At 47.0% G+C, this 72089-nt stretch overlaps 2 protein-coding genes and 1 pseudogene across 2 annotated transcripts; 1 reads left to right on the top strand and 2 right to left on the bottom strand.

The window, feature by feature from the left end:
• Positions 1-4532: 4532 nt before the first annotated feature.
• Positions 4533-6458, bottom strand: LOC135370561 (uncharacterized; annotated as a pseudogene).
• A 32042-nt stretch (positions 6459-38500) lies between these two features.
• Positions 38501-46738, bottom strand: LOC135370673 (cathepsin B-like). The gene is made up of 8 exons (XM_064604460.1): positions 46679-46738; positions 46063-46204; positions 45447-45656; positions 44864-44979; positions 42910-43151; positions 41425-41541; positions 41227-41355; positions 38501-38644 (listed from the first exon to the last, which is right to left on the bottom strand). The coding sequence occupies exons 2-8, from the start codon at positions 46195-46197 to the stop codon at positions 38565-38567; spliced, it is 1029 nt and encodes a 342-aa protein (XP_064460530.1). The 5' UTR covers positions 46198-46204; positions 46679-46738; the 3' UTR covers positions 38501-38564.
• Positions 46739-57817: 11079 nt separating this feature from the next.
• On the top strand, positions 57818-69872 carry LOC135370746 (uncharacterized). The gene is made up of 5 exons (XM_064604567.1): positions 57818-57893; positions 60544-60969; positions 63977-64330; positions 65568-65762; positions 68377-69872. The coding sequence occupies exons 1-5, from the start codon at positions 57849-57851 to the stop codon at positions 69805-69807; spliced, it is 2451 nt and encodes an 816-aa protein (XP_064460637.1). The 5' UTR covers positions 57818-57848; the 3' UTR covers positions 69808-69872.
• Positions 69873-72089: the final 2217 nt, after the last annotated feature.

Genomic DNA, 72089 nt, shown 5'->3' with positions numbered 1-72089 from the left:
TACGGGCATATGACTGGGGAGTTTCATCGCCGGGGGCGATACTGTACCCCGTTGTTGGTGGTGATGCAGGGAGTGAAATAATGAGCCCCTTCACAATAAGGATCGAAGTCCTGTAGTGTCCAGAAAGGTGAAGAGAGCCTTGAGGGCACAGCGTTGGTGTGCTGGACGTGGCCAGGGACCAAGCAATTTTTTTAGAGGGCGGGAGTCTAGCTCGTTGAGGGAGGCGCAGAGTACGGTTCGGGAAGGTTGGTAGTGTGTTGCGTAGGGGACATTGAAATTGCAACCGCAGACCGGGCGTTGGCCTTACTGGAGGGACACGGATCATCATTTCATCGGGGACTCAGTGAACAGAAAGGGAAAAAAAGTGCCAGAGATTGAGCTGGGATGGTGGTTTGGCAATTGGAATGACACTGGAACGTTCTTGATTCACGGGGAAGTATTGGAATGCTTCTGGGGACTACGTATCATGAAACCCTACAGAGGGCAGGGGGTTCCATCGAAGTCATCTGTCATCGAACCTTCTGTGAAGGTCAAAGATATTGCCAATCTTTCTGCGATAAGTTTTAGCTTCTTCAAACGGCTCCTGCATAGAACCACGCTCCAGGTCAGCTATCATACGAATGAGAAGGGGACTTAACACTATATTATAAAGTTTTTCCACCGGGTAGCCTGCATCTAAGTCCCCAAGGTTCCTTTAGGGTACATTGAATAAATAAATAAATACATTATTGAAGTTGCGTTGCGGAAAGTTGCTGAAAGGAGCTGAGAGTGTGCTTAAGTCGCGCACGGAAATAGTACACAGTAGGAGGCAAGCAAGATGGTGTGAACTGGTGCATGGTGCGTGGTTGGTAACACATGCTTGAGCATTGAGGAAAGACAAGCAAAGGAAGTCTCGTCCACTCCGTTGCGTGTTCGTCTCTTCGTTTACCTTTCATCAGACTGAAGAACCCTTTTCAAGGACCCTGTAGTCTGTCGGGGGACTGCGTGGTATCCGCGCTCTACCTTACCCAAACTAAACACTGTTCAACATACTTTATGCATATCTTTCCGTCAAATGAGGCATCTTTCAAGAACAAATGGCTGAGGATGGACGGCTTGAACACATTTTCTGGGCCACGTAGACTGCACGTCGCCGAGTGCCACTTGGGTCGATCTTGATTGAGTTGTTTGAGTTGATTGAGGCCGGGAAGAGATTTCCCTCTCTTTACCTGTTGTGGTTCAGCTGCTAGAGTAGCTGGACTCGTTCGTTTCGTGGGTCCTGTTGTTAGACAATGGATAAAGGGAAATCACCCAGGCAGCACAGAGCGACGACCCAACCTCGGTGCGCCGCCGCCGACCGGCCCGACCGGGTCGGCTCCCGACCATGGTCCGGCATACGGTTTGCAACACGGGGATGTTAATGTACCCTTACCGGCAGCCTGTATCGTACCCCAACGATTTCCCGAGGTGCAGCCGATGCACACTTACGAGTACCACTTACCCCCCAACAAGAGTTAGTTTGCGCGATTTTTTAAAACAAAATCAATATGTCATTGTAGAAAACTCTTTATTGCATCATAGTCACAAGATACACGGGTTCTTTATGGCATCACTTCACCGGCAATGAAAAAAATGAGTGTTACATTGAAAGTATACAATCAACAGTCCCGCATATGTACTATTTACTTCACAAGTATTCACTTAACAGATGTTATATAGAACAGACATAGGAGTTGGAACTCGTTGCCAGGGAAGTTAGACTGTTGAAAGATCGAAGTCACTGAAAAGGTTAACCAGAACATATTTGTAGGTCGGTTCCACGTTAGCTCAGACAGGGAGGTGCCATGGACCTCGTGAATTTTCATTATTTTTATATATATATATTCAGAAGCTCATCATACATGATGATCAATATTGGTTAAATTAATCGTTCCTACCGAATACTTTCCGTGCAAAAAATCGAGAAGTCCAGCCCTGAATTCGAGTGTTGCAATTTTGCCGTGTTTGCACTTGTATACCTCCTGAATTTTAAATATATCGCACTGATTTTTTTTATGCTTTAGTATACCTACAGGCCAGCACTCCGAGCGCAAATTTTTTCGCACAGGTGTCGCACTGTGTTGCATAAAAAGCGACGAACATGCTCTCTCGCGCAGTTTTGTTCAAACTTCGACGCTTCTTGCTCTGGCTGTAGGTATCTCCGACACGTTCGTACGCAGAGCAGGGCCGCGTTTTAACGCGCTAATCATCAGTACACGCCTTTGGAGAAGAATTTTTTGCGTTAGATAAAAGGCCTAACGTCGGGCCATATCCTGGCAAAATATATACGAAATCAGTGGGAACTTTTTCAGAAATAGACGCGCTAAATCCATGTTTTTATTTTTTTTCTCGAAATATGCCTAAACATTTGCCTATTTCAGCACATGCCGCTAGGAAGTATATGCAGTATAGACATACCAGATGAAATAGCATTAAAAGCTGAGTGAGCTGATACCAAGTATGGCAATCAGGGACAACTATAGCCAGAGATATCACGCCTCGAAATTGGGACAAAACTGCGCGAAAGGGCATGTTCACCATTTTTTATACCACACAGCGTTGCACCTGCGGGCCAAAATTTGCTCTCTGACAGCTGGCCTGTAGGCATAATAAAGCATCAAAAAATTTCACAACAATATCTTTTAACACCCGGGAGATATACCCGTGCAAACACGGCAAAACTGAAACACCCGAATTCAGGGCCAGATTTTCTCGATTTTTTTTGCACGAAAGCTACTCGGCAGAAATTATTCATTTTACCGCTGTTGATCATAATACAAGATGAACGTATAACTATAAAAAAATACTGAAAACCCAGGAGGTCGGTGGGACCTCCCTGCCTGAACTGACGTGAAACTGGCCCGTAACTAAATTTCAAACGCAGTTAGACGTAATAAAACAATGAAAATTTACGTGAAGTTCCTAAGCTACTTTAGAAATGAAACAAGCTACCTTCAAGTTATTTGCTACACAATATATATATACTTTTTAATTCTTGACCTGTCTATATGGTTAATTCAGACCTTGCTATCACGATGGGCGATTCATGACGTTTCAAAATAGTATTGGTATACAAAACGATATGAATATCTGCTACGACAAAAGAAGCCTATATTTATAGGCTTCTTTAAGGAGGGATTTGATGATTTTGATCTCGTAATAAGGTACATGAAAGGTGCACAAACCCTGCTACTCCAATGACCTCTATCATTATCAATACACTGCTTATCGTTAAGATGTGCGACACCCAGGGTTGTACACGTTGCTCGAAAAATGTAATTGATTACAATTACTGTTACTACTGCGCGAAAAGTAATTCTTTACCGTTACAAATTACTTCATCAAAAATGTAATACGTTACCGGTTAAAAATGTAACGCGTTACTTTTCCCGTTATTTTTAAATTGTGGGCCATACCAAAGCCAACAAGCCTGCACTGAATGCAACCATGCCGCTCTTGTTGCAAATTCTAATATGAGACACCAAGGTACATGATAAGTGAAATTCACAAATACATTTGAAAGCAACATACATAACACATACACGAGCTTATTAGATTTATATACACATTTACATATATATGTACACGACACCGTTGTCTACGAATGACATAGGTTTATTAAAAATGTGTCATATACGCGTGCCTAATACGTACTGACTAGTCTATGACTCACATCACATATTTACACAATGACATGCTCTAAGCAACTTATGCCGTTGCGTAGGAAGGGAGTTGCCTCAGGACAGGAGCCGCCGATATTTCGAACAGAGACTGTTCTTCTTCTGGGCACCGTCCTCATCATTGGCATGGTATTTAAAGGGTTAGGTGTGACGTGTTTAAAGGTTCATGCGAATTGTGGGTCAACAGCCCGGAGGGAAGAAAGGTCCGTACGGGTTTTTACGGCGGGAGTGAATGGCTGCTTTGTTAGAGTGTGGAGGGGATTATGTGAACGTAGTGATCTAGGCTACAGACCGGTTGCAGGAAAATGGAAGGTTCACGAACACGTGGACGACGACGTTGCGTGTCTTCCAAACATTCACCTAAATCACTCGCACGTATTGCAGGCATTGAGCTTCAGCATTAGTTGCCGCTCAAAGTTCTCGTCTGTCACTTTAGCGCGCTTACGTGTCATAATGTCCGCGGTGATGCTAAAGACCCTTTCCACGGCCGCGCTCGAGGGAAGCGCCGTGTTATATCGCAAGAACACCTTTCTCACAACATCGAAGTTCAGCGAGAGCGGTCAATGGGCTGTTGCTCGGGCAGGCAAGGTATCTGGACACAACGCTTCTCCCGCTTTCCTCGGCCACGGGCAAGACGAAACTAAAATAGTCGTCTCCACTGTCCTTCCCAAGCAGCTGCCGGTCGTCTTCTGCGTGGTTGTTATGGTAGCAGGGGCGGGCTACTTCCTCTGTCAGGAGCTGAATAATTTCTTGTCGTCGTGATTCGTCCTCCAGCCAGAGATACTTAAAGCGGGGAATTACAATCGACGCAAGGAGAAGATCTCTGTCGTCGTATCAATGGTCGAACCTGAAAAGCGGTACGACAAGACGGTTGAAAGCAAAACTCTCCACACAGTCTACTGTGAACACCGTAGCAGAAACGAAGTAAGAATGAAACGGACACTAGAATGCAGCAGTCCAAGGGCTTGTTATAGAGATCAGAAAATGACCCACCTTGCGGCGTAACCTTCTAAGAGAGCAACAACCAGAGGAGAGCAGTACCTGAGCCCCGAGATTCTGAGGTGCTGCAGGCGCTTCTTCAACACGCTAATTGTGAGAAGCAGATGGCCAATGTACACATCATCCCTCTGCAAGATGTCTAAAGCGCACGCTGCGGGCTTCATGACCTAATAACATAAAAAGACATTAAACATGGGGTAAAACTGCACAGCACGGACACCGAGGGTCACCTTGCTTAGCGCTTGCTTACCTCGCAGTACTCCTTCATGAAGAGCAGATCCCGCAGGCGTTGAAATGGAGGGACCTGCAGCGCCCTAGGCCCTACACATCCCATCGAGGTCTTTACCAACGGCGTCCAGCTATACCAAGCACGTTATGGCATCGAAAAGGGAGTTCCATCTAGTAGTAACCGGTCTCTGTAGCGCTAGTCCACAGTGTCGGTGAATAGTTTCGGCAGCTGTAGCCGACTGCCCCTGCTTGTTCCAGAGGTCGCGACTGGTACGGAGTACAGAGGCAAGTGACCTCGAAAAAATTTCGTGGGACTCCGCTTTTACAGCATCCACTGTGGCGACTAAATTCAGGGTGTGTGCAGGGCAGCGATGATGAGGGGGAAGACGCGCACGAACGTCTCCATGCTCAATTTCGTCCAACAACGTAGTGACGTCTACTGGGTCTGCCAAGGTGTCCACATCCTCATCGGCGTTCGCGCTTTGCCGTGTATCTACTAGCATTCCGCGTATGCAAAGTGCTTGTCTCAAACCCTGCTTCTAAGAAAGTATAAAGTACAGGCATACCTGAAGGCCTCTACAAAGTTACTGCCGTTGTCGGTAACGACCTTGGTGACTTTGCCGGTGCAGCCCAAACTCATCAAACGTCTGATTAAGAACGTCAGCAATTCGGTCGTAGGATATCGACCCTCGCATCCGGCGGCAAGCAAGGACTTCATGTTTCCTGAGGAGACTCTGGGGCTCGAGCCAGGAAAGTGTCACTGCTAAGTAGGCACTGGAAACAACACATCACAGGCACAGATGAAATGTACACTTCAGGCAGAAATGTACACTTTCCTAGAGGAGACAAAGAAAACATCATCATACCGTCTGAAGGTTGTCCAGCAATCCGCAGTCGCCGAGACGTAAGGCACGCTCTCCAAGCCCGTGATAAAGTGCGCTCTCATTGCCTCATATTTTTCATTAATACGACCCATCAGCATCCTTCGCGTCAGTACCCTTGAAGCGGGCGCTAGGTTCCTCACTAAGTTCACGAAGCTTGGTGCCTCAACAACGGAGTATGGATGCATGGTGTCAACGACAAAGTTTACGACCATGTCGTCAATCTTTGTTTGGGTTACGCGCACACGTGAAGATGTTAAGTCAAGTCTTGGTTGTTTGCATGCGCTGTCGGGTCTTTGTTCGACGTCAGCCGCTGCCCTTTCCTTCGCCAATCGCTCGAATCTTGCCATTTGGGAAGCGTGCTGGCTCTGGAAATGTCGCACCCAATTAACATTTCATACGCTACTAAATGTATGCTTCCTCGACAAATTGATGCAATCACCAGTACAGTAACAAGCCGGCTACAATATTGCGTACATACCTTGACGTGCTTCCTGAGGTTGGAATTCGTAGCTTTCGAGCAGGATAAGATCTTCTCTTTAGGGAGACATAGCATACATTTAAACGAAAGGTTGTTTTCGTCCTTGCCCGCAACAACCGCAAACATCTCTGCCAACAGGGGCCACGGTGAATCAGGCGGAAAAGTCGACATCTTGCCAGCAGAGCAGACCGCATACGAGTGACAGCCGTCGGTTGAAGGTGAGGCTATATAACATAGGACGGGTTTTTCCAGCGTCTATTGGTCCCTCCTTTATGGATCATGAACAACGACCACTTGGGCCTGGGTAGAATGTACTATAAAAGTCTTTAACCCTAGTACACACTTGCTTAGGCTGGTCAGTGAGTCACACACATCGCTCTACCTATTATTGCGGTCTGTCTCGCCTCCTGTCTCAGATGAGGTCGCGGTTGTAAGGGATTATCATATCATATCATCGATGGATGTAATGGCACGATGGATGTAACAGCTCGTTGGATGTAATAGCACGGTATGGATGTAACGACGTGTTGGATGTAACAGCATGGTGGATGTAACGGCACGATGGACGTAACGGCCAAAAAATCTGGGTCGCCATGGGGGCGATGGCTGGCAAGAAGGTCGACGGGAGGAGAAGCGCGGATTAGGAATAGCAGGAGCGAACCAGTGACCTGTCTGTGTTCAAGACGACTACAACCCGCAGGCGATTGCTGTGTGTGTGTTTCTTTCCTTTCTTTCTTTTTTCGTTTTCTTTTTATGGAAGGAATAGCAAGTCGGCCTATGCTTGACTAACCTTTCCCCGCTTTTTGTTTTGCAATAAACATAACCGCCCCCCCCCCCCCCGGTTGCTGGTCAGTGGCGATGTACATTCATCCCCAATGCATAGCTAGGGAGTGTCTTTTTCGGGTTAAATGCCTTTCTCAGATTCGGGGGTAAACATCGGGCGCTATTTTTAAATCTGTAATTCGGGGAGAAATCGGGCGATAATTGTGCCTTCGGGTGTTATCCGGTGTTTTTGTTTCTCCTCTTGTATATTAAGTCCTTCCTAACCTCTTTTTTTTGTTTGTTTTTTTTGCATGATCGTGACTTTACAGAGGTAATCTCCGAATGCATAGACAGTGTTGACACACATGGGTGTATTGCCGGGAACATAAGTGACCCATACTTACATGTGTTACACGTGGCGACCTTTGTTCGTCTTCAGTGGAAACGTCACTTGAAAATTTCATAGTGACTGGAATTCGGGGAGATATCGGGTTTAACCCGAATTGGCCGGAGGTCAGTTCGGGGGGGGGGGGCGGGAATAACCGGGCGGAATCGGGTTTAACCCGAAAAAGTCACTCCCTATGCATATTGCACGAATATCTATCAATAATGCGTTTCGGTACCTGGCCAATAGTTCCGCCCATCCTTTCTTTTCTGCCGGTCTCGCTGGCATCAAATTGTGGCTTTCATTTCCACCTCATTCTTTCCCGAACGAACTTGAAACGTGAACCAGTACAAACCAGCCGCAGACAGTCTCAAAAAAGAAAAAAAGAAACACGCGCCCTTACTTGACCTGCCAGCCTCACGTCCACAACGTGTGGCTGCAACATGTGGCAGACGTTGAAAACAAAATACATAACTAAATGAATTAAGCATGAACGCGTCTTTAATGATCTTATCTGCGTGCTGCTCTCGCTATATAGTTGCGCAACGGTACCATTACCAAAGGTATAGCAGTGACTTAACAGCAAAAGGTCACAGTTTCTTGAGCGGCCATATTTGATAATATCAAAGTGCATACTATATTTTAATAGGTACATCAGTTACAAACAGCGCTTCATTCGCAGACTATAACATTATGTACATAGCAAAATCCCAACGTCTATTACGCGTTACAGGTACTTTACGGCGTCTTCATATTGAACGTGGGCACACAAAAAATAGTGGCGAAATAGTTCCATCTTTTCGGCATATCGGACGTTCCTCTCGCGGATTCGTGGGGTTTGTAGCCAGGGCAGCGCTGCAGGGTCGCATAGCTGAAGACGCACCTGGTACTTTGCGGCGTGCTGCACCTTCTGGAAAAATGCAAGCAGTTCCGCGAGACTTGGGTGCTGGTTCGGAAGTTCGTCATGGAATTCATTGTGCCAACCCTCAACCACATTCGTGGTGCGTGCTCCGGAGTTGCCAAAGTCTTGGACGGGAACGTATGTCAGCCAAAATTGCGGAAGAAGGATATGAAGTGCTGCAGCCGCTGCAGCAGAACGCTCTGAAGAGGTGATACCTGCTGAGGCGGATTGGAAATGAAATCCTCGCTGAACGGGATACGGAAATGTTCGGGGAGGAAGGGCAGGCGCCTTACCACCCTGAACCACTGTCGTACTTCTTCAGTGTCCTGCAGACGGTTCTCAAGCAAAGCTCATCCCGCATTTCATTTATCGCCTTCGCATAATGAAAGGCGCAGCCACTTATTTTTATCGGCTGATTCACACGTACAGCGCTGAACACTGCCACTGCTGCATTCATAGCTGCAACTTTGAAATGAAACATCCAGTAACCCAGGCAAAAATCTAGAGTGGGACCAGCCCAAAGTCGTTTTTGAGACAGGTCTCATGTTGGTCCCCACTCCCAGGGGGTCCCAGTAGGGAACCACTCTGGGATGGGGACTGCTTGGGATCTGGAATCAGTCAGGAAGTGGGACCACTTGACGAATGGGATTTCAGTGGGACCCGTCTAGGCCTCGATCCCAACCCAGGCAAAATCTGGAGTGGGACCACTTAGTGACTGGGACCAGTTGAAAGTGGAACCAGCTTCACGATGGTCCCACTTGAAGTGAAACCAGTGGAATTGATCCAGTGGTCCCCTCTGCTAAGTGGTCCGGGATTCGGCCACTTAGCAGCTGGGACCACTGAATGCATGAACGAAAATAATGCGTAGAAATGCACATATTACTCAAGTAAATACCGTTTATTCTGCTAAAAGCATAGACTGAGCAGAAAGAAATAATCGATACATCTCTACATGTACATACTACGTAGTATAAGTCTGATCACTCACTGTGTCTAGACAAAGCATACGCCTGGCTGTGCGATGCACTCACGGACCACAGGGAGCTTTCGTTCGTTGGCCACCTCACATCTTGTATTTTCTCAGAGAAGATGACAGATGACACTCCTGTTTTCCATGTAGGTCGCGACATACACCCTCTTCCCAGCGTACGTTCGGAATCTTCTTATCCTGTTTCTCTTCAAGTTCCTCCTAAGTTTCTAAAATGAAACATCTAATTAGTAGTAATCAAAACATCACGGTCATCACTCATACCTGCACACATTCGCGACGTTCAGTCTGATTGGCGTTTCACAGTGCGGCCTTGCCCCTACGCCGTTTACGTCTTCTTGGCGTCAAAACTCTTCCGGGAAATCGACAATGTGTTGCACAGAAACCACTGTCATCGCATTGTCTTACAAAGCGCACTAAAACACACGCACATACTGCACAGGAGGGAGATACACCATCCTTGCGACGGCAACGGAAGACAAAACCAACTTGCAGCGACGCGTCCAAGTTCCAACTGCCACCTGCCAGTCTCGCCTCTCGCCCTCTCCTATCTCTCTCGGCTCTCGCCGATACGCCGTGGCGTCTTCACATCGCATCAGCCTCTGCAATTACCTTTTCTTCTTTTTTTCGTTGTCTTTCTTCTAGTTATTTAGTTTAATTTTTGTTGTTGTTGAGATGTATTTTTTTACATTTCTCTGGTACTTAGTATGTTATGATATTTATGCACCTTCAGATGAGAATATGTGCACGAATTGGAGTCACAGGGATATAGTATATTTCGTCGTAGTAGATTTTTTCTTTTAAAATCAATCAATCAATGAGTATATTTCGTCGCAGACGCGTGCACCTGGATAAACAGCAATAAAAGGAGGTAAGGCATGTGCTAAAATAGATCAGAGTAATAGATCAAACAAAACCAGAAGGATATATGGCAAGTGTGGACAAGATGAAATCTCAAAGGGGGAAGCTGGGAAGCTGCCCAACTTGGAGTCTCAAGTGACCATTCTGGGAACAAAATGGTACCTGTGAGGCTCCAGTTGGAACTTCTGGAACCATCTGAGACCAGAGTGGTACCACTGATGTCAGCAAAGTGGAACCAGCCACCCCCCTTGGGAATCCAGCTGGGACCATCCACATTCAAATGGAACCATTTCGGGACCATCAAATATCCAACTGTAACCAGTCCAGATTCAACTGGAACCATTCTGGGACCAGTCCAGATTTTCGCCGGGAACCTGAGCTTTGTAGTGTTCCCAAGTGGCTGAAACAGTGTAGGAGACTAGGAGTGTGTCACGAATTACACCAAAGGTTTGTTCATGGGAAGCTGTGTCACTTGACCGCAAACACCACAAGGTGACACTCTTCTCGTATCGACACATGAAGGGTGTACAACGGGATCCGTGAATTCTGGTGAGTTATGCTTAAAGTTTCCGTCCACACTTACTCGGAAGACAAAAGCGCTTACAAGTCGCTATCTCCGCACAAGACAATCATTTCGCTGCCCGGGGTGGAGTCTCTGAATCGGAGAAATTCTTCTCCGTCGAATCGTCCAGGCAGCAACAATAACCCGTTTCTAGGTCAACCCGTGGTTTTTCCCCGATTTAGGTGACCACGTGCGTGCACCTTTGCAACCCTATCTGGTATTCACACCACATGATTCGCACACAGGACGCTATCTCACAGGTGAAGGAGGTCATTGGCAATAAAGCGCAGAACAGCGACATTCGCATAAGGACCACTCACCCTATAGGCTCTCCTCCTAAGTTTGGAAACAACTAAGGAATTAACGACCTCAACACTTGCTGGCCACTGACGTAGGTGCGACAAAAAAGTACAGAACAGCGATGTTGGAATGAACCGCGTTTGAGATGGTCGATGGAAGGTGCTGCGTAACAAACACAGAACACCGACGAGAACTGTGTGTGTGTTCTGTGTTCGCGGATGTAATGGGTCGTTGGACGTACTGGCCCGATGGATGTGATGACTCGTTGGATGTACTGGCTGGTTGGATGTAATGACCCGGGGATGTAGTGGCCAAAAATGGATGTAACGTCTCGTTGGATGTAACGGCACAATGGATGTAACAGCATGTTGGACGTAAGGGCTCGTTTTTGGATGTAACGGCGCGTTGGATGTAATGGCACTTTGGATGTAGTGGCATGGAATCGCATGGAACGCGTGTGGACTAGAGACGGCCGTCACAGTGACCTCCGCGTCATTGCTTGAGTCGAACTCGTTGTGGAACAGAAGAACAGATTGGCTTGCCATTGTTGACAGAAGGTTAAAAAAGTAATCGATTACTCAGTAACTGATTACCGAAAATTTTAATCAGATTACTTGGAAAATTACTTGCCCGCAAAATTAATTGATTACGTTAAAAAATTACTGAAAAAAGTAATTGATTACTAGTAACGCAATTACTAGTAACACGTTACGTACAACTCTGGCGACACTTGAGCTTCCTCATGGTCGGCTAAAACATAATTTGTAACATTCACGGTGTAACAACAGGAGTTAGACGCGCTGTGCGCGTGTGACCTTTAACCTCAAGTTATCGGGGGGAGCATTCAGCCTGCGATGTTTGTAGACCAGAATCGAACAAAAGGAACTTCGAACTTTCTTCAAGTTGCTTTGACAAACTTAACCCCCCACCCCCAAACAAAAGAAAAAGTGAACGGAGCGAACTCCCCAAGAAACTACTGGAGCTCAGAAGCAAAGAGCTATGCAAAAGTTACTAAAAATAGCTAAGCTGAGTAGCCTAGTTACAGTATCGAGTTACTGATAACGAGTTACCCCCAACAACATGGAACACGTGATCAACTTGAGAATACGTACTATACGGGTCATGATCGTTCAATACCCTCTTTAAGAAATCAGAAAAGAAAGGATTTGCGCACCTTTGCGAATACGAGGGTAATATACATTTGAGAACCACACTCTGAATGGTGTGAATGGTGTGAAATGGTGAAAATGGTGAAAAATGGTGAAAAAAAATGGTGTGAAAAGGTGGTAACTTCCGTAGTTAACTCCTAGGTTAACATAGCGTCTGATAAAGGGTGTAAGAGGGTGGTAAAAGAAATTATCATCCATCCAAATTGCGACAAAAAGGCGTACGCCCCCCTCGCTCACCGAATCAGAAGCCGTAGCTCTATCACTCGTAGGTAGCAGGTGGAACTTTGCAAACTTATAGGCACCAGCATATGCGACAACTATTTGCTCCTAAAAGGTGTAATTACTCCACCCTTTTTTCTGAGAGTGCAGTATGGCACATGCAGTGTAACTCGTACCTTTGTCTTTAGGGTACTGCGAGAAATATTAATGTATCAAGAAGATGCCTTTTCTTATACATTGGCTTTCTTGATAGGAAGGCCTCTTATTATCGATACCCGAGGTCATTTTAAAAGAAAAACAGCACAGCATACCAGATTGTATTCCTTTCAAGCAAACACCACCGCGCGATACGTTCATAGTGCTGTAACCGAAGTGTGAGGTGGATTCTGAAAGTGGAAGATAGCTTGAGGTCGTTACACTGAGAAAAGTACACCACACCACAAGACGCACACGTTATTGAATACAGACCAAATAGCTAAACTAGCAGTTTTCAGCATGACATAACAACATCCGCTAGAAAAATCTTGACCATCATCACTGGCTCTGAGGCAGAGATCTGGTGGTGAGCACTTCAGCGATACCTTCACCAAGGCATTGAGTACGCTCTGGCAGTGGTCGAGCACGACATATTCTGAATAAAAGATCAGGATAGCTTTCATTCACTCACAATTTGAAACAAATTGACATATCATGCGTCGATCATATTACGCATATGGATTAAAGCGGAATAATTTATTCACTTCGGGAGTTCTTTTTTTTTATGTAGAATGACTACAAAAACGAACCTTGAGCTGAAGTCCTCCAGCATTCCAGGTTTGTAGGCACGCAGGAGATGGAAAACACTGCTGCAGCACACAGTCATCCTGAGAAATGGTTATATGTCAAATAATACACACGATTCCACACTTTTACAGAACCATATTTTCACCAAAACGGAGTCCATTATCCTAAAAGCAACGCATAAACCACAATGGATCACTGAAATCGAGACTATGCGATGCTAAGTTTCGAGAGAAGCCTTCTAGAACGGTGTCACTCATGTTGAAAAGCATCTATATGAGTAACGTTTATCCAATGCGAGGAATACCACCAAGAAGAAATAACACTTACCCCTCGATGAATCACTTAAAAATGTCGGAATGCCTCGAAAGTTTTCGGGAGCACGGCCAGATCCATTCGTTCCTCGCAGCGAGGGCGACGGGGACTCCTACAGTACACACACGGGTGGATGACGAGGAACATCATTGGCCAGATTCGAAACTTTCGGTCACGTGATTGCAACACTCGGCGCCTGACACTACACTCTGGGAAGAAAAATCCGTTGCTGCACCCCGTCATGTGACTGATTATCGTGAAGTGATCAGATCAGCATCGGGGAGCGATCCTATATTTTGGTCACGTGACCAAGATCAGTCCAGACCTGGAAATTATCAGAGCAGCATCAGGGAGCGATCACATATTATTGTTTACATCACCAAAAGCAGACCAGAGCGGGAAATGATCAGGGCACCGTCGGGGGACTATCTTCTCTTCTCTTACGTTCTACCTCCTCTGTTCCCACACCGCTGGGAACCAGTCGGGCACTATAGCCCGTTCAGGAACCGAAGCCCCCATTGCGTTCCCATTCTTTTCCCGAGGGTTTGTGCTGCCTGGGCATGATCTCGGAGTCGATTTATTGTGTTTTGACCGCCGTGTATCACCGACTGGAGAGAGTTGAAAGGGAATTGGTTCCCTGGGCTTGGACGGCTGAGCAAATGGAAATGCAGATGCATGTGGAACTTCTACGACTGAACGCTGTGGCATGGACAGGGGCGGATTTAAGGGTCTGTCATGGGGGAGTGGGGGCGGTCTTAAGGAAATTTCGTGCTTTGCGGCGCAGCATCGTCCAGGAGATAGGGTTTTTACATAGGGAACACGACCGTATGGGCCCTCCCCCCCGGCCCCCCTCAAATCCGCCACTGGGCATCGATGATATGGCAGACGGCTGCCAATACGCTCAGAAGAGAACTGGTCTCGTGAACTTGGACTGCTGGACATCGGCAACATCGGCAACTGGAACTGTAGGTGCACGTGGAGCGTTTCCAGCTGACGGTTTTGGCGCTGGTTTCATTGGAAGTGCTGTAGTTGTCGTCGTTGGCCTTTGAGGCGTAGCTGGGATGGAGGTCTTCTGCAGCCAACAACAAACGCGATCACACTCGTGGTCGTCGTCGTGCACGAGATCAGAGCCTCCTATATACTATATACAGGAGGCTCTGACGAGACAAGCTACGTCTTGGCCTAGTACGAGTTCCTGACTGGGCTTATGTTAGTGAAGGAGGCAGACTCTTTTTTCAAGGCGCGGAGGCAGTTCCTATGTAGTAGCGCGTAGCGGGGGAAGGGTACTTACTGCTTAAGCGTTATTTTTAGCTGGAACTGAACCGTAATTACCAGAGCCATCCCCAAACGCAACAAAACTTCCCGTGGTGCTCCTGGGGATATCCTTTCCTGGCAATTCATCTCCCTGGGAGACAGACATTTTTCCGACAGATGTTCCCCACATCTCCGAGTGGCCATGGTTTGGACTTCCCACAAACATCCGTCGTTTGTACTCACAGGAAGTTACACGGATATGCCGGGACGTTGCGCGAACTTACTTGCCTACGAGCTCAGGGCCCGGTATTTCTTTATTGAGCTGCGGCGTAAGTGGACACAGTGTACAAGTGAGGGCTTTTGACACTGTGCTTTATGCTTGCTTGTTGGCCAAAATAGCCTCATTAAAATTTGATCCTGCTACCATTAACTGGATATGCAGTTTCTTGACTAACCGCAACCGTGCCAACAATTCGTGAGGAGAACCATATCATATTGCCACCATAGAACCATTTGTGACGTTGCATTTGCATCACAATGAAGCAATGCCTTTAGGTGATCAGTCTTGTATAATTACACCTCCGTTATGTAACACCACACGGTTCTTCAATCTATGACAGATAAATAAATATATTGCCAAGTAAATTGTTTACAAGGCTCATTACCCCATTTCACCACATCACCCCCAGCAATTGTTCGAGTAGTGGCCCAGGGTATGAAGCTCGCCACTAATCATCATTCAAGCAAAGTTCATAATGCAGAATCCTTTACTGAAAACACCGACTTAACACAACAATTGAGAACAAAGAGAGCGAACGTTTCGTCGACTATCCGGGTGGCATCACCACTACAACAGAGAACAGTCAAAAACAACATCGAAGGAGTCAAATCAGTGGTGTGCATTCCTCTCAGCCAAGGTGTTTCATACGCCATTTGAAGGGCACTGTACCCATCAGGCGTTAAGACTGCATATAAAGTTAAGTGCATAGACTGTGATGCAACCTACATTGGCGAGACAAATAAACACGGGACAAGACTAAAAGGGCACACAAGGGACGTTGCCAAGGCTCCTAATGCTACTCAAACCAGGACCGAATTAGTCTACCATTGTTGGCCTAAGGGACATGTATTTAATTTTGATGGTGCGGGAACCTTTGCACATGACTAGCGATGTGGCCCTCGAAAGTGATTAGAGTCCTGGTTTATCAGACGTGATGCATCAGCCTGTAATACAAACCGTGGCCCCCTATCGGATGTGTATGACGCCCTCTTAGATAAGTAGGCTGATGTGTCTCGTCTTTGGCCCTTGTTGTACTGATGATGCCACCCGGATAGGCGGCAAAACGTTTACGCTCTGTTTTTAATTGTTGTGTTAAGCGGTGCTTGCAGTAAAGGCTGCTACATTATGAGGTCGTCACCCGGTATTTGGAATATATTTTCGAATAAAGTTGTCGTTTTACAAAGCTCACTACATTGTAGAAATCATTCTTAGTGCCTATTGCTTAGGGGATACCATTCTTGCAGTCACATGGAGCACTGGATTTTGAAAATAAAGGCAATCTGATTTATGTTCTTGCCGACATGGCACAGCGTATGCACGAGGTAGCTCCATTTCAGGAGCCTGAGAACACTCAAAGCAATTAGTGTGCTAGCATTAGATACTGTCTGCAGCATTACATATTTGATTTTGCTAGGACAACTAAGAAGGGTGGATAGAAAGACGGTTACAACCTGTTTCCACAGAAGACACTCAGATTCATTAGAAATTTCCGACCAGAGAGGTAAGGCCTTTCCAGATTACTAGGACATGGGTACCTGATTCTAGATAACAGGAACTCATACACCAGAGGTCAGTGTTACACACACCCTGCTTTCCATCAGAACTGTTAAAAGGCGTGACCCCCTAAACCTACACAAAATTCCTGGAGTGTCTTTACTGGGCACTGTCGCTGTTCCTCTCATAATGTGCTCTCTATGAACCTGACTCCCAGTTCTGGATGCACTGCCTGAGGTAACTCCAGTATGCTTTCCCAACATGAAACTTCTATGAGCAGTGTTGTACTTGCTGAAAGCAATATGGAATGCTATGCCTTGACAGGTTATGTTGATATCCTTCTTAAGACCGCCAGAGAGATGTTCCTTGCTCCCTTTATTCCAAACCGCACTACCAGACACAAGCCACTTGCCACCAAGCCGATGAGTATTGCCTCATAGTCAAGGCAATCAAGGGAATCAATAACTGAGGCCCAGAAAAGCTGTTTTCTATGGGGATCTCATCCAAGACATGGGTAGCCCCGAGAAATCACAAGGGTTTCTTTGAATTTGGATGTGTCAGCTTTTAATTTCCTCCTTCCCCCTTTTTTTATGTAGTACCTGATTACTTTAGCCTTGTACAGCTTTGGAGATTGAGGATGTGGAGATAATGTAAGGGGTGGAATTAGGCCTTAGGCACAATGAGGCAAAGTGTGACAACATACCTTCTGAGAATGTTTATGTATCATTCACGCAAAGAGAGGATAGGTATTACAATAGATGTAACATCTTTTTCAGGTTTTGATATTTATTATACCTCAAAGGCCCTTGTTACCGTTACATGAGGAGGGATAGAAGTTGGAAATCTGCGTGGGTTGTAATTCACTCATATTGCTGTCATTCGGCTGCGCTTTCTAGCTCCTTGCATCACAAGCATTCGATCTCCTTCGGCATTATGACACACCAGCCGCACGGGCACCTTAAACAGCAAGTACGCATTAAATATGAGGGCACGAAATTTCAGAGAACGCGTTTACATGTTCGATCACAGTGTGCGTTAAAAAGGTCATCGCTTACGTGTCTGTCCAGGCAGGCGACTGATTGCTTCATCTGTGACCGATGTTCGTAGAGCTTAATTGACTTTGGCTCGCATTTGCGGCATCGGCGACGTTTCGAAAGCGAGGCTTCTGAACTGTTCAGCACACAGAATTTCCTTCTCGATCGCAGAAAGGTCAGAAAGAAGTCCAAGTCTCGAAGTCTCCGCATTCCTTGCTTCGACGTCCATATTGAAGGTCGCTTTCCGGATGCCGCCGCTCTGACAAACTAACAACAAAATTTCCGGTCCGGGCTCCCAATGAAACATGAACCTCATGTTTTCGTCACGCACACGGAAATTGGCGGATAACCACTACAAAGAGGCTAGATTTCGGCGCCGATTGCGCGAGTTGAGGAGGAAAAGCCAAGCTGGTTTTCATCTCCTCGTTTGGCAAACTTTGCCGCCGCGCACAGCCAAAATATTTCGCGTGTGGCTTAGAGGCATATTATACCTTCGTAATAGATGCAAACGAAAGATTTGTTGAACTTCTGGTCAGAGTCCCTTTAAGAGTGTAGAGAAGGAGAGGGAACACCAAAGCGTCTCCCGCGGTCTTGCGGCTGTTCCTTATCTTCCGTCAACCCCGTGTGACCAGGCCGATGAACATGAAATTGATGCCCCGATAGCTGATCCAAAGAGCGCATTGGTGCACTGCTCCGGGCAAGAAATATGTAAACAGAAACCAATCAATTGCTCGAAAATATCACTAAGTGTCGACGCGTTTATTTTTTTTTCTTGCAATATTTTTCGCTGAAGGTCCCGATGCGTAAAACAGAGGTTCCGTAAGCGTGCGAAGTAAAGTTAATATGTTTATCTAATTAGTGAGCGTATGCAAATGAGCCGCTCACTACTCAGTTCATGGGCGGTGTCCCAAGGATCTCTACCAAGAGGAAATTTCTTCGATAGCGCCACCTGTTCACGAATTATTCAGCCGGGGGATTTTCGTGAAACACCCTGTATAGGAGGCTCTGATCTCGTGTACGACAACGACCACGAGTGTGATCGCGTTTGTTGTTGGCTGCAGAAGAACTCCATCCCAGCTACGCCTCAAAGGCCAACGACGACAACTACAGCACTTCCAATGAAACCAGCGCTAACACCGTTAGCTGAAACTCTCCACGTGCACCTACAGTTCCAGTTGCCGATGTCCAGCAGTCCAAGTTCGCGAGACCAGTTCCCTTCTCAACGTATCGGCAGTCAACGGCCGTATCATCAATGCAACCACAGCCTTCAGTCGTAAAAGTTCCACTTGCATCTGCATTTCCATTTGCTCAGCCGTCCAAGACCAGAGAACCAATTCCCTTTCAACTCTCTCCAGTCGGTGATATACGGCAGAGAAGTCTAACGTCTGGACCTGCGTAACCAACGGCTCCAGCTGAACCACTGCAGGTAAAGACAGGGGAATCTCTTCCCGGCCGAGAGTCTCTAGCAGTCACAACCAGAGTTCGAGGTAACTCGTTACTGTAACTAAGTTCCTTTTTTTTGGTAACTTGTAACTTAACTCGATACTTTTGCGTCATGGTAACTTTCAGAGGAACTCGTTCCTTTTTCTGGTAACTTTGCCAAAGTAACTTAAGTGAAGTTCCAAGTTACTTTTAACTCGCTTTTCACTCACGTCCACATATTTTCTTGCTTTCTCTTCAGTTCCTTCATGGTATTTTTTGCCATAAAACGTGATATTCAATCAACGACAGTATTTTATTAAGGAAGTAAGAACCGCTGCCATTGAAATGAAGCTGAACCATTGTAAGCCCACAGGGAGTAAGATGCAAAGCATTCGAATACACTTCTACCAGAGAAACGTCATCATGACATTGACTGAAACCGAAACAAATCGGAAGGAGAGGGCTGGGTTCCACGAACAGGCACTTGTTCGCTGCCTCCCATTGAAAGAAAAGTAGGACCGTGGGTCGCATCCCTTTAAGGGACCATATCTTAATCCCCTCAAGACCGTGCCTTTCGGGCGCGACCTTGTTCCCCTCTAGCTTCGAGCGTAGTTCAATTCTACCAAATTTTGGCGCTGTCGAACACTATGGCATCATTTGTTTACAAACAGGGGGAGGCCTATTGTTGGACATAAACGAAAACGATCTAAGCGTGTTGCACTCCTCCCTTTCATTTTTTCTTTTTCTTTTTCTGCGAATAAATCCCACCCCCCTCTCCATGCAACTCAAGGTCTAACTCAACTGCTCAGGCGCGCTGCGCCTGCATAATGCTATTTCGTGTCCGAAGTAACTTGGAAGTAACTCGTTCTTTCTTTTAAGTAACTCAGTAACTGCGAGTTACATTTCAGGATGAAGAACTTCGTTATTAACTTAGTTACATTTTGCACACGGTAACCTAACTTGTAACGAGTTCTTTTTGACGGGTTACTTCTCAATCTATGGTCACAACTCAATCAAGATCGACCCAAGTGGCACTCGGCGACGTACAGTCTACGAGGCCCAGAAAATGTGTTCAAGCCGTCCATCCTCAGCCATTCGTTGTTGAAAGATGCCTCATTTGACGCAAAGATATGCATAAAGTAAGTTGAATAGTGTTGTCGTTGTAAGTTGAATAGTGGTAAGGTAGACCGCGGATACCACCCAGTCCCCCGACAAACTACAGGGTTCTTGAAAAGGGTTCTTTAGTCTCATGAAAGTTTAACGAAGAGACGAACACGGAACGGAGTGGACAAGACTTCCTTTGCTTATCTCTCCTCAATGCTTAAGCATGCGTTATCAACCACACACCATGCACCAGTTCACACCATCTTGCTTGCCTCCTACTGTGTACTATTTCCGTGCACGACTTAACCATGCACACTCTCAGCTGCTTTCAGCAACTTTCCCCAACGCAAGTTTAATCATTTATTTATTTATTTATCTATTCAATGTACCCTAAAGGCACCTTGGGGACTTAGATGCAGGCTACCAGGTGGAAAAACTTTATAATATAGTGTTAAATCCCCTTCTCATTCGTATGACAGCTGACCTGGAGCGGGGTTCTATGCAGGAGCCGTTTGAAGAAGCGCGGAAAGATTGGCAATATATTTTACCTTCACAGAAGGTTCACCAGGATCCACCCAGAACTGGTTGGTCTCGCAGACGCAGAACGCTGTCGCCAGAAGCATTCCAATACTTCCTCGTGAATCAAGAACGTTCCAGTGTCATTCCAATTTCCAAACCACCATCCCAGCTCAATCCTTGGCACTTTTTTTTCTTGCATTTCTATTCAACAAGCAAAGTAATGCTGTATCTGAGAACAGCAACAATGGACGCAGTGGCTCATCACAGCCACGCTCTGGGGATCAGAAGAAGGCACTGGAGCAACCGCGCAATACAGACATGACCGTAATCGTTATACGGCTCCTTTTTGCAGCCCTCAAAGCCATCGTAAATGCGCGCCCTGAATGTACCGCCCTCGAGGAAGTTCAATCGATCATAAAACTAGAAAATATTGTCACGTCCATGGTCATAGCTGATCCTCACAGGGATTAGACGTCCGTGGTGGCCTCATCGTACTCATCATGACCACAAGCATTACTTCGACCACTGTGCGATACCAAGAGACAACGATCTTCCAGTGGAATGCTAGAAGCCTCCAATCCAAAGTATCGGACTTTCGTCAGTTCGTGTGGCGACACAAGTTTCCCATAATGTGTGTATCAGAGTGTCGAATTTCAGCGGACTTCCGTCTCTCAGGATACGTCACGTTTGTCTCTAAGCCTAGGGGGTCGAAAAGCCGCGCTGCACTCTTTGTCCGATCCGACGTACCGGCTACAAAGAGAGATGTTCGAGCCTCAGGAGAGGGAGAACACGTCTGTGCCACGGTACGCATAGGGGATCTTGTGTTCACAAATGTCTCCCTCTACATTCCTTCTGGATTCACTTACAAGGTGAATGATCTTATAGCAATATTAGACACAATTCCATCACCCTATGTATTATGCGACGACTTCAACGCCCACACCACCATCTGGGGCAGTAGAAGATGCGATGCGAGGGGACAGCGGTTGGGCGACGTATTCTCAGAACGTGACCTTCATCTTCTTAACGATGCCTCGCCAACGTTTATCAGGACCAGCCCCCTCTCGTCTTGCTTGGACCTTACAGCTGCATCAGCATCAATTGCACGCCGCTTCCGGTAGCATGTTGATGTAGACTCATTAGGAAGTGACCATCTACCTGAACTGATCAGCATTTGTGGAGCGCATCGGTATCGTTCCGTTCATTACGCCAAAAGGACGGACTGGCATGTATTTCGTGACGCGGTCGAGAACGCTGTTGCGGCATCTACACCCGTAAGCGAAGAGGCGTTCTCCCATACTGTAGCCAGTGCTACCCAAAGCGCTACGAAGGTTTTCCGCGTCCCCGAGAAGTTCACAGCTGTAGACGCAGAATACGAGAGGCTTCGTGCCATCCGGCGCCGCTCCGAGCGCAGAGCCCGCCGCTCCGGCCTTCCAATTCACTGGACAGAAGCCAAACGAATACAAAAGGTAGTCCATAGACATTTTGCAAGCTTGCACGCGACCATTGGAAGACCTTTGCGTCGTCCCTCTCTCCCCGCACACCCTTCTCGGATTTGGTCCGTGCTCAAAGGCCTTTCTGCACCTGTGGTCCAGAGGCAGCCATTCCGATCGCTATCGTTAGCTCCGGGACGCACAGAGCTACAGATCGCAGAGGAGTACTATGCTCGCCTAACTGCAACTCCTAATCACATACTCGCAGCCGCAAAAGACATTCCCATCGCACTGGAGTCATCGGATGAACCGTCTGTAGACGTTCCCTTCTCGATCAAAGAGCTTGACTCTGCAGCACAACACTCCGGAATGCACACCTCCCCGGAGGCAGATCAAGTCACATATAAAGCCATTCAAAACCTTCCAATGAGTGGACGGCAAACACTCCTCAATACAATCAACCAATCTTGGTGCACAAAAACTGTTCTGAGTCCATGGAAAACAGCCATGGTAATTCCCATCTAAAAACAAGGAAAGTCGCCGCACAACCTCGACTCGTTTCGCCCAATAGCCCTTACCAGCTGCATAGGCAAAATCATGGAGCGCATGATCCACTCACGCTTAAGCTGGTATTTTGAAACCAGGGCCTATTTCCCAGAAGCCATGGCAGGATTTCGCCAAGGACGATCGGCGATAGATAATGTCATAGACTTTGTCTCGAGCGTCCAGCAAGCTCGGACTGAAGGACAGCTAACAGCTGGTGTTTTCCTCGACGTGATGAAGGAAGGCGTACGACAGCGTGCTGCACAGCGTCATCGTCGCCACACTCCAAGAGGCTGGGATAGGGGGCCGGCCGCTATCATGGATCCAAGATTTCTTCTCTGATCGGTTCCTATTTGTGCGCAATTCAGAGGGAGATACAACCACATATCCCGTTCACCGTGGCGTTCCACAAGGAAGCGTACTCAGTCCACTGCTCTTCAACATCATTATGGCTTCACTTCCCTTACAGTTACGTGAACACATCCACATAACAATATATGCTGACGACGTACGCATCTGGACCTCAGCTTTCCGCCGCGATACGATCCAATAACGTCTACAGACCGCTCTAGAAACTATTGTTCTATCGCTCTAAACCTCTCCGACCGCAGGCTCTCGATCTCACCAAGCAAAATGGTAGCCATGGCTTTTACGCACCCCTCTCTTAGCAAGTACCCTTTTAAAGGTGGGGGTCTACCGCTGAAGTTTGTCCCGCATTATAAATACTTGGGCATCATCACAGACAGAGGGTTGACATGGTCGAAACACCTCAAGTCAATTTTGACCAAAACCAACAACTACACCAACGTGCTACGACGCGTCGCTGGAGCGTCCTGGGGTTTCACGTGTGCTGACCTGCGTCAGCTACACTGCTCCCTCATAATATGAGCCCTAAGGTACAGCTTGCTGGCCCTACACGGACTTAGTAGAAACGGAGAGATGGAACTCCTACGGATCCAAGCACGTAGTCTCCGAGTATGCCTAGGAGTCCCTAGGACCACTGAGACATACTCCGTCTTAGCTGAGGCGAAGGAACCGCCGGCGCATGTCCTGCTAGACAGAGAGACACTTCGTACCTACACGCGATTGCTCACCCGACACCAATCACATTACCTCCAGTCTATCGAGTCGAACTGCCCCTCGTCTACGTCGGAGCTGCAGTCTCTCGTCTAAAAGCTGCGTACCATCGTCCACTGCACATTTCTCATATGGGGGGGATATATTTATTACGAAAAAAAAAGAGGCAGGTAAAAAGGAAAGGTCAGCCAGAAGCCGACTTGCTATTCCTTGTAAAAAAGAAAAAAAGAAGAAAGACGCAAGCGGCACATGGGCAGCAGGGGGGCATGAGTACACGATCGCTCACAGGCAGCCCAGGAGCCCAGAGTCACCCAGGAAGCATATTAGCGCTCTGGTAACAGCCCATTGCATCTGCCCTACGGGGCCCAGTAGAGTGGCCAAAGAGATGTCTCTGTGCCCCAGGGCAGATAGGCGGTGCGTGAGTGCGGTAGGAGGAGCGGCATATCTTGGGCAGGTCAAGAGTAAATGATGGGTGTCGGCGTTGGTGGAGCAGGAGGGGCACGCCGAAGAGGGACGCTGCTTGATCTTGAACAGGAATGATGGAGTACGGGCAACATTCAGGCGAAGACGATGGAGAGCTGACTCTTCCTTTCGAGACAGCCGTAGCGACACACTGAAGGCCATCTTCGGGACAATGCGGAGGACGAAGGTGTTGGCTGCGACAGTGTTTTCCATGAAAAGGCGGGTGTCGAAGGAAAGGCGCCGGCGGATGTGTATGCGGCAGACGGATGGTGATAACGGGATGACAGTGTTGCACTCAGCTGCGCCATGAGCGCGCCTCGCTGTTGTGTCGGCACGTGTGTTTCCCGGCAAGCCAATGTGGCTTGGCACCCACTGAAACCACACGGGGTGGCCGGAGGTGACGAGGAGGTTGTGCACAATCAGGATCAGTGAGCGGATGTCAGAAACAACTTGCGAGCGAGGTGAATACAGTGCCTCCAGCGCCGACTTGCTGTCTGTGAGGACTGTACAGCTGTTGTTAAGGGAAAATTTATTATGAACAAAATACACAAGCGGTCCTCAGCACACAGTAATTTGATGGCTACACAAAGGAATATCGGCACGCAAAACACAGGCAATATATGCACACTATGCAACTATATAACTACTATACAACTACGCACACTATACACATCTAAATTTCATCAGTTATATAGTCTGTAGGCTATACCATGTCACAGTGTGAAAGTACAAAGAGAAAATTATACGACGTACACTATGTACACTATGTACAGTCAAGGTGGGGCTCCCACGATGAATACGTGGCCGTCCTGTGCACAAACTCCGAGCACGAGTAGTCCCCGTTGCAGGAAGTTCGTCACATTCACGCGCAAGCGTCGCAGCAACAAGAACAATGGGGCGCGATTCCGACGTTGTGCCACTGCCTTACAGCGAGCTGTCCACACGTCGGCGCCACAAGCAGTCACGAGAATACTAAGGCGGTGAGACGGACGGCGACAGTAGAATGACACAGGGCAAACGACATTTGCGTGACGGCGAACACGACACCAAAAGATCCTCGCCGTGTGGCATTCGTAGAGCACATGACTGTTCGTCTCGACGTGTGCACAATATGGACAAGTGTTTGTCAACACCAGGTTCGACAAGAGGAGATGATCGCGTGTGGGCAGGATGTCCCAGGCAAACCACCACATCACATCACGCAGGGGTCCAGGGAGCCACGAGCCGACCAACACCGACCACGACATGCTCCTTGGGCGTCGCCCGCTATCGGACCCATTGGTGTCCACTTCATGGCAAACCACTGCTTCCGACAGCACGCTAGGAGAAGAAGCTAGCAAATGACTTGGTAGAACGGAGGACAGCTTGCGGTGATAGGAGTGCACGGCTGCATGAAACTGTGGAGGTGACGCAGCCGATGGAGCCACTTGGTCATAGCCATGCGCAACAAGGTCCCTTGCGAGGCGGCCCATGCAGTAGATCAATAAAACTTGAGTTGGCGACGGCTCGCTATTTAGAACACGAATCACAGTTCTCATAGCGATTCCTCTGTTCATAAGGCCAATGTCATGAAGTGACACTCCTCCACGCGAAGCAGGGAGAGACAGCAAGATCCGTGCAATTGGCCTGCGACGCTTCCTCCAGAAAAACGAGAGCATCGCGGAGTGCAGCCTCGTTATTATCTGGTGTGGTGCGATTAACAAGTGGCTCAGGTGCCATACTCGCTCACAGAAAACAGTTCGCACTAAGTAGGCGCGCTCAAGGTACGAGAGGTCGAAGGGTTCCGCGGCTTGACACTTGGACTGGAACTCCTGCAGAGCCTGAAGCCAGTTGTCGTGCACGGGGCCGTTTCGGTCGAATAAAACGCCAAGAATCTTGAGAGAGGTGGCACTACGCAGGGGCAGGCTTACATTAGAAGCGCTGCCGCCAAGCTGCATTATTTTGTTTTATCTTGATTCAACATGCCGCCGGACAGTGCAGCATACTCATCATACACGTGTAGAGCCTCTGCCACAGACGCTATGTCACTGAGAAGCACGGTAACGTCATCCGCGTAGGCCGTTACTTTCCAGGCGCCGGACGCTGGAAGGGGTAAACCACGAACGCAAACGTTGGTGTCAATGTTCCACAATAGTGGGTCATCGCCAAGACGAACAAGATTGGGGATAGAGGGCACACCTGTCGGACACCCCTGGCTACTGGGAACTCACGAGAAAACCTTTGCAGGAGATGGAGACAGCTGCGATGGTTGCTATACAGGCGTCCAATGATAATGAGTATCCCACCCGGAAACCCATACGCCCGATGTACAAAAATGAGGTAAGAATGAGCGACCCCGTCAAACGCTTTTGCTTGGCCCAGTGATAACAGGTGTCCACCTGGATGAGTAGATGACACAAAGCGGAGGATATCCCGTAGGCCGGACAACGTGTCGTACATGCTTCTACCTGGTACACTGGACGACTGCAAGGGATGAATGATTGACGGGAGCACGTTCTGGATATTTCGGGCCAGAGCAGACGTCAGGATTTTGTAGTCGGCGTTCAGAAGGGTGACTGGGCGCCAGTTTTCTGGTTCCGCAGGATCCCCGTTCTCTTTGGGAAGCAGCACGATATGTCCCAGGCCAAACGATTCGGGGAAAACATTGCCGCTTATACATGCTTGCAAAACTTGAAAGAAGAAACGACGAATGACAGGCCAGAATGTCGCGTAAAATTCGGGAGGAAGACCGTCTGGGCCGGGACTAGTGTCAGAAGCTGCTCTGCGCACAGCGCAGTCAAGCTCACGTATTGTTAACGGCCTGTCGAGGAATGCTTGATCGCCCTCAGACAGAACCGGCAATCCAGTGAAAAAATGACTTCCATGGGCACTGTCGACTGGAGTACATGCATAAAACCTGCGAAAGAAGTTCTCAAATCCGCTGACGACCTCATTTGGATCTTCTGTAGTAGAGGAATTCGGCGGGAGACGGAAAGAGTGGGGTGTTTGTTGAGAGTTCTGGTTGTGATGCACAGAGTGCAGGAAACTTGCAACACCATGGCCTGCAGCTGACTTATCTCGGGTGTACTCTTTTCGAGCTGCACTGGGAGGCAAGTGAAGAAGTCTGAGGTGCCGGTCTTGGAGCGTTTCAAGGTACTCTTGCATAAGCGGCTTTAGCGGAGCGCCTCGTAGTACAATTCGTATTTTCGCCGCAAGCCGATTAAGCAAGGAGCTCCGTTCACGGGCACACTTACGGCCCAAGTTCTGGAAAAGGGATCGAGCCCAAACCTTGAAGTTTAACCACTGTTCCGGCGATGGAGAACGACCATTGAGGTATTCTGCTATTTTAGTCCTGGCCTCTGCTACAACATCATCATCATAGAGCAGTGAAGTATCTAGTTTCCATCGCGTAGCCTGGCCAGTCAGAAACTGGCTGACGTCCAAGGTGAGCAAGACTGCACAGTGATCGCTCACATGGACGGCAAGCTAATCAGTGGCGACGACTCTGCACGCCGAGAGTTGTGATGAGAGGTTCGCAGGAAGGTAAAAACGGTCGAGGCGGCTGGATGAATCCGCACGCGACCAGGTAGCACAGTACAGATTCGCGTGTAATGCAGGCCAAGCGTCTACGAGGTTATGTTGTGCAACCAGGCGTCTAAGTTCCTGGGCATTCCATGTAGGCCTGCCACGACCGGGACCACGCACGTCTCTATCAAGAATCCAACACACAATTAAAGTCACCACTCAGTACTACATTGGATTGCAGCATAAGGCTTCTCATCAGGTTAGTGAAAAATGCGTTGGTCTCGCTGGCTCTTGCCGGAGCGTAGACGTTAACAAGCCGAAGTTTCCTTTGCCCAACGAAGAAGTCGAAGCACACCACACGCCCGTCGGAGTCATAGTGCGCAAAACTGTGTCGTAGCAAAGCACGGTTCAGTACAACAACTCCTACACCACCCTGACGAGCGGAGCCGAAGCTAAAATATCCTCGAACATTGTGTGTCTCTGAAAATCTTGCGACGTCCGCGTAGCGAGTGAAATGAGTCTCTTGCAGCGAAAGCACGTTGCAACTAAATCTCCGTGCGAGGCCGACCACTTCCAGTTGCTTAGCTGGTGAACGGAAGCCTTGCACGTTGAGTGTCATTATGCGTAAAGCCATTATCGAGAGAAGAGAGAGAGAGATTATGGTTTTAATGGCACAAAGGCAGCAAAGGCCATACAGCGCCAAAACTACGGTGAGTGGGAGAGATGAGAGTGGGATGTGAGAGTGTGTGGTAGTTAAAAGCTATCTACAGGTATGAGCGATGAGATGGACCAGGATAAGAAAGAGAGGAGGGTGAACAGGCTAACGTGCTTGGCGGACGATAACAAATGAGTATCTACAAATGTGAGCGATGAGGTGATCCAGGATGAGATGTTTACATGAGGAGTTCAGTGATATTGGATAAAAGCGGAGCAATACTTAACATCTACATCTGACTATGTATTCCACACATGGTCAAAAATTGGATGACATTATCAAACGGCACAAGAGGAGTGTCACCCAGTAGAAGGTCTGGGTGGAGTGGGACATGGTATCAGTAGAATGCGGTGAAATACTGTTGGCGTTGGTGTTCGAAGTGAGGCAGGATGCCAGTACGTGCAAGACAGTCAAGCTGTCACTGCAGTGCGCACAAGCTGGCGGACCCTGACCTCTGAGTAGGTGGTGATGCGTGAGCCATGTGTGCCCAATCCTCAATCTCGCGTAAAGAACTTCGGATGATCTGTTGATGTGTTCAGTCCGATGCGGGGGGGAAACGTGTGGCTGTGTAAGGTGTAGCTTGTTATTTTCGTCCATGTCCCACTCCTGCAGCCACTGTGTGTAGACAGCTCTCTTTAAGACTGGCAGGATGTCTTGGTAGGGTGTGTGCGAGAGAAGTGCCGTAGTACGTGGGTTCACAGCCATTAGTGGTCCATCGGATGAGAGACGTCTTGCGTACCGGAAGCAGTTCTTCTGGGCTTTTTCCGAGAAGGGCTCCTCCTGCTATGTAGACGGTCGCTGTCACCAGACGACGTCTGGTGGACATGCTTTCCGATATCCTCGAGACCAGTGTCACCTGACTCTGAACCATGAAGAGAGTACAGCGAGGTTGATGATTCACCTGAGGAAGTTGACATACTGTGATGCAACCTTAATTCACTTGATGATTGACACATCACGAAGAGGGAAGACTGGGTTACTTTCTGACAAGTTACGGTCACATAAGGCCCCGTTTCCACTCTCCCTCTCTTGGGGAGCGACTACGCCGCTTGCAGAATGTCGAGCTTGAGAATGTAAAATGACTGACGCCACCGCCGAAGGAGACGAAGTATTCTCGTCGACATCACCGGGAGGGGCGGTCGCAGAACTGTCCGTGCTGGGCACATCACTACCAGTGGTTACATCGTTCCTGGGTCGAATGACGTTGGCACCACCGAGACTGCTGGGGACAAGAAGCGCAGGAAATTCTGGGCCCGCTAGCGTGGAGGGGGCAGCAGTAGGCCCCAGTCCTGCTGCAGTAGTGGTTGGCAAGGTCTTCGCACTAGATTGTTCGCCTTTGGCCGCAGAAGAGTACGAGCGTCGCATGACGCAGTCGACTGTGGCATGATGGGAGCCACACCGAACACAAGAGGCTTGGCATCCTTCAGTATGGTGACCGAACACGGCGCATCGTTCACAGCGAGGGACTTTGCAATCGCTCCGAATGTGACCTTCAGAGCCGCATCTGCTGCAAACTTTTTTAATTCCCTCGTAATCGATCAAAGCTCTGTCGATACCAACAGTGAGGAAATTGGTTTTTTCATTTCGAACTTGACGAGGCGAATGCCATTACGAATTCTTTCGCGATCCTTATAAACAGGAAAGGAGAATCCTTTCACATTTTCATACGGCGCAAGGGCGCGTACAAGCGCATCATCAGAGACGTACTCAGGGAGGCGCTTCACCGTGATGTACAATGTTCTCACAATGGAGACTGGTTCTAGTGGAACCTCGACGTCATGAAGTGACGCCTTGTAAGCCTCAAGAACTGAGTCTCGGGCACGTTGATTCTTCACTGCTAAGGACAAACCACCTTGGTGTTGAATGGAATGTACATGGTCATAACCGACCAACTCACAGACGGCATCCAGGACGCTGTCTACGGAAACCCCATCAGGGACAGTAAAGTTGAAGGCGTGATCTTTAGGTGGCCTTACAGTGAGGAGCGATGTAGGCGGTGTGGCCGACACACTCTTAAACCCGTACCTTTTATTGTAACTTTTAGAAACATGTAACTTCTGTATAGACGTAGATTTCGAGATTTCTTAGAGGTTACACCACTGTAACGTATATTTAGAGGTTAAAAGCGACCAAGGTCATGTCTTTACAACACGAATAGAAGTTACATCTCGGAAAAAACAAAAACATCTTGTTGTAACTTATAAATGTACCCTCTACTCCGACACTGTAACTTCTAAGCGAAATCTCCAACGATAATCTCTTTGTTAGTTTCTTATCGTTTGTTTTCCTTTTGTTTTTCAGCATAATGCCGCGTTTCAGCCTTCCATTCGAGACGACAGTTGCGAATCTACGCTGTTATTTTTTATCTGTTTCAGCGTCACCTATACGTCAACTACATGTTATCAATGCTGTATGAACACAGATTATAGGTTCGCAGTCTGAAATACAGATAGTATGTTTCTTTTTAAAGGGTGGAAAACAATTGTCAATGCCGCAACCACCAAGATTTCCGATTTCGCTGCGTAGCCGAGCCTGGTCTAGGTCTATCCACACTGAGAGCGGTTTCCTCGAAACGCTTAACGCTCGTCGTCCGTCCGTTAACAAGTGTAATCTGTTTTAATCAGTGGTTTTCCTCGCGTTTATCATAGTATCGTCAGGAACAACGGAAAAGCTTGATGTCGCTAGCAAACAGGGATATTTTCGGTGTTCTCAGGGGAAAGTGTAGTGAGTGCGAAGATTGCAAAGAATATATAACCGAAAACGAACGTCACCACCGCAGCCCTAATTCACACACTCCATACACTGGGTAAGTGTACATTTTGTGCTAGGTACGTGCGTTATTTTGATAGCAAGAGCTCTTAGCGCATGTTTGTTGTGATTATGGCAAGCGTTTTGCGGCCCTGCATATGAACGCCACTTACGCTTGCTGCTTTTCTGCTCTTACTTGGTCGCCAAGTCAATACACCGGCGTGCATTTTGCGAGCTGCGGATATATGCATCGAGATATATAATTCGCAGCTTCCTACTTGTTGTATTCTTACGATATTCTAAGACTCAATCGCGGAGTGAACGCCTTCTCGCATTTATGCTGATTTGTACCTTGTGCTTTGTACGGATTTGAATGGTTCCGTAAATGTTACTCTCATTGCCCAAACTTTTGTTCCCAGGATCCCACATGCAGGTTCACATACCATCACCAGCGCAATGCAGTACCTCACAAACTCGTCCCAGAGCGCCTCCAATGCTGATAACGCAGTAATGTAGTGTCTCCTGCGTTACTGTACACTCATATTCCTCAAGGTTGTGTGCGTTTTATGTAATACTGTATTGCCATTTGCGCTCGCCTCTGCAACACGAATGTGGAATAAATTTTTTTCTGCTGCAATTCTCCATTTCGTTGGGTGTGTTCAGCTTAGCAAACATAGGTCAGTTGTTTTGACTCGCTAGCTTCCTCGCACTTTTATGCATTGCTTCTCACTTAGAAGATAGTTCTTTTTTCCACATACATGGTAAAGCGACCATGGTTTCTCCTCACATCAGAATCGCACTTGTGCACAATGTGTCACCTCTCGACAGACTTCTGTTTTTGTAATATACATATGTTCAAGATCTCCTTTTCTGCTGGTTCATTTTGGTACCTTGGTGTGTTCTGTAAATGTCTGTCGATATCCCACGCACAGGGTGTTTGTTTTTATTCGCATCACACCAGCGCTCATTTGACAGATGGGTTATGTTAATTTTCGCAAATTAACCCATCCGTAGTTACAAACATTTCCGACATTTCCTGACGCATGTGTTTGTAACTACGGATCGACTAATTAGCAAAAATTCACATACCCCACCTGCCAAATGAGCGCTACTCTGTTGCGAATAAAAATGAACATCCTGTATAAAAAGCCGCACGTTGGCGTAACCTTTACGGGCAGGTGCTGGATTGAAGGCCGTAACCTCTAATTAGTGGGTTTCCTTGTAACTTTTATAAAAGGGGTCGCTCAGAGGGTACCTGGTAGCTTCTGAAATAGAGGGTAAAATATTGCGATTTTTTACCCTTTACTAAAGGGTACGGAGTTAAGAGTGCATGGTGCAGAGCCCTGGGGCAGACCACACAATGGCAAGTCGAACCCCGGGAAATCTTAAGGCTTAAAGAGAGCAGAAGAAGACACGTCTGTTCAGGAGCGCTTCGTCGTCGTTTTCCAGGTGGACGAGAGGATACAAGCTTCGTGAATGGCTACAAGCTCCGCTTCGGTGGACGAGGTTTCGTGCGGAAGCATGAAGGCTTGTTCGATGTTTTCGGAAGGAAGGAACAGTGCTGCTGTGGAGACGTCCGCGGAGACCGAGCCGTCGGTATATATTTGCAGTCGCTGGCTGTGTAGGGCGTCCAGGTGCTCAGGCACGAGGTCCGTGATCGGATCCGTGTATATCATAATACAGTTAATGGGAAGATCTATGGTCACTTCGTCGACGCCCGTATCGTTTTCGGTAAATACGGTTTTCGCGACGAAACTCAGTACGCAAAGTAATTGGATAATGTAAGCGACACGTTTTCCCGCAAACTCAACGAACACTTCCTCGCCCATTCATCGTACGCGAGGGAAGCCTCCGGCTGCAGACGCTCATGGATGGCGCTCACGAGAGCTTCGGGTGTTTCGTAGTAATTTGGTGGAAATGAAATGCGCCGACTTTCCGTCTCTCGAGTCTTTAAGTGGATGCGGTATGTCTTCACTATGGGATTACACGTGACGCGCTTTCGGGATCCTTCAACGTGGATGTGCTTCACCTGAATGAGGTCCAGGTACTCGGTCAACAAGTTGAAATTCGCCGGGAGAGAGAGCGAGTAAGTGTTGTCTTTGTATTCCACCCTTGATTCTGTATCGTTCATCGCTCTGAAGAATTCGTTGATTGTGTCGGTAATTAGCGATCCGGGTTCTAAAATTAGATCATTATTGATCACTATCACCCGGCGAACTCGCATCATAACGGCTCTTTCCTCCGCGAGCGGTAACAAATTTGGGACTGCGCGTACTCTACCGCCCTCCGGGTGATCTCCATCGATGTCGACGATTCCAAAGGCGAGATGCAGCGGTCTGTCGATTAATTTCACCGAGCGCACGCGCGACGGTAGCTTAAACACATAGCGATCTTCCTTGTAAGTCCACTCTATCCCTTATTCGGGGAATATTTTATTCAATAGCGTTTCCGTGTCTTCGAACATGCGCTGTTTCGTTTGCCACTTCTCTGTTGGTAGCGTTATCAGGTTATGCGGCGCTTGGTTCACGTTCAGCAAGCTGTTGGGAATGGAAAATCCCTCTAGACCAACGACGTACGAATCATCCAGGTGTAGCGGCTTATCTAACGCGATCGTGAAGTCATTCAGCGTGTTGGATGGGTGCAGGTCCATGCTGGCGTTCGAGAGCAGATACACGTAAAATTCATTTTCTGACATCGCTGGCGGGAACCCAAGAATCGTGATCTTTGGCGTATCCGAACCAGCGAACTAAGTAGTGCAATACCCCGTCAATTTTCTTCTTTCTAATCACCGCCGATATGAGTCGCTTTATCGTACGAGGAAAGATGGTGGACGGGCTGCAGCTCCTGCTTGTAGAATGATCCCAGTATTTCTTTTCCTGTCGAATCTTTCACGTACACTACGGGTGGATCGGTCTTTCTCGTTCGCGACTCCTCGAACACTTCGGCCGTCCACCTTTGATCGTAGCCTTTGGCGAACACGCCGCGATCTAACGCGAGCCTCACCTGGTCCCCTGCTTTATACTTGCTCTTGCGCGGGGTCGTCTTACGATTCAATCTGTTGAACAGAGCTACTTCATTTCCGGCGTTCACGCTTTTCGGCTTTTCGCCCGTGACAGAGTGTACCGAGTCGTTATAGTCAGCCACTATCTTCGGCAGCGCGTTAATATAATTAAACTTCCCCTTACTAGTGAAAAGCCTGGCTATGCTTTCTCTAATTGTTCCCTGCATGCGTTCATAGGAGGCCGCCTTCATTCCACCTTGCGTGCTATAGTGATTTAGTAGCGACTGAAAATACTGACGAACGGGGGAACCCCAAAATTCGCTTCCGCGATCCGTGAGGAGTTTCTTTGGATTTCCATGACGGAAAACACGTTGGAAAGCTTTCTTTACGTCTTGCGGGCGCTTTGTGCGAATGGGGACCATGTACAGGTACCTCGATAGCGTATCTATGACCGTTAAGATGTACCTGAAACCCTTGTTAAATGTCTGATATTTACGCATATCCAGAAGGTCAGCCAGATATAAATCCCTCACGTGAGTTGCGATGATGGAGCGCCGCTTAAATTTTTTCTTCACTGGCTTGTGAAGGGTGTAAGCATCGTCTTTTTTCAGCTTTTTTTTCAGCTTCTGCGCGCGTGAGCTTGTGATAACGTCAGTACTGACCGACTCCACCTAACCCTTTCTCCTTGATCTTTCTATAGGGTCCCATATTTGCTCCAGCGAGCAATGCGGGGCATTCTCAGAGTGCTTATAATTTTCGGTACTTTTTTGTACCAACTGGGTTTCTTGATGAGCATGCTACGACGTGCTAAGTAGCTCACAAGGGCCACAATGTATGAGCGATTGATTCGCTTCCCTCTATATACTAGTACATTATCTGCCTGCCAGGTGAAAACTTTCTTCAATTCTTTTAGCACAGATTAGCACTTTATCAACGCGGGAGGGTAGAAGGTTAAAATCGAATTGATTGGGTTCCGGTTCGGGAGCCGAATGGACTGGTTCCAGAGGAGGAGGAGGGAGAGGAGGGTGATAGTGAGCGCGCTTCAGCAAGTAATAGAGGGCTTCCAATATTTTGCCCACCTTTATGTCGTCTGAATCGTTAGATTTCAGAACTTCACCTGTTTCTATTCTATGAGCCATGACCGATGGCTTTGGATATCGCTCGCCCAGCGACTCCCGCCACGAGAATTGATAGCCCTGAGAGGAGCAGTGGAAGTATGGGAATGAGACCGCCTCGTTGTTGCCTAATATATTTCTTCAACTGGCAGGGGCACTTATGAAGTGACTTGTAAGCGAGGAAGCGGAGGATTTTTTTGTGTTTCTTCAAGTTTTTATGAAGTTCCGTCGAAAGTGGGATATTTCCACGTAGAATGTTCAGACAGATTTCCGAAAGGATTCGAATGTCGTCGCAGCTGAGCTCTTTAAGTAGACAATGAAAAAATGGCTAGGAAGCAAGCGAGCTGGTGAAGATGATGCATAATGTAAAAACCCCGAGACTAGACTTCGTACGTGTTGTGTCTGTCCCTTCGTGTTCCCTAGTCTCGGGGTTTTTTTACATTATGCATTATTCATCTTTAAGTAGCTCTGCGCGGTGCGTTGGTTTGCTGGTGGCCAATACTTTGAGGAGCGTGAGATGTCTTCTAAGATCGGCCGTCATTTCGCGGGCGTAAACAGGAACTGCCGGTTGTGCGGTAAAATACCCGTGCGCAGGCTACGAGAGGGAGGTGTTTGCGAGTGAAGATCTACAACTAAATAACCGTGCGCCTTCTCCGTCGCCTGGTTATATGCGTTGAGAAAATAGGAGAGCCCCTGTTTCCCGAATACCTGACGTCCGAAGGTTTCGATCTGTTGTACGGACCGAGCGTTCCGGAACAATATGATATAACTGGCGTTCAGCGATATTGTTCGAAAAGAGGCGTTGTGATAGAACAAGGCTTGTGTGATCAGGATCACGGACGCATTCTCATGGAGGCTACCACGCACAAACAGCGACTCTACCTCCGATAGAACCCCTTTTTCCGTGATTTGATCGTCAATAACTATGAGAGTGGGATATCGCTCATCCCAATCTGCGGGTATCCTGTCCATAAACTCCACGCTGTCGAAATCATTTTCCCAGCCGGCTGCATACTTCCGTACGTAGAGTATCTTCTGCGGTAAAAGGCTAAATAACTCGGGGTGCCTCATTATATTCTGCGTGAGCACCGTCTTCCCACACATGGACTCGCCGGAGATGAGAATTCGAGCAGGGTGCTGGTACTGCACGTGCATCGTGGAATAACTTGGGCAGACTGTGTAGCGAGGTGTGAGGCATCTTTATTTTCATCCATAGCTCCTAGCGCGATTGATGATCGTCTCCAGGACTCTTATTTCTTCCTGACATAGTTCCTGAAGCTCGCGCACTGATTGCTCCCTGTAAGCCGACAGGTACCCATCCAAGATTTCGTGTATGATGTCCCGCAACTTGTTTGCGGTGAAACGGAAGTGCAATATGTGGCAGTACATCTCGACGAAGTTCTCTCGCTCGTGTGACGCCTCGAAGTGGAACAGCGCGGAGTTGATGCACCTGAGTCGCGCCATCTGGTGGCACGAGGTAAGTTTGGACGTATGAGGTAGAGACACCCAATTGGGTTAGAACCATCTGAAGCCACTGCCGAGCGATCGGCGCACCATCTGGCTGGCGCCGGTGAAGGCTATGTTCAGTAGGCCAATCAGGACTGCTAGACATTATGGTGGGCCCATCAGTGGGGGCTTAGAAGTCTGTGGAGAAGAGGAGCAATTGGGATGACTAGGCTTAGCACGGACCAATCAGCGGAGCTAGCTAATTAGCATAGAGGCTCAACGTAGTGCTCAACAACTCATAGTGCACCAATCAGCGTGAGGCGGGCGGAGCCAGGTAATTAGCATAACGGGGCAGCGCTATGGTGAACCACCCGAAGATCAGTAGGTTTAGCGTGGGCCTATCAACGTGAAGTGAGAGGAGCCAAGTAATTAGCATAAGGGAGCGGAACTACGGTCAACCAATCAACGATCAGTAGGCTTAGCGTGGGCCGATCAACATGAAGTGGGCGGAGCTAATGGCGACCAATCAGATGGCTTTGGATATGACTTGTGTTGGATTCCAACTGGATTGGGTTGGCTTAAAAGTGGATTTTTGCTTAGAATTGGATTAGAATAGCATTCCTGGAACTGGATTAGAAAAAGGACATCGTTGTGCGTAATGGGGCAGTACTACTGACGCTGCACGCCGCGCTCATGAGGAAGGTGAGCTAATTGCATCAGTACCGATGTCGTCGTCTGCCAGCAGAATTCAGGTGAGGTGGCTCCGCGCCCGCAATACACTACACTTCATAGAACATGCTGTGCCTGAAAACACGTTCCTACACTCCATCGACCCGAAGATGGAATACACGACCACTTTGCGGCTCACCCAAAGGGAAGAAATTATCGTACACCGTTTGCGGTTAAACGTTGCCCGAACACCGTCACTGATATACAAGATGGGCCAACTGAACACCTCAGCATGCGCAACGTGCAGAGTGGAAGCAGACACAGTGCATCTACTGCTACACTGCAGACGTTACGACACTGCACGCGACACCCTCAAAGGACGCCTGACTGCTCAGGGACACACACACATAGACCTTCCTTTATTACTTGGCCCTGTCCGACACTGCCGTCAGTGGTGCGTCACTCGAGCTTTCCTCGACTTTCTCCACACGACAGACCTCATGAAGAAACTATGAATTGGCCTTTCATGTCATCTACACATCACGCCACCCTCATCATTTTATATTTGTTTTTACTTCATCTGTGTGATATATTTTGATTGAGGAATAGCAAGCCGACCTTCCGTCAGGCTGACCTTTCCGAAATAAACGTATATCCCCCCTTTCTATTCAATGAGTCCCCGATGAAATGATGACCCGTGTCCCTCTAGTAAGGCCAACGCCCGGTCTGTGGTTGCAATTTCAATTGCCCATACGCAACACACTACCAACCTTCCCGAACCGCACTCTCCGCATCCCTCAACGAGCTAGACTCCCGCCCTCTAAAAAAAATTGCTTGGTCCCCGGCCACGTCCAGCACACCAACGCTGTGCCCTCAAGGCTCTCTTCACCTTTCTGGACACCACAGGACTTCGATCCTTATTGTGAAGGGGCTCTCATTATTTCATTCCCCACATCACCACCACCAACAGGGTAGAGTATCGCCCCCTGGCGATGAAACTCCACAGTCATCCTCCCGTATTTTTTTTTTTTTTCTCTAATATATTCACACATGTGTCATGTCTATCCACGGCTCTGTTCACTCACGCCCACACACGCTTGCATCGTGATGACGCGCGCTTAATGTTAGCAACATGCCATGAGTCTTCATGATAAAGCGAGACATACACGAGTGGTTTATTTGGTCCCCATATCATCGTCATCATGTATTTCTCTCTTATTTGGTCCGCGGAATTCCAGCATAGATGTCGTCTTCAATTCCGCATTCATGGTAACCCCTCAGGATCTTGAAGTAGCCTGAAATAGAAAATGCAATAAAAGTGCTTTCATCACATGCCCACTAGGTACGTGGCACCAAACCGTATATATGGATACATATAAAGGATTGATTGATTGATTGATTGATTGATTGATTGATTGATTTTAAAAGAAAAAAATGGAGATGGTAGTCTCGAGCCACTCGGGACTGGCTACTCCAGGACGCGTTATTAATAAAAGAAAGGGAAACTACCGGAAACTACACTAACCTCGACGCTTTGAAACGCTTTGAAAGAATAAATGAAAACATATAAAGGAAAAGTAGCTAATCCTCTATGGCTGCACGTTGAGCGTACGTTTATAATTTGATCGTGCACTGCCAGCCTAGTACAGCTGTTTCGTCCTACTTGGGAGTCGTCGACCCGGCGTAGGGATGTGGGAATATACGTATATACATAGGGTGTCTCAGTTAAATCCCCGGGCTAAATAATTCGCGAACGGGTGCACCAATCGAAGATCTACCGAAAGGATTTTTGTTCTGTAAACGGCTACGATATCAGGTCACGGAAAAGAATAGATGTTCTCATTGGGACAACTTCGTAACTTTTATAATTAAAACGTTAAATAACGATTTTTAGGTAATTATTAAGTGAAAACAGCATGTCTATATCCCGTATAGTTTTTCAATGGAAAACCTGTATGGCCTAAAAAAAGACATTCTGTATATACTGGGACGAATGAGCGAGTCTGAGACGGCGATGAAGGGGAAATTAACTATATTGTACATGTCCATATAAGCAACTTATGTATATATATATATATATATATATATATATACAGGGTGTCTCAGTTAAATCCCCGGGCTAAATAATTCGCGAACGGGTGCACCAATCGAAGAACTTTCTTTTTTACAAGTATCTGTCCGATACCACCTACAAGCTGCGAACCGCGTGAATGAGTGCGAGGGGCTCATTATTTAAATAAATATTCGAATGAGTTGCTTGAAACACATAACTTCTAAAGCAGGGCGCGGTCGTCATTAAAATGGGTACTGCGCCTTTTGGGACCTTCAGTGGACACCATTTACAGAAAAATCTGCTACCGAAGCGGGTCATTTGTTGCAGTAATTAATTGGTTTCGTTTACATATTTTTGTCGCGGCTGGTAGCGGTGAAGCGACAAAGGACGTTCTTCCACTCCCTTATCCACCAATGAATTACGTGTTCGTGAGCTTACTTCGCAACGGGGAGTGCTGCAGAAAAAATAACAGCGTCAAACAGGCTACGCCAGTCCCCGCCCCGCTTATCTGACTGATATGCGCCCTTTCTCTGTTATGATCGCACGGACGAAACACAGTTAATCACATAGTATCTTGGTATCACATGCTTTTCATTTTTTCTTCAGCACTCCCCATTGCGAAGTAAGCTCTAGAACACGTAATTCATTGATGGATAAGGGAGTGGAAGAGCGTCCTTTTGCACTTTACCGTGACCAGCTGCGACAGAAAAAAGTAAACCTAAACCAATTAATTACCGCAACCAATGACCCGCTTCGGTGGCAGATTTTTCTCTAAAAGGTGTCTACTGAAGGTCCCAAAAGGGGTAGTACGCATTTTAATGCCGACGGCGCCCTGCTTTAGAAGTTCTGTTTTTCACGAAACTCATTTGAATTTTTATTTAATTAATGAGTGCCTCCCACTCATTCACACGGTGCGCAGCCTGTAGGTGGTATCCGACAGATACTTGTAAAAAAGAACGTTTTTCGATTGGTGCACCCATTCGCGAATTATTTAGCTCGGGGATTTAACTGACACACCCTGTATATATATATATATACATAAGTTGCTTATATGGACATGTACAATATAGTTAATTTCCTCTTCATCGCCGTCTCAGACTCGCTCATTCGTCCCAGTATATACAGAATGTCTTTTTTTAGGCCATACAGGTTTTCCATTTAAAAACTATACGGGATATAGACATGCTGTTTTCACTTAATAATTACCTAAAAATCGTTATTTAACGTTTTAATTATAAAAGTTATAAATTAAAAGTTGTCCCAATGAGAACATCTATTCCTTTCGGTGACCTGATATCGTAGCCGTTTACAGAACAAAAATCCTTTCGGTAGATCGGTCGCAAAAAAAATCGTGAACGCCATTTTTTAAATTTATTTTCTTCATTGCCCATCTTCTGAGACCTCTTTTTCCTTCCTAGTAATGGTACATAATACGCTCCGCTTCCTGTTATCGACAAATCAGGAGCGAGAACGTATTGTCATTTGAGGTTATGGTTGGCTAGGAGCGTTGGCTGTGTTGCGAATATACGGACCGATCAGACTGATCTGTGCAAAAGACCTCAAATCGCCTTTTAGAGTCGACACAGTCGGCGGGCTAGCTTGGTAGAGTTCATAGTATGGTATATAGCATTGTAATGTATATATTGTATTGTATAGTATTGTAGTATAGAGCTAGAGTATTAGCACGCACTTGTGTATTTCAGAATCTTCCTGCCTTTCCTATTTCTCTCTCTCTCTCTCTTTCTTTACGTTTGCTCTTGGGAGAGGTCCTTCGATGTACTTGTGCATATATTTATAGTTTCAGTATTTCATTTGCACACCTACCCTTGTCTCCCCAGTCGGTGTTCCACGAGTTGGCCACCAGCCAGTAGGGCACACCCTTTTCCGTGCCCCATCCCAGGATTTTAATATCATGCACGCCAAGGAGTCCGCCATGGTGGTGTTGGTACACACCTGCGAAAAAGGATTTTTAGAAGTGCTAAAAACTCTTCACTGTCGGCAGTAGAGTAAGGGACAGCATACCGGATTTGTAGTTCAAGAAATCGCAATAGACGCCGAAAGTAGCTTGCACTGGTCCGTTTTTGTAGATCTCTGCCTTAATCTGGTCTTGGTCTGCTTTAACGTAGTAAGACGTTTGCCCTGGGGAAAGTACAAATGATCTGAAGACACCACCGGAAGAAAAATCACTCTCACATAGCTCCTGAGTCGGTTTGTGGAAACATGTCTTAGGCTATGCAGAATACCGGGATGAGCTGTCGCGATAACCATACAAGGACGACTTCTCATTGGTTTCTCTTCGCTATGGTTTCAAGTAGTCCAGCTTTCTTCCGTACAGCATATTGTGCGCTTCGAACCGAGTGATAAGCGATTTCAGTATTTTGCATGGTGTATCTCACAGTAACAGAGTCTCACAGTAAGTGTCCCACATTTACTGATCAGTAGCAAACATTGCGACAGCTGAATGTTTGATGAAACAACTTCGTAAACGATGCGTACCTCAACTGGACGGTGAAGTTTCGCAAAATGAAACAGAGATGGCGCCTGCGGGAATCAATAGTTTTGGGAGGCTCGAAGGAATATAATAAGGTACATGTTAAAACAGAACTTCACCACATAACACGCTCTTAGCCAACCGTCATTCCGAATGATATCATTTTGTGACCTTATTTGCTGAAAATCGGAGGAGGCGTCTATCTGGGACACATTATGCTTGTCCCAGATAGACTCCTCCCTCTGTTTGGAACCAATCATGACACAGATATAGTGGCTGACTAGGAGCGTGCGATGTGGTGAACTTCTATTTTAACGTATAGATGGGACGTACTGTGATTTGTAATTTTCCTGCACACTCTTCCGTTTGACCATTCAATGAAGTCCCCCTGAAGTTCAGCGCACTGCGCGAAGCTCTCTTTAGGGTTTGCGCTATCATCGCTAATGCTAATCACTAATGCTATCTGTTACACACGCAAAGGCGGTTGCGTACGACGCACTAAAACTTCCTATATTCTCTCATTGTCATGAGTCATGAACTGTTGAAGTACGGTAGAGTCACAGTGTGCTGTTAGGACGGATCGATGTATATCTGGTGTTTCAGTTAAAGCCCCGGGATAAATAATTTGCAGACGGGTACACCAATCGAAGAACGTTTTTACGAAGTTACGTTTTTTTCACAAAACTCCTTTGAATTTTTATTTAAATAATGAGCGGCACCAATTCATTCACGCGGTGCGCAGAGTGTAGGTGGTACCGGACAGATACTTTTAAGAAATAAAGTTCTTCGACTTGTGCACCGGTTCGCGAATTACTTAGCCTGGGGATTGGACTGATGACACCCTGTGGAATTACCAGAACGCATCCGCCATTACGGCATGTGTCTCCGCCAGTGCGCGGTCAAGTGCTTGCGACGACCAACGGTAATGACAGAGGCTACGCAACTGCGCCTAGCGCGATTCGCGTCGGTTTCTGTCTTTTAGCACACGAGTTCTTAGTTTCTGCTGTGAAGCATACCATAATGTTTGTCCTCTTTGTAGGCCTTCTGGTACCCATCGCGGCATTTCTTTTGGCAACTCGGAGGTTGGCCGCCTTTCGTACAAGGTGGACGCTTGCCCTTGCCAACGTGTTCGCAGGGAGGAATTGAGTAGGGCTTGCAGCCGTCCTTGGTGCCAAAGAGACCGCCAGTCACAATACCTTCACTTTTCCAGTACTCCCAAGCGGCACCAGAGAATCCGCCTTTGCACCCGGGAGGGACGCTGAAACAAAGATAAAACTCGGGTGGGTTGGTATATGTCTACTAGATACTAAAGTCAATGGATCTTCAACGAGAGGATAGAGAGGTAGCAAGCGAGCTGGTGGTATAGATCCATAACTTAAAAACCCGAGACTAGGGGACAAAAAACGACAAACACAGACAAGGTCTCAAACACAGCTGTCCACAATGTCCAGGGAAAGTGACCTCAACAAAAGGCTTATGAAGGAAACGCTGTCCATTATCTCTGCTGGGAACTGTGTCAGCAAACCCTTCCCTGACCTTCCCGTTGGTTTTGGGGACGTTCTTACGTTCTCCTCACCCTTCATTCTCACCCACTTGAGCCCTTATATGTTTGTGCTGTTAAGTAAACTTTCAGCTGTGTTTGAGACCTTGTCTGTGTTTGTCGTTTTTTGTCCCCTAGTCTCGGGTTTTTAAGTTATGGATCAATGGATCTTTTTTACAACAAATTATGCGCTTGACCCTGAGGCGAGGGTTATCTCCGTCCTCATTAGATGGCTCAGTATGGGGACGAGAGAAGTGGAGACCAGTGGGGGAGACCGTACGAACGGCGCGAAATCGTCGGTCCCATCTCCGGACCGGTTTTGGACCTTTGTGCTACCGACGTCGATTTGTTTTGACGCGCTCCGAGCGTGGTTCGCTGCAGGGCCGCTAGGATACGACGCGTATGTGAAAAGGGTCCATTGAAAACCCATTGCAGCAGGCGACTCGTCGTCATCGTCTCTCTGTACCTTCCGTTGTTTTCGCCATCACCTGCTGCACTGGTATTTTTAATTGAAGATAGTTTGCAGCTACTTTCATCACCTTTAATGACTTATAGATCATGAAGTTCATGATAGAGTTAACTGCGGTGTTCCTCCCTGCTATACCTTGGCTTCTAGTAATGACGCTCGTTTAAGTATTCTAGAGCTGTTACGCGTGTGGTTGACGGTAAAATAGCGGACGAAGCAGGTCGTAGAGCACAAGGACGCTCTCCAAGGACAAATTTATAGATTTTTTGTTTAATTTCTGCGTGTAGTTCATTAACTTCTCAGATCACTGCTTTATTTTTTGCTGACTCGACGGTTTTGAATCCTGGCACCCAGAGAAGTACCCATGACTTCAGCAACGGGCAGCATGACGGGTGTCGCAACAATACCCTGAAAATTCTAAACTACATTCGTACACGCGCTCCACACTTAGAAGATCTTACCCGTAAGAGAGCTGCAGCACAGCTGTGGTCTGCTTGCATGTCTCTGACATCCCCATCCCTGCAGGACAGGACGCTCGCTGCTTGATATTTCGGCTTCGCTCCCGGTAAACGGGAAATTCATCTTCGCGGAGTGTGGTTGATCAAGTACGCCGGAGCTTCCCAAATAATAAGTCACAACTATTGCCTTGTCTTTGGACAACGCGGTTATGCCTGCCAGAAGTAATACTAACGGACTCGTACGTACGATTGACATCTGAGGGATTTCCATCGGGCGTACGAATTCGTTAGGACATTATTCGTACATCCAGAGGATATACGGTGTTGCTGGGGGTACGAGCAGCGTTTAAGACTGGTTCGCCTTCAACGCATCGAGAATCAACATTGCGCAGTTCAGAAATCTGAAGATGGAAACCAAGCGACAACCTGGATACGCCCGCCATGTTGGAGTTTACATGCGCCACCTACAGGTCATGCAAAGGGCGAGTAAATATCTGGCGACATACCCATAGCCGCACGTTATGCAGCAGCCCAACAGGTCTTCCGCTGAAATGTTCACTTGGATCTTCCCCTGGCTGTGAATGCAGACACGGTCCGACATGACTTCCACTGCACCGAACGCCTTTGAGCGAGAAAGGAACTCTCATCAGACACCATTCAGTAACCATGGATTCACACGGGCGACATTCCACCAGAAGAAGAAGATGCGCCATAACTTTCTACTGTCACGTGAGCGTGTACACTGCTAACCGTGGGGAATACCCTGCTACATAGCCACAGGATATTCCGTAGCAGACGACAGGAAAACACGTTGACGGTGTCGTCTGCTAAGTGTCGTCTGCGAAATGTGCATTACTCCACTCCCGATATTCCGCACCGTGTGAATGCTGAACATAACACGGGACGGAACTTCGGCTCTCTAAGCAGTTTGCTTTGCTTTTTGCTTTCTCTTCCACTAGAATATTCCATGAGGATGTCGCTCGTGTGAATATACGGTAAATGAAATAGAACAACACGTGAAAAAGAAGAAACCATTCCGTAGTTTCTCTTTCTTTATCAAGAAAAGAAAAAAAGATTTGTGTGACGTACCCAACCAGATCCACATGAACCTTGGTCCCTGATGACTCCGATGGAATGACAGTGACTCCATTTCTGGCGGGCGTCGAAGCTACCGGGAAGAGCATCCGGGTCTACGTCGTGCTCGATAGCCGGCAGACTGTGCATGAGCAACATGTCGTGGTCGCCCATAAGACCTCGGAGATATTCCAGACTGGTGGACTTGTCGAAGTTGCGACCAGCCTATACGATACAAAGTGAAACAAACGAGTAGGCACAACAGAACACGTGCTACGTATTCTTTCTCATCTAATGCTGATGAGCCAAAAATCCAAATCATGATCATCATCATTCTTTCTCAACATCGACAGTGAGTTCATATTGTTATAAGCGATCTGAAAACGCCGGAGAGAAGAAACAGGACCCTTAAAGCTTCACTACGGATGTAAAAAAAAAAAATTCCATTTCGTGCTCTAATCAACCTCGATCGAAGAATGAGTACTCGAAACAAAAAGACAAAACGAGATGCGCACGTGATGTGTCACGTGTCCTCATTGACGGCTGCCCTGCCTCACTGCGTCGTTAGCTGGTCAGCGAAGTGTAAGTGACTGATTGTAAGTCTGGTGCGATGCCACTCTTGCTGACTTACCGTCCAAGTCGTGTTGAGGTTGTTGATGAAATCGATCATCTCATCCGATGTCGGATGGAGGCCGTCGGGAGCGACAGCACGTGACCAGGAAACGGCCACCAAAGCGCTTAGAGTCACCGCAAACTTCAACATCATCGGTAATCTAGAACAAACACGGTTTGATAGAATCAAATCAGGTCCCTAGACGTTTGAAACACAGCCTTAACCCTCGAGTACTTATAGTTCGAATATCGTGAGTCGAAATTACGTGTAGCATATTATTGAACCAATCATCCAGCTTCTTTTGACAGATATTTATCTGGAAGTCGGTCACTCAGAAATTGCACGTCTAAGGTGATCAGTGCGGTAGTTAAATTTGCGTAGCTTTCGCGTCAGGAAAGTCGACTTGAAGCTGAACTGAAAGTTTCGATCACATATATGCGACAACATTTCGCAAGGAATGTTTCCGTGTGTAAGGAATTTTTCAGGAAACACGGAATGTACACGATGCTGGAAGTTCGTTACGCCAACAGCGTATTCCACCGACCCCTATATTAACGACCGTTAAACGGACGCAGTTCCTGTCCTATCTTAAAACGCAAAAAGCTTGTGACTCTCATACAGAGACCTGACCTACCCTGTTGACGAGTCCGAGTGCAGAGTGCTCAGCTATACCGGCGTTTTTATACCATATCTGAAGTGTCCATACAGATGGACCATCCATTGTTCCTAAAGGAGGCCCTATGCCACGTGCTTCCAAGAAAGAGATTTCAACTTGCGGTGGCGGTTTATTGTTTCCTGAACCCAAGCAACACTAATGCACTCAAAGTCGAGTGCAATGGGGTGGGCGGATAGGTGGCCCTGAGGAGAGGCCCTGAAGAGACTCTTGAAGCTCACATACATTGATAAGACGTTGCGCTATTTGGGAACCTATTGATTAGGAGACACTTTCCGATCGATAAGATTGGTGTTCGAGGAATGTAGGAGAGATGGACTCATAGTCACGCTCCTGGTCGCATTGTCATCGTGACATCGCAAAAAGAAACGAAGCTTCAAGAGATGTCGTTTAGAGACAGCAATAAACCGGTGATTTTTCGGAAACAATAGTGTGTTTTAGTACATCGTACGCCATTGCCTTCGCGTACGCAAGGGGATAGTGTGCGATGCATTAAGGAGTAGTATGCTACACGAAAAACGAAAGCTTCCCCTGTGTGTGTGTCTGAAAGCAGGGGCGTCCTGGAGTAGCCAGTTCCGTGTGGCTCGGGTGGAACATCTCCATTTTGTTCTTCTACAAACCAAATCGTCAGGCGATGTGCGAAGTGTATCGTGTATCGGCTCTACTCCAGCTCATTCCGAGACAACTCATACCAGGTCAACTCATACACTCTTAAAAATGTACTTCACCACATAGCACGCTCCTAGCCAACCATCACCCCGAATGACACAACGTTCTCGCCCCAGATTTGTTGAAAACGGGAGGAGGAGCCTATTTTGTAAGAAAGAACGATGAAAGAAACATCAGTTTATCTCCTATTTTGTGCCGTGCATAATGACACAAAATAGGCTCCTCCTCCCGTTTTCAACAAATCAGGGGCGAGAACGTTGTCATTCAGGATGAAGGTTGGCTAGGAGCGTGCTATGTGGTGAGGTTCATTTCTAAGAGTGTACCAGACCACACCCAACGCATACCGGGACAACTCGTACCACACCCAACTCATACCAAGACAACTCATACCAGGACAACTCATATCAAGGCAACTCATACTGTTTGTTTTCTTTTCTATATATATATATATATTTTTTTTTTTTTTTTTGTGGGAAGTGTTTAATGTTTATTTTCGTCTCGCGGGAAGAGGTGTTGATTAAGGGTGTAGCTTTTTTTTGTACGATTCAAATTCAAGTCACGCAGAGAAAGGTCATATCAGGAAAAAATGTCGCATAATGTGCAGTTATACTGAAGAAAAATACGGCAGTCGTACAGATGACAGTCGCCGACGCACACTGAAAAACAGTTAAAGCACACTGCAGTTGTAATGAGAAATGGGGACTTTATCTCTAAAGAATACAAATCGAGAATCTCCCACATTTTCATTGTCGCACGGAACACTAAAACCCTAGTACGTGTTTAATTGTTCTCAATCCATATTGCAGCACTTTACAATGCTGTGCATTGGCACGTTTCTCCAAGCGTTGTTTTGGCGATACGTTGGGGCGTCAGCCAAGGACTAACAATCCGTGGTGGCATAGCAGACTTGTAGAGGTTTACGCTCCAAGAAAAAAAGAAGTATTTTTACTCCTCTTGGGACTAAATGCATTGCCACAAAAAATAGTCCCTTGCGGGAGTAAATGAACGGGATTAAATGAATGTCACGGAGTGGAGACTGCATTTCACGCGCTGTTGTAAGAGCCCCAAGTACATAATTCTATGTGCATGCATGAAAATACTTTGAAGCAAACCGTCAACCGTGATATATCGAGTGATATGAAATCTTGCGCCATACACAGGGCACAATTTGCGAAGAAAGATGCGTTAACTGTTCCTTACTCTGTGTGGCTGGAAAATTGGTACGATTGGCTGAGTTGTATAGCCTTATGCCCTTCAAATTGACCAAGGGCACATATTTACGTAGACTGTTGCATTCAGGAGACCATTCGCGAAGTTCAGTGACAATTTACAGTCCTGGGGAGTAAATGCTGGGACTAAATGTCGGGTTAGGGGACGAAAATGGAGAGTAATTGCAGACTAGGGAAGTAGAAGCTGCAATCACTCCCCGTTTTACTCCTGTTTTTCTTAGAGTGTAACGGTGGGAAGCACTAAAGCAACAGCTTCTACGTCGGGTAAATTGTTCTGATTCCCCAGGAACGGCTTCTCGGCCTGTGGCCACAATTAAGGTCATCGAGGAATAAGCCCCCTATCATAAGAAAATTTATTATCACCACCGACTAGCTACTTGCGACTAGCTACTAGCGACCAGCCAGATGTACTCTGTAAATACACGCATATACGACGACGAAAATGTGGGTCAATTTCGATTTGATTTCACTTCAAAATTCCCAATCTTCAGTGCGCTTCGGTAAATGTCGTTTGAGAAATTCTTATATTACCTGCAGAATCAGTGACGTCTCTCTCCCTGTCTCTCTTTTTTCCTGATAGCATTTCCGGGCGTGGCGTGAGTTTGAGTTTGAAAAGCTTGTCCCCAAAAAGAACCCCTCTTGCCGCAAAAAAGAGAACAAGTTGATATATGTACAGGGTATTACCCTATAAAAGTCTACCCGTGCCGCCATGCTGTATTCGCCAATTACTCAATGCAGGTGGCACATTGTGCGATCTTTATATAAAGCTCATAAGGACATTTAATCTTGGTAAATTTCAAAGTGATTGCGTGCCGCAGCACGAAGTTATAACTCAAAACGTGCAATTCCCATAGTCAAAACAAACAAGATGGCGGCATTGAGAAGAGCACTTGACATGCTGCATCCCACACGACGACGTGTCGCATATCCTGCCAGCCGGATGGAACTGCAGTTTTCATTTTGCTTTCGTGTAACTGTCGTATTTTGCTCAGAAGTAAGCAACGTGAGGAACGAAAAATGCCTACGCATACTCAGCAGACGACACCCAAAAGAGATGTCGTCTGCTAACTGAGAGGTGCCATCTTGGCTGTTTTGAATACGGGAACCTCACGTTTTGCGCTATAACTTTGCGTTACGGTGCTCAATCACTTCGATATTTACCATGATGGAATGTCCTTATGAGTTTTATACGTAGGCAACATATTGTACCGCCTGTATTGAGTAATTGGCGAGCACGGCATGCCGGCGCGGGTAGACTTTTATAGGGTAACACCCTGTAGTTGGTGGTATGAGTTGCCCTGGTATGAGTTGCCCTATTAGAATTGGTCCTGGTATGTTTTGTCTTTGTATGAGCTGTCCGGGCATGAGTTGTCTTGGTATGAGTTGTTCAGGTGTGAGTGTTCTTGGTATGAGTTGGGTGCTCGCCCAGCCGTGAGGCAGTGAGCCCGGTGGCCCGCGCTTGACGGTCTGCCAGTCGCACCTATAGGTGCGACAAGCATTCACAAGCACAAGCAAGGTCACAAGCATTACGTTTCTCTTTGTTGCATGCTTCGGATAATTAACACGCTATAGTGAACAGCTTTTTGTGTATGAATCGTTTGCTACATTTGCGCTGCAGGGACAAGAAATGTGACATGTACTTTTTCGTCTAATGTTATCGTCATCAGGCTGGTCGGCCATTCACAACGACGAACGCAACCGCCATCTCCTGTCTGTGAGGATTTTGCTGACGAGATATCCTGGGCGATTCACCGCAACGTTGTGTTGCTTGTATCGCCGTCACCGATGCAAAGTGTCTGGTGGTTGCCTGGCGTTGCAATTATATTTACGCCTTGGTATCTGACATTAAGGAAGCGCCTTAAAGAGCGCGACACTGGCATTTGGAAGCTGTCCCCCTTTGTTGTTCCATTTGTCTGTATGAATTAACAATGCAATAGTCTGGGTTGTCTAATGTTTTTATTTTACCTTGTCACCTCTATGTCACCTCCCAGTCTCGGCGTGGAAAGCGATCATCCTAACCACTATGCCACGGAAGCTGGTGAATGAATGACTGAATTAATGAGTGAGTGAGATATAACATGTATGACGTCATTGCGAAGTAGCGGAATAAAATCTATTTTTTGTTTTTAGGTCGCTCATCACACCCCATAGGTGCCAGTCTCTCACAAGCAGTGTTGCGGATTTGGCCGCCCAAATCGGATTTAAATCAAATCCGCATTTTTTCTGAAGGTAGTAAATCAAATCCAAATCAAGTCCGGATTTAATTTTGACACGTTAAATCAAATCCTTTTAAATCCGGATTTGTTTTTCCGGACCTAAATCAAATCCGCTTTTAAATCCGGATTTATCAAATCTTTTGACAAATCCGGGGGTCAAAATTCGTGCAGTAGCATTACTAGACGTATAACCGTGTCTACAAATTACTAATACTGCATGTATTCACTAAACAACGCTTAAATAACAGCGTGACGTGGCACAAAGAACAATAAATTTCGTCTGATTGACGAGGATATAAAGAGCCAACATATCAATCCTTCTTCCTTGAAGCTGATGAGGAGGCAGCTTCAAACGGACTTGACGACACCACGCTTTGGTCTTTCAACTCTTGAGAATGACGCCTTCTCAAATGCCGTATGAAATTGGATGTAACATGTAAACATGCAGCTTCGACGACCCCTTCTTCTGGCAATGCTTACATGTCCCGTGAAAAGTCCTTGCGGAGCTTTCTATGTTTGTGTAATGGATTCTCCAGTTCCATGGCTTCATACTGGCACGCTGCGCAGTCCACTTGAGCACGGAGCTTACGCATAATTCGAACGCACACCCTACTGCAGGACGCTACAGGACGTGAAATGCTTAGTCACGTACGTCGATGATATGACAAGCGTGGACAGGAGGCGACCTCACTGTGTCACCTCTAGCGTTCACTCGTGGATGTTGTATTTCATGCGCGACCAGCCGCGTACGATTAGCTGGAAGCTAACACAGGCCGCATTTCGGAGGGCATGAGTACTTCCCCCAGAGCTAGGCAGTCCCGAGCATTGCCCGAGCCCAGAGCTGCGTCGGCCTGCAGTGTGATAGCATTAGACTCCTCCTCACGAAAAAAACTCGTCCTCCGTCATTTAATTCCCCGTTGGCTCAGACGGCTCTCCTCGCTGGCGCGTAGCCGACAGCTGGCCACTCCGCCGCGCGGAATTGCGCAATGCCAGTGGAAGAGGGGCGCAAAGGGAATAACAACGAAAATAAATGTAATGAATGAATGATGGGAGTTGAGTTGAAGGTATCCAGAAAGAAAATAGTAAAACTTTATGGAAAATCAGTCGCACTTGCTGTTGCATTGCCTACACGTAATTCGTTAAGAGCCCTAAAATTTTTGTGTTACACCAAAATAGAAAAAATGATACTGATAAAAGTGCGTTGAATCGTCGGTGACCGGCTCGCTCTGGTAGGGGCGGTGCACAATCCCCATCTCCATCATCACGTATCGTGTTAGTGTTGACTCGGGCTTCACGGGGCATAAACAGTTGGTAGGTATGGTACACCTTCCCAAAAGCGGATTTTGGGTCAGGGACCTCCTCGTCATTTAGCACCGGGCGAGCACGCCTGTGTGAAGGAATTCCTATCGCGGGCCTAGGCTCAGCTACGCCCAGACACACACGCCTGCGTCGATCAGTACTCAGAAGACCACGGGTCGCTGGTTACTATACCCCCCCACACACACACACACAATTAAATTGATCGTTAATAAATCCTGGGAAATGTTACGAATTCTGTTACTAAACATGTAGCCTATGGGTCTGTTTTAATGGTGACGTTTCGGTGCTTTGTAAAAATTTTCCTCGCGCAGTACAGACTGTTGTAATCAAGGGAAAAAAAGGGGTATGGGAGGAAGAATGGCACATCTTGCCATGATTGTCCGTGGGAGTAGGGAAGGCTTGCCTTTCCGAAATCACGAAATGACAGATTTGATATATTTATTGTTCGTTTTTACTTTGTTTTGACATGAATGCGTGTACCTATATGCGTTCAATACGATTGGGAAGACCAATAATTTCACGACGTGATTTGGCAAGCTTGAAACGGCTCGTGCTTGAAGACTCAGCTAGAGGTCCACGGGAAAGGTGCCGTCCAATCGACAGAATAACGCTAACTACGTTCCAAGAACTGCGCATCCGATGTTCCCTCGGTGCGGTAAGGGGAAGTGATTGGAACGAAACGGCTACTCCTGTCGCTCTGGAGAGAGGACGCCGCTAGAGCGTGTGCAGATTTTAGACAAGGTCACATCAATTCGCGTAGAATGCGAAACGGCGCTTTGCTCAATTTCAAATCCATGCATCTTGTGAGGAAGCGTGGCGAAATCCACGCGCAAATCCGCTGCAAAGGGGGCGATTCAATCCAAATCCAAATCATTAGTGGAAAATGCGATTGAATCCAAATCCAAATTATAACTGGAATATGCGATTGAATCCAATTCCAAATCATTAGTGGAAAATGCGATTGAATCCAAATCCAAATCATAACTGGAATATGCGATTGAATCCAATTCCAAATCATTAGTGGAAAATGCGATTCAATCCAAATCCAAATCATAACTGGAATATGCGATTGAATCCAATTCCAAATCATTAGTGGAAAATGCGATTGAATCCAAATCCAAATCATAACTGGAATATGCGATTGAATCCAATTCCAAATCATTAGTGGAAAATGCGATTCAATCCAAATCCAAATCATAACTGGAATATGCGATTGAATCCAATTCCAAATCATTAGTGGAAAATGCGATTCAATCCAAATCCAAATCATAACTGGAATATGCGATTGAATCCAATTCCAAATCATTAGTGGAAAATGCGATTCAATCCAAATCCAAATCCTGCCCATATTTTTTCGCGCAAATCAAATCGCAAATCAAATCCTCCAGCCCTACGGTGGATTTAAATCCGGATTTAAATCAAATCCGTGGATTCAAATCCGCAACACCGCTCACAAGCATACATAATCGTTCTTATTTTCTGCATTCAATAGCACATTTATTCTTTCTGTTTACACTGCAACTTTCACATGCATACCCATATATATCTGACACTAATTTTGATCTTGCAGGCGTCGAGCTGCAGTCTCCCGTAGCAGCCCTTGCCCGAGGCAGTCTGACATAGTCAAGCTGTTTTAATCAAATTTCGGAACAATATTAATGTCGTGTTGTTTTTCGTTACCGCAGACATACTGTGTACGTCTCTTGCATAAATGTATACCGCACCGTAAAATACTTAATGTGACAAAAACAGCCAAGGCTCTGTCGTGTTCCTGTAACTCCTACTGCATTCCGACAGACGCGAACAGCGAAAAAAACAGCGAAAGGGAGAAACAAGGAAAAACAAAACAAGAAAGGAGGAAAGTAAGGACAGAGGAGCCCGCGCCACACTCTTAAAAATGAACTTCGCCACATAGCACGCTCCTGGCCAACCATCATCTCGAATGATATCGTTATCTGCCATGATTTGTTGAAGACGGGAGAGGTACGCATTTTTTGTGACACTTATGCTGTTCATAATTGTCACAGGAAAGGCGTACGCCTCCCGTTTCAAACAAATCAGGGCAGATTACGATATCACTCGATGTGATGGTTGGCTAGGAGAGTGCTATGTCGTGAAGTTCATTTTTAAGAGTGCACGTCATTCTACGTCATTGGCGACATAAGAAAAAGAAAAAAAAGATAGCATGGCTACACTCTTAAAAATGAGGTGGTGGTGGTGGTGATGCTGAAAGGGTTTGCCGTTGTCGGCCCCGCGTATGTGGGCAACGTCACGACTGACGCCCTGGGGGAATGTACGTCCTGGGCCGACTTCTAAGGGAACTGTGCCAACATATGTCTGAAATGAACTTCACCATATAGCACGCTCCTGGCCAATCGTCACCCCGCATGACAACGTTCTCGCCCCTGATTTGTTGAAAACGGGAGGCGGAGCCTGTTCTGTGCCCTGCATAATGGCCACAAAATAGGCTCCGCCTCTCGTTTTCAACAATTCAGGGGCGAGAACGTTGTCATTCGGGGTGACGGTTGGCTAGGAGCGTGCTATGTGATGAAGTTCATTTTTAAGAGTGTAGTTCTCGGTCATTGGTCCAGCTCCGGAGGTCACGTGAGTTTTCCGCTTCAATAGGTTTCTGTTGCAGGTTCGCACCCCTCGCGCGATTTTGTTCTGTTCGCTTTGGCTGCTGTAACGGACGTTTCTCGTCGCCGCCGCTAGTTCTCATAATTTCGAGCGTTCCACTAAGTCTGTATAGTGTACTAGATGCTTTGTATTGTTGTTCCCACTTGATGTTGTCGTTCTATAGCCACCCGTCATGCATTACAACTGTCCTTAAGTGGAAGCGTTGCTTATAACCGTCAGCTGACCAGTCAAATTGGTTTGAAATGTCAGCGTGAAGACGCCGATCTGAAGCCAAACCGTTCCTCACCTTCAGGATTTTTGCCATTACAGGTATATAACTAATATAACTGTGAAGTAATATGTTCGACTGCGTCGTACGTTCTTATTGCCTGTTTTGCTCTATTTGCCGGCGATCCCGTCAACATCAGGGAGATAAGACGCCAGATGAAAGCGTTAGCGACTGCATGCTTTGTGTAAACAGTATGTCATATGTCTCTACACTACTCTACATGAGTGACCTGCCATCATGAGTGTTTTCTGGAACGATATGTCTTGCAGGTTACGTGTAAATGGCGCGGCGGCCTCCCGCAAGAGAGATGCAAGCATCGTGTCCAGTCTCTTTCGTGTCATGATAAGGTATACAAGTGTTTTTGTGGAAGAAGGACAAGTTGAACCGGAAACGAGGACCTAGGAGTACTCTTTTTCGTTGTTGTTCATCAATCGATCATTATCCATCTTGTGCCCCCATGAATTCAACGCTGAGGTGCGTTGATGATACATGGATATGCTTTGAAAGTTATACGTATACTCGTGGGTGGCGAATAAAGTGATTTGTTGCTGCTATATCTACTGTTTTGTGTGGGGTCTTGCATATATGCATACCGCAGATGTGAGGAGATTTCTCTCCCTGGTATGCACTTTATGTAAAATTTATGTATACAATATGTATACATTTTACTGTATACAGTCGGACCTCGTTTTATAAACCCTCCATGTACGAATTCCCTCAACTTACGAACGGCTCCACAGGGAACCAAACTTTTTCCATGTATTTTGACCTCGTTTTACGAACCCTCGATATCCGAACTATGAACGGATTATGAGGGAACGGACCCAAAGTAGCCAAGCCATTCTGACCTCGATATACGAACGGGCGTTATGAACGTACAGAGGACAGGCCAATGGACCGGAGGATAATGAAAGTTTCTCAGTACATGCTGCCAAGGTCAAACATACAATGTCCCAACGCCACTACGTTCCACAAACATGATTCACCATTTCCTGAAAGAATAATTCGGGCGTTTACAGCCGAATGGTTGTGAGTTTGGATCAGGTCTCCGAGATGGAAACATCTTGCCGTTCCAAGAAAGTGTTCAGTCCTGACAGCCGGTGACAAGCGTGATATTTGCCGTTGGAAACAGTCTCATCCGCGCGCGATACGGTACTTTGAGGACCGGGTGCATGAGTCAAGTGTCAGACTTCTGTCATCTCTTCTAAACAGGATAGACCCTGCAGAAAGTATGGTGCAAAGCACAATTACGCAGTATTTTTATAAAAATAAAACTTATTCAAATCAATTTCCCGTGGTTTTGTGAGGTATTTGTGCACTGCAGACCTCGGACCTCGATTTACGAACGATTTTCTGAGAAACGAAGGGTGTTCGTAAAGCGAGGTTTGACTGTATAGTTGGGGCTAACATGTATACAGTTTCTAAACAATATGCTTTTGAGTTTGTACACATTTTGGCTCCCTAATCTGTAATCACTCGCGTGCCCATTCTGGAAGAATCATATCAAAACTATAGGTAGGAGCTGTATACATAATTTTTCTACCATTAACCGAGCCATGCCCAGGATTTTGTAAACAGTTCACATACAATCTGTAACTCTTTTTCATACGGGAAGCCGAGCTCGTTTTCACTCCGACGTTCGGCAACCTTCGCTGCCGCGCACAGCCAAAGTATTTCGCCTGCGGCTTGGAGGCATATTATGCCTTCGTAATGGGTGCAAACGAAAGATTTGTTCAACTTCTGGCCAGAGTCCCTTTAAAGGTACTATAAAGCAGAGGCATACAATTTTATATTGTTGGCTCATTTGACAGCCTGTGTGCTCAGTACACAAACGCCACAAATTTCGCTCAAATCCACCCCATAGTTGTTTAGAAAATTAAGTTTCAATATTACGGGCAACTCTGTGTCTAAGACCCGACACGAACTCCGTAGTTCCCGCCATGTAGGGCGGCTGACATAAACATGCGAATAACAACGGAGCGTACAGCGACGTCTGTGGACCGTTACTATCACCACACTGGCTTGCCGGACGTGGTGCATTTTTGCTTAGTTGGCTTTCATGGTGATTCTGCTGGCAGGTTGTTACTCATTTACACGATGTACCAATGTTCTTCCATTTTGAGAGACAGCAGCTACCTCTCTTCAACAAACTTTTAAAATAAAGTTCATGAAGCCGGCTACTTAGCCTATGACTTACCCGATTAACGCCGATTAACATTTGAACCAAGATCAACGCTTAACTGTGCTTCACAAGAGACAGTTATTATTACTGAAACATTAATCGCATCATCAACTTACGTTTGTAAAAAAGAATTGAGTGTTTACTTCAAGTTTTAGCAACCCTTGATCTCCGTTCAACGTTAACCAGCGTTGGTGAAACCGGGCCAGAGGGCTGGGGACATGTAACAGTGTTGCTCGACGAATAGGCGATTGTTTCCCACCAGGCGTCCTTTCACCGCAATTTCGGAAGTGGTTAAAAAACATTTAGAAATCCCCGTCGCACATAAAATTTGCACTGTGGGTTTCTTTCGGCATAAGCTTTCAAATGCCGCTGCCAGTATTACCAGCTTGCCTGCTGCTTTACAGTATCTTTAATTGTCACAAAAAGGCATACGGTACGCGTTTTCCACAAATCAAGAATGATAGCGATATGATTATGCGCAAGAGTTGGCTTTCACCATGCTATGTGGTAACCTTTGACATAAGCGGCATCGACATCATCACTGCGTAGTTGTCCTTCACGGGTTACGTGCAGGTAGCGTACCGAGAACCTTCGGATAGAATTTTCCATCATGAAACCCCACCAACGGCAGAGCCGGTCTAACATGGACGTTTCGGTGAGTTTAGCAGGAAGGCAATATTACCCATCGTCGTGAGTGGTTCTGTAGGCGGGCATTATAGGCTCTTAAAAATTACTGAGATGCGTTTCAAAGTGAAATAATGCGTCAAAACAAATCAGGGTGTCACACTCAATCGAACAATGTGAGAATTATGAAAATCTGTGGATGTAGTTCCGTATCGGGACCACTGGCTTTTTTTAAAGAAAAACGAATAAAAACAAAAATCAAACGCTTTTACGTGAATTAAAGAGGAAGAATTAGTAACGAAATTAAACAGGAATCACCCTCGTATATTGCATAAGACGTATAAAACTTAAATTTTATCGCCGGTTTCTTTATGGCGATCCGCCATCTTGGCTGAGGACGTTACTGACCTAACCCGAGGCAGTCTCGACGGCCACACCGCCTAGTGCGTGCCTGGGGGGGGGGGGGGGGGGGGCGGCGCCCCCCCCCCAGCTTCTTCCCCCCAATTTGTAGAACCTAACTTAACCTAACCTCACCAAAGTGAGGTCATTTAGCCCATTTCAACGACCCTGCCTTTCACAAGACTGCAAGTTTCGAATCCGTTAGGCTTAGCATACCCGTGTTTCTCCTGCGGTAAAAGTGAATCAGATGGGGTTGTTTAAATGGTTGTTGAAGGTTGTATATACGCAATGGACCATTTTCATGTACGCGTCGCTACTGGCGGCGATGGACGACATGGTGAGAAGACGACGAAGCAATGTTCTCCTCTCAACGATTACAGAGCTTACTAACTATATAAGCGTAAGTGTATACGGGTGACAACCACTCAGAGATAAGATAATGGAGAACCCTGTTAACAGCCAAGCTGAAGACACACACGGATCAGGTGCGTGTTTGCAAAGTACGAAGTAGAGAACGGAGAGTTCGTTATCACGTGCTTGCCAACAGAGAGCATGTTCCCCGATCGTTTGACCTTTGACGGTGGTTTGACCACCGATCACCAAACGAACGTTTTATCGTTTGACTAAACTCTGAAGAAGTCGCAGAACGCAATGTGCGCAGAAGGTTGTGGTCCAGCGTACGATTGACAATAGGTTGGCCAGCGTGAAGAGGAGAGCGTTGGACAACACGTTGTCGACCATTGTCTTTTGGTTTGGTTTTTTTTATTTTTTTTATTTTTTTACAATTGGATCCCAATAAAAGCTGCTGGAACTGGCTTTGTTGCATGCACGCTCCTGTGGTTCGAGGATGACCCATGCCTCCTAGAGTCACTAAATACGGAGTATCGCATTCCTTTTCCGTGCAGGAGCCGCCGTTCGGTGTCCGCGATTGGGCCGATCGTGTCACGTGGTGGTTTCTCCTTCCAAGGACACGCCGTCCATGTTAAGCACAGGGGTGACACAAACCCGCCATTGTTGTAACTACCCTCAAGCGGGTGCTTTTGGCAAAACTGCCACCTTGTCCTGGTCGCACGTCATAGAAAACGTCATTTTGAGGTCATGTGACTTTGTTTACACGTCGTTTTGCCGCTTACCGACATATTTCCGTCGTCATAAAGCCAAGAGATGAACGTATTTTGCCAGCGTAAACTATGCGGTGCTTCTTCCGCAACATGGTAGCCCATTTCTCCTTAGTTTAAGTACATCGCATCGTCTCAGTGGGTCTTGACGCTCGGTCGTCAACAGTACGAGGCCTTACGTGAAAAACTGCGTGTTTTACCGCGAGATTATCGGATAAAAATAATTACCGTGATCGAAAGGCGTCCAAACCGCTGCCCATAAACTACAACCGCATTGTTTACAAACGGTTCGGCCGCCGATCACGGGCGCCGCCATCTTTAAGGTCACGTGTGCCCTGACATTTGCTGTGACGTGCGACCAGGACCTGTCCAGGATGCATTGCGTTCGCCCAGCACGCTTTCGTCTACGGAGCAATACATTGGATGCCACCCCTGTGTTAAGTCCCCTCCATCCAAAATCTGTTTCCTCGGTTGCGAGCTGTTCTCCGGCGGAGAAATGGGAGATTGGTGTCCCGTTGCTAGGCGACGCAGCCGCGCCGGACTCAAGATGGCGGTCTCGCTCTCCGGCGTGGCTCAGTGTCGCTACTCTGATGCCTATTTAGTGACTCTAATGCCTCCGTGCTCGCGTGAATGAGCGTTGGATCTTAAAACCCAACATTCGCATTCTACTGGGAGAACATACTTGGATAGGAATATGCATATTGGGACACTGGAATACTATTACGCAATCAAACACCGCTAACTCGTGTGGCGGCAATAGACATCTACCTCTTGGTAAACAAATGACGTCATAGTGTTCGACAGCGCCACGAATTTGGTAGAGTTGAACTACGTTCAACGCTAGTGGCGAACAAGGTCGCGCCCGTAAAGCCACGGTCTTGAGGGGATTACGATGGTCTCTGAAAGGGACGCGACCTTCGGTCCTAGTTTTCTTTCAGTAGGAGGCAGCGAACAAATGCCCATTCGTGGAACCAAGCTCTCCCCTTCCGATCTGTTTCGGTTTCAGTTTGTCTACTAACGTCATGATGACGTTTCTCGGTTAGATGTTCATTAATGTAGAGGTTCTAACCAGTTTAGGGCGATCTGTGGAACCTCTCACAGTTTACGACGTCCCGTGTTTAACTCCAGCGTTTTTTTTGTTTGTTTTTTTCGCTCCACATCAAGAACAAACAATCGCCACTGCGCCCAGGAACACACCCTCTGGAACCCGATGGCAGTCCATGTCCCGTAAGAGGATCACTACCTCAAACGCCCAGAGACAGTGGTGCACCTCATGGCTTGAAACGAGCGCCGCAGCAAAGAAGCCATTCACCTCACCAAGGAACACGCCGTCTGGAACCTGATGGCAGTCCATGTCCTGTAAAAGGATCACTACCTCAAACGCCCAGGGACAGCGGTGCACCTCATCGCTTGAAAGGAGCGCCGCAGCAAAGAAGCCATTCACCTCACCTAGGAATAACGTCACCAGCGTCACCGGGGAACATACATAGGGATAGCCCTTTGCGTTTCAAGAAATACGTGTGGCCCGCTCCCGAAGGATTCGGTAGCCCCGCCTCACCTTCACCAGATGCCATCCAGCTTACCCCATCCGTAAGCCGTCCCACACTCTTAAAAATGAACTTCACCTCATAGCACGCTCCTAGCCAACCATTATCTCGAATGATATCATTATCTGCCCTGATTTGTTGAAAACGGGGGGCGTACGCCATTTCTGTGACACTTATGCTGTTCATAATTGTCACAGAAAAGGCGTACGCCCCGTGATTTCAACAAATCTGGGCAGATAACGATATCATTCGAGATAATGGTTGGCTAGGAGCGTGCTATGCGGTGAAGTTCTTTTTTAAGAGTGCATACCTAACATCTCGTTGTCCTCATAACGATACAAGAACAACGTAACTGCCGTATTTTCAGGTGTAGGAGGCGCCCGTTATCGAGACGCTATACACTGCTAAAACAGAACTTCACCGCATAGCACGCTCCTAGCCAACCATCATTCCGAATGATATCATTATGTGCATTGATTTGTTCAAAACAGGCAGGAGGCGCCTATCTGGGACAGATTATCTTGTCCCAGATAGGCGCCTCCCCCCTGTTTTGAACAAATCTGGACACAGAATGATATCATTCGGAATGATGGTTGGCTAGGAGCGTGCTATGCGGTGAAGTTCTGTTTTAACAGTGTAGCATCCAAGAGGCAGAACGGACGACAAATGTTCGCACAACATTATCCCTTGATGCGAGGGCGCTGGTATCGAGGACCTTGCAGTGCCGTGTATTAAATGGGATGAGTCAAGGGAGGAGCCCAAAAAAGACTTCGAACTTGGGTGCATCTCATTCGTTGCCGTTTTTCGTGGGGATCGCCATGACACCAAAATTTATCCAAAATGGAGGACAGTGCTTGGAACGCGGAAGCGGAGATTTCGTTAGAAGGAATGGAATTTTTTACAGACTAATTTAATTTCATGTTGTGAGCATATACCCTCATGTACGCATCTGCGAAATCGGCTTCAACTTTCGCTCCGCCATCATTATCTACGCGAAAATGAGATGTTGGGCCTGGGCGCTAACGTTAGGCCTAGTTAAGAGAACAGCAAGAAAATAACTCCCAAGAAAACAGCAAGAAAGGCGCCCCTGTTACGTGAGATTTTTCGCTATATCATAGAATATTATTTGTACGTTTACATTCAGGGTTTCCCAGCCAAATGTGAACAGACTTTTTAGGAACATCACTTTTTTTTAGATGGAGTCAGTTGCAATGTAGTATATGCTGAAAGGCACTCCTTAAAAGGGCACCAGCAAACTCCTATAGCAATGTCCTAATTAACTTTAAATAATTAACTTTTTAATTATAAAGGCTACGAAGTTGTCCCAATGAGAACATCTGTTGATGTCCCAATGTGACCCCGATGACACACCACCAGGAAAATTCCCGGACCGGACACGACAACCATTGCCGTTTGGTGCACTGAAACCCCACTGACGTCACTGAGAAGAGAGTTTTAAAACACACTGGATCTGACGACCCTGTCCAGTCCTGACGAAGGCGGAGCTCAATCTGGTTCAATCTTCATATATTGTCTGATTTAAAAGTTCATACCAGCAGCAGCCTGCTATGAAGAAGCGGTTCTTCCGCAATCCTGGCTAATCACTTCTGCAAGCAACTATTTCTGAAGTATTCGGAGTCCTCCCAACATAACTCTCCCGATGCAGATGGCGTTGATAAAAGTGGACGCAAAATCCGTGGTCCTCGGTTGTTACCAGTGATACCCGTCTCAATCGAATCGATCCAGCCTCTCCAGAATGCTGGCACCTGGTAAATAAGGGTAGTAAAAATGAGGGGGGGGGGGGAGGGGAAGCCTATTTTGTGCCATTATGCACGGCACAAAATAGGCTCCTCCTCCCGTTTTCAACAAATCAGGGGCGAGAACGTTGTCATTCGGGATGGTGGTTGGCTAGGAGCGTGCTATGTGGTGAAGTTCATTTTTAAGAGTGTACGGTAGAACTACTGGACAGCCTGCATATAGGGAGCTGTATGTCGACCCGTGATTGGCTAGATACCTCAAAAAGCGGGTGGAGCCTCAGGTATATGCAGGTCCAATTGATGGCCAGACTCCTTTTTAATACACGGCACTGCACTGTTAGAAAAGAGGGTGAAGCACTCACCTTAATAGTAATAGTAGTCACAGTAATAGTTTTGGGCATACGTTGGGCCTAAAAGGTTGCAAAGCTATACCTGCTGCCTACTAATGATACAAATTATCGCTTCTGATTCGGTGAGCGAGGAAGGCGTACGCATTTACGTATCAATTTGGATGAATTATAATTGCTTTTACCACCCTTTATCAGACGTTACGTCGACCTATAGGTGGTCACTACACTCTAAAAACGTAACTTCACCGCATAGCACTCTGTGCGCCAACCACTGCCACGAATGATAGGGCTATCCCTTGTGATGAGAAGACCGGGGGCGTACGCCTTCTTGTGGCAATTTTCATATATCCAAATTGCCACAAAAAGGCATACGCCCCTTTCTCTCTTCGTATCAGAAACGACAACACTATCATTCGTTTCAATGGTTGGCGCACAGCGTGCTAGGAGGTGAAGTTATGTTTTTAGAGTGTACGGAAGTTTCAAACATATTTTTTTCTCTCTCTCTCTTAACAGTGTGGGAACCGGGTAGCGTTGCGATTATACTCCGTTCGTTCTGCCGTCCTTACGTTCCGTCCTCACGACCTGTATAGTCTCCTACACTCTTAAAAATGAACTTCACCGCATAGCACGCTCCTAGCCAACCATCATCTCAAATGATATCGTTATCTGCCCTGATTTGTTGAAAACAGGGGGCGTACGCCTTTTTTGTGACAATTATGAACAGCATAAGTGTCACAGAAAAGGCGTGCGCCCCCCGTTTTCAACAAATCAGGGCAGATAACGATATCATTTGAGATGATGGTTGGCTAGGAGCGTGCTATGCAGTGAAGTTCATTTTTAAGAGTGTAGTGATCTAGAAGAGCGGAAAAGAGGTTCAGTTTCTTTTCAGCAAAGAAATCTCAATCATCGTGTCAACATGTTACATTCAGTCACATTGACGCAGGTTACTCCTGCAACATCAGAACAAGCTTCGAGGACAACGAGCAAACCCCTGAGCCGTTCCCCGGAGCGTCGGAACATGGCGTATGCCATCGTCGTATTAGCCGTCATTGTCGGCGCGCTTCTACTCGTCGTCGTGACCAAGCCTTTTGCCTCGCCTCAAATTAAGGCGTGCAGGACAGAGACGTGCAACAAGTTCGCCGCGATCGTCGCACTCGTCAACAACTCCGGCGACCCATGCGAGAACTTTTACCGCTATGTCTGCGACAGTTGGCAGGGCCAGGACGACAAATCGGTGCGAAAGGACCAGTTGAACCTGTACATACGCTACACACTTGAATCAGCTAGCCGGATAGTAGTGAGTATGTGGTTTCCGGTGTTAAAAACCTAGAATTGGCGGAGGTGTGTCCTCGAAAGACAGAAGACTGCCTATACGCGCAAGTGTCACAACAGCTCCCGCTTTTAACCAACGAAAGAGCGGGACGATGTCATTCGGGATGGTTGCTGACCAAGAGCGAGCTATATGCGGTCAACCACAGTTTTAAGAGTGCAGGAAGTTTTTCAGTGTCGTGACATGACATTCTGGACCGCTGCTCCCATAGCCGATATCCCGCCTTTGTAAACTGTATGCTGCAATGAAACTATAGGTGGCGTGCATATGACGTCACACCATAGCTTCACCCGTGCTTTTTCCCTCTTTCTGGTGAACCGCCGCACGTCAATGCACCCCTCAGTGACAACAAAGACATACACTTGAACCCGCCCCCACACAACAATCGCTCCGCGCGCGCGTGTGTAGTGCGGCGCGGCCAGGTCACCCAAGGTCGCCATTTTCCCATGTATTTGTTCCTATCCCGATGCGTGCAATGCCGGAGGCCGCCCTTAGATACCCCATTGTTACCAGACGTTGGCTTGCGTGGATTGTAGCGCGCTAAAGATCCAGTTGAAGCACAATCCAAGCCAGGCCAAGTCACCGAAGGAGAAATGGACGACTGCAGCGCCTGCGGCGCCTGGTACGACAGGTACGCTATGTGATGCACGCAGCCGTGCACTAGATCCTTCCGATCGCTCAACACGTTTAAAAACGGGACCAAAAAGTGAAACACGACAGAGAAAGTTGTGATACGCGTTTTATTTGGACATATAAAGACTAGATTCATTCGCAGAAACAACAAAAACATTTTGCCGCTAAACTTAGCGCGCTGAAGTGATCCGGAACGGCAACAGTGGGGTACTAGTGGCGGCCTTCTTCGTTGCACGCTTTCCCGAGGTGAGTTTGGAGGACCTGGGCGCGGCCAAGTGGGAATTGGGAGGAGAGAGAGAGGGAGACGGCACTACATCGCGAAGTGGAGGCGTCGTTCAAATGCTGGTAGCCAATCGCAGGAGCCTTCCACGGATGAGTAGGCGGTCCCAATTGTAGGACTTAAGTTGTCACTGACTATACCTGCATGATCAGTTTGGCACACATATTGACGATGGGGCGCGAGCAATAACCCGTGTAGCGCCGAGCTTGACGGTGTGGCTGAGACCCGACAAACAAGCAGCATGAAATGAAGAAATGTCTGGAGTAATCCACAATGCTCTTGCCCGTCTAGATACCAACCTCAGGCCAGACGGGTGATCAGAAGGCAGTCTCCTTTTACAAGTCTTGCAGGGATGTCATCGACGAGAAGAGGAACCAAGTACCGGAGATAAAAAAGATTATGCACGAAGCGAACCTCACCTGGCCGCACTTCACTGAACACCACAGCTTGTTCGAAGCCATGTTTTGCTCAGAGCGAACGCTGGAAGTAAGTATCTATTAAAAGTAGTAGTAATGCCGGCTAACCGCCATCCTTTTTTTTATATATAATAATGCGACATGTTTGAGGTAGTGACGACCGTCGTCGGGTTCCGCTGCGCATTGAGTAGTGTTCTTGACGAGTTATTGAAGAAAGAATCGTAAAGAAAGCAAGGAAAAATTGTCATAAAACACTTCGACGTGAAAAGCCTGAGTGTGGACAACAACTAGGACAGGACAGACTTCACACATGAAGAAGTTTGAGTCGTGTGTTTGTCCTGTGCTTCTAGTTGTGCCAAGACACGGGCTTATCACACCATGGAGTTGTGTCTCTGGCGGACAAACTGTACATCTATGCTGGCCTGCATCTCAAAGTACGCTAGCTAGATTATAGGCGGGTAGTTTGTACTCCGCAGGAGGCGTCTACACCGTAGTCCGGCAAGGTGTCGTGTTCTATGCGCGAAATTTCAATCCTGTTTACGGGCACTGTTCATTTCTGTCCATTTTTGAAGCTGAGCCCCACAAGTTTCGATGACGTGTTGAGCAAGTGACGTAACCATAAGGTCTGAAATTGCGATGATGACATGTTCTGGAGAGGGCACTCTATTCGTATCAAGACCGGCCTCGGTGGCTCAGTCGGTAGCGTGTTCGCCTTCTGATCACGAGATCGCGGGTTCGAACCCGGCAGAGGACGCCAGCAACTTGGTGGCAGGGTACAAGTGGCTTAGACACGCCGTCTTCCGCGAGGGACGTTAAATACGGGGTGCCGTGTGATGAGCTTTCATCGCACGTTAAAGAACCCTCAGGTGGGCAAAAGCAATTCACAGACCGACCGCTGTGGCGTCCCTCATGATCTCATTTGTCTCGCGACGTAAACACCCAATTATTAATTAATTAATTAATTATTCGTATCAACGACGCTGGCGTCCGGGGAGGGCCACGTGGTGGAGAAGTCATGTGGTGCTGATGGAAATAGGGGAGAACGGAGAGATGTCTTCGCCCCCCTTTATATTTTGTCGAAGGTCGGAGCAGTCCGATGATATGTCACGTGGGGCGCCGCTAACGAAGCGTAAAAGTGAACCCCCCACCCTCAAGACGCGAAGGACAACAACGCCGCCGGATGAGATCCTGGCGCTTCGTCGGAGTCTTAACACGACGTCACAGTTCTCAGAAATCCGCGTCATGTAGTGCCAAAATATTTTGTAGGAATGTAAAATGAGGCAAGTATATTTTAACTTTGGTAGGATTCTGAGGACACCGAGATATAGTCCGTACACTGTTAAAACAGAACTTCACCGCATAGCACGCTCCTAACCAACCATCATACCGAATGATATCATTCTGTGTCATGATTTGTTCAAAACAGGCGGGAGGCGCCTATCTGGGACAGATTATCTTGTCCCAGATAGGCGCCTCCCCCCTGTTTTGAACAAATCATGGCACAGAATGATATCATTCGGTATGATGGTTGGTTAGGAGCGTGCTATGTGGTGAAGTTCTGTTTTAACAGTGTAGTGACAATGGAGCGTCACGTATCACTCTAAAAACACAGAGAGGTGGGAGGGCCCAAGTAGCTTGCCGTTGCTGGCCGCACTCAAGTGGGCATCGTCACGACTATCGTTCCGAAGAATGATAGTTATCGCTCATTCGAAGAGAGAGAGAGGGGCGTACGCCTTTTTGTGGCAATTTTCATATATCCAAATTGCCACAAAAAGGCGTACGCCCCCCTCTCTCTCCCTTCGAATCAGAAGCGATAACTCTATCGTTCTAGGGAACGGTTGGCGGACAGCATGCTATGCGGTGAAGTACTGTTTTTCGAGTGTGTGCGTAGATCTCTCGAAGGAGACCTGCCCCTGTCCCGGAGAATGGTCCGGGGAAGCTCAGCACCCCAAATCCGTCACGCAGTCGGCGGCTAGGGCGCGCGTTGGCAACAAGCAACACACACCGACAAACGGAGCTTGCTAACGGCATGCCCTAAGTGCACCACTCAGCCTCATGCACTGTCAGGCTCATTATGTCTTCAGCGAGTTACGACTACACTCTTAAAAATGAACTTCACCGCATAGCATGCTCCTAGCCAACCATCATCGCGAATGATATCATTATCTGCCCTGATTTGTTGAAAACGGGAGGCGTACGCCTTTTCTGTGGCAATTATGAACAGCATATAAGTGTCACAAAAAGGCGTACGCCTCGCGTTTTCAACAAATCAGGGCAGATAACGATACCATTCGCGATGATGGTTGGCCAGGAGCGTGCTATGAGGTGAAGTTCATTTTTAAGAGTGTAGGGTGTCGCGTTCGGAACGGCAGTTATACACTCTTAAAAATGAACTTCACCGCATAGCACGCTCCTAGCCAACCACTATCTCGAATGAGATCGCCATGTGCCCTGATTTGTTCAAAACGGTAGGCGTACGCCTTTTTTGTGACACTTATGCTGTTCATAATTGTCACAAAAATGGCGTACGCCTCCCGTTTTCAGCAAATCAGGGCAGATAACGATATCATTCGAGATGATGGTTGGCTAGGAGCGTGCTATGCGGTGAAGTTAATTTCTAAGAGTGTAGTGTGGTTGATACCTGTTCAAACTGTGTGGTACTGTATGGTGGCTTTCTTTTACAGATGCCTCTGCTGATCGACATTAAGTCAAACTCCAATTCAACTCACAGCATAGTAACGTTTAGTACACCGGGTAACCTGAAACATGTTCTAGTCGGTCGGGAGAAGCTTATGAAAAGAGGAGACTACAGTGATTTCCTGGCAGTCCTCATCAAGCATTTCGCTGTCCCGACAAAGTCACCGATCACGGCCACAGAGCAGCGAGATATTGAAAAGAAGGTACACCTGTCATCACTGCACGTCGCGCTGTCATCGCCGGCCTCGACTACAACTGCAAACCTTACCTACAATCTCAGCGAAGTACGATGGCCAGGATACGACCAAGACCGTTGGAAGAAAGCCTTCGCAGAGCACTTGGGAATTCCCGTTGACGTTAACGGGGTACAAATAATCATCGTTGAAGACGCGTACATTAGATTGCTTCGCCTGACACTACAAGACGTCGGAGAGAGCGCGCTACAATTCCTCGCGGGCTATTTGATGGCCCTACACACCTCGGAGTTCGCCAATATAGAGCTTATGCAAAACTACAAACGCTTGTCCGAGCAGGGAACAAGAGATGCGGCTATAAGTCATTTCATAGCCTTATGTAAAGATGTAGTGATGTATTACATGGGCAGCGGTTACATCCACCCTCACGTCTTGAACTGGCCCACAGCTGAAGAAATGCGTGAGATCGTCGACATTGCCGGCAACGTGGAAAATTCCTTCAGAGCAAAGTACAATGTCGTGAGCAGCGTAAGACTCGTCGATTCCGCTCGCGATTTTATTGATAAACAAAGAAGGCTCGATATGAAAGAGATTTACAAGAACTACAGTGACATGGGCCCAGATTTTGTAAAGAACCTGCGAGCAGCTATTTCGGGCTTTCGGAACTCGCGGAGGGAAAATATCAGACTACCATACATGAATATTATGGATTTTAAGGATTCTCCGTTGTTCTATTTAAACAAGGACGAGGAGGAGCTTTACTTCTACCCCTACGCGTTCGTGTTTCCAATGTACGACGTCCATGGCCCCCTCGTGAGTAAATACGCTGGAATCGGGGCAGGGCTGAGCTACGGCTACGCGAAGATTGCTTTAAGTGATCAGTTCCAAATGAACGTTACCTGCATGACGGATGCGAATCCGCACATGGATGTCCCAACGAAAAACATGTTTATTCGCTCTTTGGCCGTCGAAGAAGCGTGGAGCAGTTTCAAGAGGGCAGACACCGGAGACGACGCAAACAGACTGAAGGTATCCGCCTTCTCTGAGGATCAGCTCTTCTTCGTGTTCTTTTGCCACCCCTTGTGCAGAACGGACAACAAATGGGAGGCCGCGTGCAACGTGCCCTTAAGGTTCAGTGCGACATTTAGTACCGTCTTCGCATGTCCTGAGACGAGCTTGATGAGGGCTGATCCACTTTGTGTGTCCTCGCAGGCCGTGCATTAGTTATTTGCTCTAACCTGCGCCTATGTGTTGTCTTATCGCAGTGGAGCAATAAATTACTGACCTTACATTGTTCCGGGCCTTGGTCGAAGCCAACTGCTGAATGAACTATGTTGAACTTACCACGAATGCTCAAAATTCCAGGATGTTCTCGAACAAATCCCGGAACTTGAGGGGAATACTGTTGAGGGGAGGCCTACTGTTTGCACAATAGCCACGGTGACCTCTGGAACAATTTCCAGCACTGGATTGAGTTAGGTAGTTGGTCTGGGGTTTGGTTTTCATTGGTTTGGGTTCTCTTTGGTTTTTTTTTTTTTTTTTGGGGGGGGGGGCTGGCATGGTTTGCGTCTTGGTTTGGTTTGGGGCCTTGTTTAGTTTGGGTTGGTTTTAGTGTGCGGTATGGTTTAGGGGTGGTTTTAGTTTGGGTTTATTTTTCCTTTCGGATGGGAAAGAATCAAAAGCCAGGAGGGTTGACGAAGACCCTGTTTCCAAAAATACATCGTACAGCAGCATTACAGAGAACTATACACAAACGCGCGAAGAATAGAAGTTCATTTAATCCCCGGATATAAAGAAATTGCACCATTCCAGTTTAGAATTCCTGTTTTGATTTGGTTTTGGTTTGGTTTGGTTTTGTTTCGTTTGGTTTGAGCACTGCCTCTCGAGCAACCTGACAGTGTACGTATATCCCATTTCATGAGCTGAACCGCATGGATTCCATTCCGTTCCAGGATTCTGTTGACGTCTGTGATACACGACCTGGAGCTGCGCATTGCTTTGACAAGCAGTTGCTTCGAGGAATGACTGCATGGACTGTTTCATTGGCCGATCCTGGTCAACTGCGCTCTAAGAAAAAAGGAGTAATAGCAGCTTCTAGTCCCCTAGATACCAATTACTCCCTATTTTAGTCCCCTAACCCCGACATTTACTCCCCAGGACTCAAAAGTGCACTCAACTTCGCAAATGGTCTTCCGAATGCAACAGACTACGGAAATATGTGCTCTTGGTTAATTTGATGGCATAACGCTGTATCAGCCAACCTAAACATGTTCCACCCACACAGAGTAAGAAACAGTTAGGATTTCTTCCTTCGCAAATTGTGCCCTATGTATGTCGCAAGCTTTTATATCACTCGATATTCCACTGTTGACGTTTTGATTCCAAGTATTTCCATGCATGCACACGAATTGTGTGCTTAGAAAGTTGAGAACAGAGCGTGAAATGCAATCTCCACTCTGACATTCATTTACTCCCGAATGGGACTATTTTTTTGTGGCAATGCATGTAGTCCCCAAAAGGAGTAAGAGTATACTCTTAAAAATGAACTTCACCTCATAGCACGCTTCTAGCCAACCATTATCTCGAATGATATCGTTATCTGCCCTGATTTGTTGAAAACGGGGGGCGTACGCCATTTCTGTGACACTTATGCTGTTCATAATTGTCACAGAAAAGGCGTACGCCCCGTGTTTTCAACAAATCAGGGCAGATAACGATATCATTCGAGATGATGGTTGGCTAGGAGCGTGCTTTGCGGTGAAGTTCATTTTTAAGAGTATACTCCTTTTTTTTCTTAGAGTGTGATTGCCGTCGTCCGCTACGACTTTCTCGCCTAAAAGATTCCCAAAAAACATGGAAGAGTCTCTTTGCTGGCTATCGGCTACCCCACCTTGACTCTCCGTTCTCCCTTGCTTGGACGTGCACCACTTTGAAACCTCGCTCATATCGCATCTGCCATCTCCCGACTCTACCATTCGCGACCTCGGTGGTGCGCGCGCTGACCCCAAGGATCTGGGTTCAATCTCGGCCGAGAACTCCAGCAGTTTGGTGGCGGGGTACAAGATGCATGAGACAGGCCACGGGGTGCGCTAAATGTGGCGTGTCATGTGAGCATAGTCTCTGCGCGTATCAAGTAACGGTCAGATGGATAACACTAACCCACTGGTCGACCACTGTGGTGTCGTTTATGACCATGCTTTCATCGCGATGTAAAGCCACCATTATTTATTACCTTATTACATTACATTATTACATTATTTATTTTGCGACCTCTCACAATGCGAAATAACAATTTCGGTTATGACCCGATATATTTTGTAATTTAGTATATGTTAGGTAAATCATAAACAAAAGGGCTTGTTTCTCCAATGTTATACTTGTAAAATTGATCAATTGCAAATTGATTTACTTAATGCTTCAATGGCGCTATGCATTCCATAAATCTAAATGCATATACCTTCACATTCACATCCACACTTAGCGGCACACCTATCACCAACTTTTCA

This window comes from Ornithodoros turicata, chromosome 10, assembly GCF_037126465.1.
Source record: "Ornithodoros turicata isolate Travis chromosome 10, ASM3712646v1, whole genome shotgun sequence".
In the NCBI taxonomy this organism is placed as follows: domain Eukaryota; kingdom Metazoa; phylum Arthropoda; class Arachnida; order Ixodida; family Argasidae; genus Ornithodoros; species Ornithodoros turicata.
The sequence above is the reverse complement of the archived record's forward strand: the minus strand, read 5'-3'. Positions and strand labels throughout refer to the sequence as shown.

Bases quoted from the DNA above. Each gene is read 5' to 3' on its own strand.
- LOC135370673 (XM_064604460.1), bottom strand. From the start codon at position 46,197: ATGATGTTGAAGTTTGCGGTGACTCTAAGCGCTTTGGTGGCCGTTTCC. The intron at 43,152-44,863 runs GTATGTCGCCAG...TCTTTGTTTCAG, and splicing joins TGCATAACGTGCGGCTATGG to CGTCCCTCCCGGGTGCAAAG. The intron at 41,542-42,909 runs GTATGCTTCACA...TACTTTCCCCAG, and splicing joins CAAAGAGGACAAACATTATG to GGCAAACGTCTTACTACGTT.
- LOC135370746 (XM_064604567.1), top strand. From the start codon at position 57,849: ATGAAACCCCACCAACGGCAGAGCCGGTCTAACATGGACGTTTCG. The intron at 57,894-60,543 runs GTGAGTTTAGCA...CTCCACATCAAG, and splicing joins GGTCTAACATGGACGTTTCG to AACAAACAATCGCCACTGCG. The intron at 64,331-65,567 runs GTGAGTATGTGG...TTGCCCGTCTAG, and splicing joins AATCAGCTAGCCGGATAGTA to ATACCAACCTCAGGCCAGAC.